Consider the following 72089-nt stretch of genomic DNA (forward strand, 5'->3'; position numbering starts at 1 on the left):
AAAGGCACTAGGAATGAAAGGCAGATGGGTCTTTCTCGAGCACTCAACGATGCAACATAAAGCCAGAGGGCTTGGAGAGTAACGACTCAAGAGCAAGAGGCAGGTACCTCGGGGAACCCAGAAAAGAGACCCATGAAAGGAAATAGCTGGGAAAACCTTCGACTTGGTAGAGAAAGACTTGGTTTACTGGGAAAAATGACAAAAGGGGAGGGGCGGCTAAAAGGGGGCTAAGCCTGAAAAGAAAAGATAGAGAAAAACTTAGAAGGAGCGAAGTTAAAGGTTAGCTCCCCCAAAGGCACCTTAGAACGGAAGGTCAGCAAGGCACTTTTGAAGGAAAAAACACCAAAAGAAGAGAACTATGGGAAACAAGGAAAGAATCAGTCGTCAGAAGGGCTGGAACAAACAGAGGCAAGGGGGAAAAATCAGTGGTACCCCAGAACCCTAAAGTGACACTATAAAAGGGAGAAACAGCCAACGCTGAAAGGCATTCAACAATAGTGAAATCATATAGAATCATTGAAAAAACTCTGTAAAACTCAAAGAAAGTAGGGAAATATCTCCCGGTATCCCAGAAACAGCCACTACAGTACATACTTGGATTCAAAATGATTCAAATTTTGCAAGTTTTAGAGGCTTAGATAGTCATCCAAGTCTGTAATTTTTGAGCTTGTCTGAACCTTGTATCACGTCTTAGTGAGCACATTGTAATCCATAATTAAGAAAACTAATGGAGTATTTCTTATTGATTTGAAGACCCCGAGCAAATATTTTTGTGTTTCTTTATTACATTTGTCTTCCTTTGCTATTTTCTTGTTGATTAATACATATATTCTCGCTTGCTAGTGTATACGTATTGCAGGAGTCTTGCCCTATGCATCACTTGGTTTGTAAACAGCTCATTTAGCTGCAGTAAACCAAGCCCAGTCTCTTCAAACTACAACTAAAAGGTCTAGGGTCCTTGTTTAAGCTTGGGCCTGGATACTGTCCGAAAATTGACCCTCACAATGTTCACACAATAAAAGATAAGCCTCAAATACTTTATTTCAATCTCCTTCTCACTGTAAATATTATGAATACTTATTTTACTTATTTTGTAACAGTAAAGGGTCATTTTATGACACTAAAGCACTTATAGTGGTATTTTTTTTCTTAAGAGGAATCATATTTTTGCCTTGAGGAGATTTATGTGACTTGCGCACAACTTGGTTCGTAATCAGCCCCCTCATTTAGCTGCGGTGAACCAAGCCTAGTCCACCAAACAACTAGTAAAGAGTCTGAGATCCTTGTTTTTATTTGGGCTTGGATACTATCCAAAAAAGGACCCTCACACTATTTGATTTTTTACATAAAAAGGAAACTTACTTTGAATTTAATACAAAGTCAATCATAATTTTTTTTAAATAATCATAAATTATTTTTGGGATTTTGAGAACTCAAATTCCATCTTAATAAATGATCAATTCAAAATATATTGAAAAACAATTTTTTGTGCCTATTCTTTTATTTATGTTTTGCTAACATTTGGATGCTAGTTTTATTTTTCCCCCTAGTATATTTAATCTTGAATCTTAGGTTTTTTTTTTTTTTTTTCATAATTATTATTAAATTCTACAATATGTGTGATTTTTTCATGCTTTTGGTCCTTGTTGATGCTCATTTTTTACAAAATGGTCCAATGGTAGAAAAAACCCAACAATATGAAAAATGTGGAGAAAGAAAATAGTAAAATAGAGACCATTGAGCCAAGATGATAGGAATGATGGTCCACAAACCCACGAGATAGTTAGTGGCCTAAAAGAAAGCAAACGGGTTGAGGAAACCCCAAAGGATGAAGTAGTAAGCCCATGAGAATCATAAGAAATAGAAAGAAAGCAAAAACGGGTCAGAGGAGCTCAAAGTAAAGAAGTGGTAAATGAGATTGGTCCAAGGGCCAATAAACCCAAAGGCAAAGGTTGTGGTAATTGGACCAGGGAAGCCTAAAAGATTTAGCAAAAACCTATGGGAGTAAAAGAGGTAGGAAAGAATGAAATGGGCCAAGGATGCCTAAGGAATGAAATGGGCCAAGGAAGCCCGATGTGTTGAATGGATTGACCCAGCAGGAATATTAGGCAGCAAAGACTATAAGATTGAATACTGTGAGAAATTAGTATGACAAGCATTGCAACCCGCAAGCCAAGAAGTAATAACAAGGCAAAAAGTGATGAATGATACACACCAGGAATAATGCAGTGGCGTGGCAGGAGCACTAGTTAGCCCACGAACAAAGAATAAAATGGGGACATGGGCAGAACTAAAGAAGAGAAAGCCCACACCCAAGCAGTACTCTGCCCGAAGAAGAAATGAGATGCAGAGAATGAAGACCCAAAAACTCATTCACACCACAAGAGTTAAACAAACACTAGGGTGTGCAGTAGAATCAGACAAACCTAGAGGCAATGGCAAGCACGTGAGAGCTAGAAAAGCAATCGACACATATAGATGTGGAGCACGCACAAGACCTAGGCACCACCTACATGTACCCAGCTAATATAGGGGAGGTGAGACAAGGGTCAGAGGTAAGAGAGGGTGTGGTCTAGCGGTGGGGAGAAGGGGGGAGCCTATTCTGGGGTTTTCGCTCAAGCTCTTTTGGGGAAATATCCTGCTGGGATGACATCTTATCCAAAAGAGGTTAGCATGAGCTGGAGCCACTAGATGCATGCTATAGAGGTTGGTAAGGGAGATGATTAATCCTTATTTGGATGGGAACGCAAGGGGAAGGTAAAAAAAACAAAAGAAAACTACTTTTGTCTGGAAATGAGGCGTGGCACAACCAACACAGTGTAGTGGTGGTGGCTAGGAAGTCGGCAGACCAGTGGGCAGTCTTGGAAGGACACCCACAACGGGCCAAAAACGGTTAAAGGGGTAAGAATGGTAAATCCTGTCATGACAGACAGTATAAAAGGCCATAAACATGCATAGTAAAACAACAACAATGGAAGAGAAGGAAAAAGAAAGAAAAACAGAAAACTAAGAAGTAATGAAGAAGAGTATGAGTGATAAAAAAAAAAAACATGCATCAATAGGCTACTTACTTCTCTCTCTCTCTCAATTGCCCACTCTCTGATAAGTTAAGAATCTGAGATCAAGCCATTTAGGCCCATTTTCCAAAGTGAGTAACTTCTACGGCAAGATTTTCCTTTGAGGTCACCCACATTAAAGATTGGTTTCCTTTTTTTGGACTTGAATTTGTTGAAGACTCAAGCTCATTCCTTTAGTAGAAAAAGCTTCCTTTTCTTTTGCTGTGGTTAATTAAGAACTAACGTGGCTTCTCACCGTTAATCTATTCCTGCCATAATCACGTTGTGATACTTTTCATTTGTGAAACTGTTCGTGCATTATCACTATTAGTAGGAAATATTTTAGTTAAAATGTCTTAGTTATCCTACTGTATTGCGTTTTTCCTACTATAACGTTTTGTAATAGCACTTCCTATCGTGAGCATGTGACACGCTTAGTGTGCGTTGGCACAAGGAGGGCCCAACTTGCGCACAAGCTGGCCTCGGGTATGTTTAAGCTAGGCCAGTCCTAGATCTTCTACCCCAGAACCATAGGGCCATGGTATAGCAGGAGTAATCCAGCCCAAGACACAAAAAGACCCACCACAGTCCCAAAGATAAAATATTTATCCATAAGAAATTTATTTTTATCAAAATTATAATTTGAAGAGCCACTTGCTAAGCTTCTTTCTGCATTATTGATGGAGAGTCCCAAGACAGATTCATTGTGAATGATTCAAGTGAATTTCATATTATGGGTTTGAGAAAAGCTAGCATATGTTGGACACATGATAAGCTTGGAATGCCTCTCCCATAATGGTATTAGGTGTGTCTTCTTCTTTTTCTTCTTTTATTTTTTATTTTTATTTTTTTAGAAGAGGCTAGGAGTAGGAGTTTAAAATACCTATCGCTAAGTATTTTGAAAAATGAGAGAATTGGATAGGGTTTATCAACGATTATCTCAAGTTCATCTCAGAAAAATTATATAGTTTAGATAATGGGTAAGGATTTGCTGCACTCCTGTAGAAAAGCACATATGTCAATGCTTCAAATAAACACCTGTCCAGCTTTATATTTAAATGAAAACTTTCTTATCAATATTGATTTTTTCACCAAATAGCCACTTGACATGTGTGCATTTTGCAACTTAGTTTGCAGGAAATTCTTACCCTTAGATAACATACTTGTTCCCAATGCTTAGACTCATCAGTCATCCCCTTCATAGTGCTTGAAAAAAAAAAGGGAAAACAAACCCTGTGCTTAATGTACAAGACTATATGTTGGGCCCAAGTTTGGAAGATCTAAATCCTAAAAGGTTTTTCTCTAGGGAAGCATGTGTAATCTGCCATCATTTCAAGCCCAACCCGAAGCTATTCCAAATAGGAAATAGCACAAGATAATAATAATAATTAGTAGTGGGTTTGCTAAGCCCAAAAATAAGTCCATTTTTGTCTTTTATTGTATATAAAAGGTTTTAATTATGAGCTCATTTTCACGAGTCCTACACCAAGAAAAATAAATCCTTAGTTTTTACTGTACTTGCAACAAAAAAAGCCATTAATTTTGGATTGCACAAGACTCCTAGCCAAACCTTGGGCGGTTCATGTTAAGCACATATGGAGGGAAGCCAACAAATATTGCACATATATGTTGGCAAAAAAAGGAGATTCTTAGTCGAAGGTCACTCTTGTGTGTTTATTTCTTTTCAGTTTGGTATGTACCTTAATCGAAGGTCACTCTTATTTTGTCTTTTAAACTTTATTTTGTGTTTATAAGTTTATTTCCCTTCAATAAAATTTCCCTTTTATGCAAAAAAAAAAAAAAAAATCCATTAGCAAAATGCATCTAAATGCATATGTAAGATTATAGGAGAGGTTAGTGTTTTCTTAAAAAAGATTATAGGAGACGTCTTTCAAAGCGCGAGAGCGCACATAGTAGCGAGTTTCTTTTTTGGGAAAAAGTAAATTGATGTCTTAAAAGTAGGGGTGTTCACCAAAGCACACCAAAACCGTCCGTAAAATGGCATAATCGCACTGCATCAGAAGTAACACTACACTACACTGCACCACATGGTGCAGTGCAGTTTACAGTTTGCAGTTTTATAATAATAAAACCACACAAATCGCAACGCACCCTTTCTAGATATTAATATATTTATTTTTTTAATATTAAATATATTATTAATAGTTTAATAATGTTGATGCTCATTTTCAAAAGCCCAGCAGCAGGAAGAAACCCAACAATATAGGCAAGAAGAGAGTTAATGGATTGATAGGAAGGAACCATTAATGGCAGGAATAATGAATTATAGGCCCATAAAATAAATAAATGAGTCTCAAGAAAAGCAAATAGGCCTAGAGGAGCCTAAAGGAGGAAATAGTAAACCCACGGGCATTATGTAATGAAGAAAAGCAAGAATGGGCCACGGCAGGCCCGAGGTAATGAAGTAAGAAAGAAATGGGTTGATGGAAAGCTCATGAGCCCTAAGGATGAAGGATAAAATAATTGGGTCAAGGAAGCCTAAAAGAGTTAGCAAAGTGCCTATGGGAATGTAGAATTAGGAGATAGGCTAAGAATGTTCAAGGAAAGCAAATGGGCCAAGGTTGCCTAAGGAGAAAGAAATGGGACAAAAGAGCCCACAAGCAATGTAACGGGTTAGGAAAGCCCAAAGTAGCATGAATGACCATACGGAGTCATTGAAAGAAGGATGGGCAGCAGACCCAAAGAGGCCTAGCAAACATGGGTCAAATAACATCATGGCAAGGATAGTAAAGTGGTATGGCAGGAATGACAATAAGATTACAGGTGAAGCAAGGAATGAGCTAAAAGGAAGAAAAACCCAAGTAAGGCCCAAAGCTTGAAAGAAGCAAGCCAATAAAGAATGAAAGACCAGGAAACAGTTCACGCCATAAGAGGTCAAGGATGAGCGGCAGAATGCATAGATGAGCCTTCATACCATGGCAAACGCATGAGCAGCAGACAAGCTTTCAACGTACACAGGAAATGGAACACGTGTAAGACCCAGGTTAGACCAGCCTGTGCCCAGCCAATACAAGAGTGGTGGGTCATGGGTCAAAGGTAAGAGAGGGTATGGTCTGGCAGTGGGGAGAAGGGGAAGCCTATTCTAGGGTTCCCACTCAAGCTCTTTTGGGGGAAATGTCTTGCTGGGATGACATATCACCCAAAAGAAGGAGGATGAGCTAGAACCACTAGGCTCATGCCATGAGGGATAGGAAGAGAGAACACTCACACCGTGGCAGATTAGAATGTCACGGTGAGCAAACAAACAAATAACCTTCTTTGTCCAGTAATGGGGAGTGGCACAGCTAGCACAAGTAAGTGGTGGTGGATGGGCAACTGACAAACTAGTGGTGGTCGGCAAGGACACCCAGACAAGAGGTAAAAAACAGTCGCGACAGGCAGTATATAAAAGGCTTTGTCGTGCACAGTAAGGGGGAAAAGGTAGCAATCACCACAAGAGTAATCATCCTCACATCGCACGAGAAAACACAAAAGAAAAAAAGAAAGAAAACAAAGGGAAGAAATTGAAATAGTAAAACAGAGGAAAAAACAGAGAGTTAGAGAAAAGAACAAGAGAGAGTAGAATAGAAGGCATGCACTAATAGACTTTTTCCATCTCTCCCTTCTAAAGCCTATCCTTTGCTAAAGATAAAGAATTCGTTTAGGTGCAAGTTATTTAGGTCCGTTCTTTCAAAGTGAGTAATTTCCATGGTAGGATCCTCTTGTGAGGTTACCCACATTGAGGAAATGGTTCCCTTCTTGGCCTTAGTTCCATGACAAAATTGAATGTGGCACACTAATCATCTTCTTCTTTGATTTTACCAATTATTGCTATCGTTTCTCCTCCTATCTTTATTATTGCACTTATAACGTGTTCTTTTCTCTTTCTTTAATGAAAGATTGTTTACTTAGTTTGTATAACAGTAACCTATCCTGCTTATCATTGTTTCATTGCACCCACTTGCCATAGCTTTTCTGCGGTAACTTTACCTGCCATGGGCATGCGACTAAAGTTTTGGCAAACGGGGCATAGTTTGTGCACAAGCCAGACCAAAGTAAGTTGCAGTTGGGCCGGTCCCGACTCTTTTATCCAGAACACTTGGGCCAAGTACAGCAGGAGGCAGTCTAGCCCAAAATCACAAAAGGCCCACCACAAATAACAGTAGCTTTCAAAAAAAAAAAAAAAACTCTGGCAAGTGTTGATTAGGAAAGATAGTCCAAAATAAAGAAAAACTAGCTCAATAGTTTAAAATTTAGCCCAAAACAAACGGGAAAGAAATAGTTTTGAATTGAGCAAGAAAATCCCAAAATTTGAAACATATATTAGCTTTAAACTGTTCAAACAACATCTTAAATACCACGACTGCAAAAATGAGGTGTGGTGCAATTATGGTTTTAGCTAAACTCTAAACCGCACCACACATATGACCTCAAAAATGAGGTGTGGTACAATTATGATTTTGGTTAAACCGCACCACAAAGTATAGTGCTAAAAATGGCCTAAAACTGCATTGTACCTCACTACAAACGCCCCTACTTAAAAATATTGGTTTATGCAATATTTTTAGAAATTTTTTATTGGAAAAATAAACAAACAATTGATTCTTTTTTTAATTTCTACATAAAAATTATATCAATTTTTTTCTAAATGGTCCAATAATAAATACCTTAAATACACTCGTTAACCAGACTTCATTTTTTTTTTTTTGGTAAATCAACATCACAAATATATGAACTATATGTTTTTTGATAACCCACCGCCTGTGTAATTATTTGGTGTCACATGTCCAATTTTTATTCTAATAAACTAATCAATACATGTCCAATTATTTAATACTAAAAATTATTCAACTTGATCTCATTATTTCATTAGATCACATAGGATAAAAATTAACAAAGGTTGTGTGGGGGCCTTTCGTGTGGTTGGGCCTTGACCGTTCTACTGTATTAAGGCATGTGAATCTGGGTAAGAGAGTTGAGATTGGCCTAGTTTGGATTGCACCACAGGCTAGCTTGTGCGCAAGTTGGGCTCGCCCAATGTTGAGATAATTTAGGGAGAACACCGCAGTCTGAGTGTAAGGCGTAGTTGTGGTTGGGCAACTGTTACAGCAGAAATATATTATGGCAGAATGTCATAATAAAATGTGCTAAAATAAAGCCACTGTAAACAACTAACACCGTAAGTAAAATAAATAGGGTTATAGTAGAACAATTGATACAATAAATAGAAAAGAGAAAGAAATACTACATCAGGACATATAACATTAAAACGAAACCAATAACATTAGCACTGCCAGCACAAACCAAATTGCAGAACGTCTAGTAATGCAATAGGGATGGCCTTGTTTTTCCTCAATCTTGGCCTAGGCCATTCAACAAGAACAAGTCTAAAAAGGGAGTCAATCCCCAACACGGGTAATCTCAATGCAAGTTTTTGCTATGGAAATTATTTGTGTTGGGAAGAGGGCCTAAATGGTTTTGAGTTTCGTTTGTGGGTCAAAGAGAGTGGGAATGTTGAGGGGAGAGTAAAGTTGATATACTGATGCATGCCTCTATTTCTATCGCATCTCTTTCTACTTCACGTTTTTGCTTTTACTTACCACTTAGTTTTCTTATTCTCTTTAGTTAGGTTTCTTTTCTTTTCTACTCTATGTGTTTTTACCCTTTTCCCCGTCCTATTTATGGCTACCTCTCATCCCTTTATATTGTTTGAATTCATGGGATTTCTCCCTTTCGTCCTTGAGGCTGTACCATCCATTTTTGGTTTTTTGTGGCATCTCTCCAAGATTGCCCACTAACCTGTTGGTTGCTCAGCCACTACCTCTGCTCAGAGTATGCTTGCTACACCACTCTCCATCTCCAGACAAAAATTCATTGTTTTGTTTCCCTTCCCCTCACTGCTTTGCTTCCTCCCAAACGGATGAGGGCTAAGGGCTTTCTACACCAACTCCTATGGAATGTATCAAGTCCAGCCTATATTTACCTTTTTTGGGAGAAATGCCATCTCAGCAAAGCATTTTCCTGAGAGGAGTCTCGGCAAAAGCCCCTGGATAGACCTCTTTTCTCTCCATCGCCAAACCACACCCCTGAATCTCTTGACCGAGGGCTCGGCTCCCATGTATTGGCTGAGTACAAGTAGGTAGTGTCTTGAGCCTTGTGCTTGTGCCACTACTATCTGCGTTTGTCTTCTTTTGCTCCCACGCCATTTTTATCGTTCCTGCATTGACCTCTTCTGCTACGCGTATTGAGTTGTGTTTTTCTCCTATGGCGTGAGGGGTGTGTGGGCTTTTAGGCTTACATTACCTTCTTTTTTTCTTCCATGGACTGGGTATTGTCTGGGTAAAAGTATCTGCCCATATAGCCATTGAGCTTCCACTTCTGCTATTCCCCTTCTTGCCTTGGTTATAGGCCTACTGGCTGTCATTCTTGTCATATTGGCCCATTGAGCTTGCTACCTTTTTCCTTGGACTTTCTTGGCCTGTTTATCTTATCTTTACCTCTTATTCCTCCCATAGGCCTGTTGGCTGTCATTTCTGCCATGTTGGCCCATTGGGCTTACTACCTCTTTCCATGGGCTTCCTCGGTCTGTTTACCTTATTTTTACTTCTTATTCTTCCTATGGGCCTACTGGTGCCATGCTGGCCCCTTGGGTTTGCTACCTCTTTCCTTGAGCTTCCTCGGCCAATATGCTTTATCTTTACCTCTTATTCCTCTCATGGGTTTGCTGGCTGTCATTCCTACCATATTGGCCCCTTGGGCTTAATAACTCGCTTTTAACCTTCATATTCCTTTTTCCTTCCACTTCCCTTATTGTTGGACTTCTTTTTGCTATTGGACCTTTTGTTAAAAGTGGGCATCAACATATTGACAAAATGGTTGATAATATGAAACACCTTCAAAAGCTCAAGAAACAAGAAAAATCAACTTTTTAAAATTTAAGATGAAAACAATTTTTCACCCAAGTTTTATTTTATAATATATGTTATCAATTTTTGAAACATAAAATAAAAATTTTATATTAACTTATCCGTTTCTTCACAGTTTGTTTTATATTTTTGATAGAAATTTTACTATATCTTAATTTGAGTGTATATGTATATGAAACTCCATACTTGAACTCTGAATTTTACTCATCACACCCCACAAATACTTATAATTGTGGAGTGACCGCATTAAGGATAATTGTGGTTTAACCGCATTAAGGATAATAGGAAGAAATAAGAATAACATTCTCAAGTCAACTGAAAGAGAAATTTGAAGAATAATTCCTCAACAATTTTTGGCACCTAAATTAACATCCTTATCCCTTTTTCCCGCGCAAGGACAGCAATCTCTTCGGCAAATAATTAACCGCTATGCTTTCTTCAATTGTTCCTTCCCTCCCTATATATTAACGCTCGCTCGGGATCAGTTTTAGTGCCGCAAGCTCAAACTCCCGTACGGTGGTACAACCACCCCCTTAGTTACTTCCTCTTCTCCACCTAACCCTTTACTTAAAAGTCATAAATTGCGGTGGATTCAGTTAGTTCAATCGATAAAGTCGTATAAGACATTTGAAGTCTAATCCTCTCGTACACAAAAAATTGATTAGTATTGGTACTGATCAGTATTGCTACGATAACAAAGAGCTATCATTAATAACCACCTACACTATCACTCTCTCAAACCTAAAAAAAAAAAAAAAAAAGTCATAAACCCCATTTTTACATCTCTCTCTCTCCAATTCTCCAATGGCAGAAGCAATTCACAACCTGGCGGTGATCCTGAAGAACCACCCGCAACCACAAAACGACGCCGAATTCCTTCTCGTCAAACAGACGCGCCCGCCCAAGTTCAACGACGAGGAGTACGATTCCTACGTGGATTCTGATATCTGGGACTTGCCCTCCACGCAATTAAACCTTCTTGACGGAAATTCTGAGTCTCCGATCGTCGTCGAAGGCGCCCAATCCATCAATTTGACCAACTTCGATCTCCATTCTGCTCTCACAAAGGTAAACCCTTTTTCCTTATTTTTTTTTTTGAAAATTTTAAATTTTATTTGGAAACTGTGTTCAAAATGTTATATTTTCACCATATGCGATTCAGATTGTAACCATGTAATTTTTGTATTTTGAGTTTACGTGTCTAATAAAGCCATTTAAACGCTCAATTTTTATTTATTTATTTTTCTAATAATGAATTTGGGTTAGTATTTAGTGAGAAGTTAAACCTTAAGTGTGTAAAATTTAGCTGTATTTGATTTTTTAACAATGCAGAGAAAATGTGAGCTGCTTTGAATTTTACAGTTGTGAATTTGGGATATTTATAGGTATTGGAACAAGTGGGGTTTGAGGTAACCGATGGTGGAGAATGGAAGTTCTGGAAATATGTGGAGGAAGCTGAGTTTGGACCAGGGCTGCCGGTTCATACTGTTTTCATTATGGGAAAATTGCTGGCAGGGGATCGGAATTTACAAGGTTTGTGTATATATATATATATATATATATATATATATGCTTCATTAATTTTTCTAATTATCAGATACAAGTCTAATATTTTTTGCAATGCTAAACATGAGGGATGTCTTCATTGGGTCTTACATTAAACACATTTGAGAAACAAACTAATTTTTTTAGTGCTTGCTTTAAGAGCTTGTCTATTTATGTGGATGCTGGGTCTTTGACACTTTTATATCTTGATTTAATTGGGAGAATTTCTTAATCACAAGAAGAAATTTTGGAGCTGAGTAAAGATTTGTAGAAATTAAGTGAGAAATTATGTCATCTGTTCCGTGTTATCGGACTTTTCTGACAAAGTTTTATTGCTTATCTGAAGAAACAAGTTAGCATGTTTTGCTGATCACAGTCTTGGTATTTCTAATAAATAATCGCCATCCTTCCTTGATGTGAATATTTGAATCTCATTTTAAGCAGTTTATTACTTTTATAGCAAATTCTATATCTTGTATGTGATATGGAACTAATATGAAGTATACATTAGCAGAGCGGTGCAAGTGGATGTCAGTCCAAAGCTGTCTGAGCTGGCTTCTGGAAGTGAAACCAAGCAGTGATCGTGTGGGGCCTTTGACAGTTGTTGGTCTTGTAAATGACTCAATTCAACCTGCAGATCAGAAAGTCCCATCCATCTTAAGGCATCAGGTTTGCCTTCTTGTGAATTAGTGCCATTTCTAGATGGAGCAAAAATAAAACATTCAGTTGCAAGGAAAGATCTGCTGTCAAATCATTGCGTGTTAAAAGTTCAGGGATAATCTGGAACGTGGAAGCAGTGATATGACCCTGACTTTTGAGGGTCATTAGAATGATTTTGAATGTCCCATAAATTTACTTTTTTCTTTTGGTAATTTTTTTGGAGGCAGAAATATGATAAGGAAATTTGGTGCTTAGAAAGTTAAATTTCCAACAGAATCATGTTTGAAACCCCTTGGTAGTTCTTTTTATATTTTAGGGGTATCTACACCCCTTTGCCATTACGTAAAGAATTGCCCCCCTTCCCCCTTTCCAACAAAGTGCTAGGAACCTACAGGTTCCTAATGGGGTTGGGTATGAATTGTAAGGGAATTGATGAGAATTGTAGATAAATTGGCTTAATTCGAGATAGTTACCCTCCATAGAGAAAGAAAGAGATTAAGAGAGAGAGATGCACTAATGCACTAAGAAATTGGTTTATTCTTCAATTGATATCTAATGTTGAATTACAATCATGTATTTATAGGAGACTAGCTCTAATGTCATTGGCCCACATGGTCTCATCCTATTGGTTCTATTATTTTCCATGTGCATTAATAATTCTAACATGTGCTAAATGTGATTAACATGCTTGGAATTGTAACTAACTAACTATATCTCAATACAACAATTATTATCCATATACTTATAGCATTCCTAACATCTCCCTCCCCTTGGAAACACCTTGCCCACAAGGTGTTGTTATTGAGGGACACCTTCATGAGGGTAAACCAACCATTAATCCAATATGCTAAAGCATCTTGACCGTTAAACTCATCAAATATTTCCAAGCAATTAATCACAGCCCATTAATAAACTGAAACAGTAACATTGATTTTATCGCCTTTGAGACACGTTGGCCACACCATTAAATCCTCAAGATGGATTAAGCCCAGCAATGACAGCGATCTTGGAATAACATGCTGCTGAAAAATGAACTCGGGTAGTTACTAACACATGGCCATGACCAAATGATGTAATTTTTGTCCTTTCTTTGAGAAGAACCTTCCCCTGCTACCTTGGTCTCATTGTAAAGTTGTTGTCTAGGAGCACCATTTCTTGACATGTAGTACAAAAAGAGAATCACATAATGCTTTGCGAGAAGTAATTTGCTCCCAAGGACACATTGGTATAGTTCACAAGGTTCACTGGGAAAAGACGTCACATATTGTTTCTTGCAAGAAGTGATTCTTTCTTGGAAATGAAGATCTAACAGTGTTGTTGCTAATAGCCTGACATTCCATTCTTCATCATCTAAACGATAATTACGTAATGCTCTTGACTTGAAACATAATTTCTTATAAAAATTGTGATCAGTTGGGCTGTGGAACCCATCATTTATCCCACAGTTGTCACCACCATTTGTTGGTGTGAAGGCTTCGGAATACATGTTGGCTTCCATAAGTGTAGCCAAGAGACCTTTTAGGAACATCAACTTGGGCTTGCCACCAAGAAATCTCCATGTAAGTGCGGAATTCTCAAACACAGAAGGGAATGTGACTCCATCTTGATGACAGCCAGGGAAAAGAGTCCAAAATCAACCTTAAATCCATTTACTCCACATGAAGCAAAGCTAGTGTGAAGCTCATTATAGAATTTAGAGACCTTAGGATACACTATATCCAGGCTATGCACGGAGAGGCTTGAGAGTACTCTCTCAAGTCTCCCGACATACTTTCTATCTCTCTTTACTATTCCTAAAGCAGTGGCGACTAGATTGGAAAGTATTTAGAGGAATTTCCTTTGGGGGTCTTCTGAGGGGGGTTTTAAATATCCTTTGGTGGCTTGGGATAAGGTGTGTTTACCCGTTGAGATGGGTGGATTGGGGTTAAGAAAGGTGGTGTCGTTTAATCAAACTTTATTAGGGAAGTGGCTGTGGAGATATGGCCATGAAGATACCCACCTGTGGCGTCGGGTTATCTCTTCAAAATATGGCGAGGATCAAAGGGGGTGGAGGACTAGAGACTGCAGGAGGTCCCATGGGTGCGGCCTTTGGAGAAGCATTAACGAAGGTTGGGAGGACTTTTCTAAGCATCTTTCTTTTGTAGTGGGGCAAGGAACTCGTATCCGTTTTTGGCATGATAGGTGGATTGGTGACGATACCCTAAAAGTTCTCTATCCTGAGCTTTATGTGTGTTCAGCGGTCAAGGATGCCTGTATCTCTGAGGTTTTGTGGATTCCAGAAGGGGGTACTGTTAGAGTATGGAATTTAACGTTTTATAGAGCGTTTGAAGATTGGGAGTTGGCTGCTTCGTATTCTCTACTCCGGCTTATCCAATCCCGCATTCCACAGGGTAGTAGGAGAGATACCCTTTACTGGCGGCTTAAAGGGGATGGTATGTTTGACACTCGGTCTTACTACCTCGCGATCCGTGGTGCTTCGAATTCTTGGCTTCCTTGGAAGGGGGTTTGGAAACCGAAGATCCCCAAGCGCGTGGCTTTCTTTCTGTGGTCTGCTGCTCATGGTCGAATCCTCACCTTGGACAACCTTATGCTTAAGGGTCGGCCTTTGGTTAATAGGTGTTGCTTATGTTGCAAGGATGGGGAGTCGGTTAACCATCTTCTTTTGCATTGTCCTGTTACCCATTCTCTTTGGTCTTGTATGCTTCAGACCTTTGGGATTCTTTGGGTTATGCCAGGGTCGGTGGCGGAGTTGATTCCTTGTTGGCATCAGTGGCATGGAAAGGATAAGTCGGACATATGGAATTTGGTTCCAGGGTGCTTAATGTGGATTGTGTGGTTGGAACGAAATCGTCGTTCCTTTGAAGACAAAGAGAAGACCTTGGTTGAGTTGAATCTATTATGCCAGCGTAGTCTCTTAGAGTGGTCTCGTTGTTGGGGGTTTTCTAATTGCTCTTCTCTCGCTGAGTTTTTGCCCTCCCTTAACTTTGTTTCCTAGTAGATTTTTCTTATTGTTCATCATCATGAACTCCTTGTATGACTTTCTTTCTTTTTTTTATAAAAGCTTTCGGATTACTTATAAAAAAAAAAAAGGCTATGCACGGAGAGGCTGTCCAAGACCAAGTATGGTTGGTTGCAAAGTATTCTTGGGGACTGCGCTGGACATGGGAAAGCATTGTGTTCTTCTAGAGAAACAACTGCGGTTTCTTGGAACTTAATTTCCTCTTTGAGTTCCATCAAATCAAGAGACTGTAACTCTTCTTCGGATATGTTCTCAAGATCTTCTTGCAATCTTGAGAGCTTTTCATTCATGGCCATGTTCAGCCAAGACCTTTAATTTCTTTGAAATAGCCTCGTTAGATTCTGTCAAGGCCTTAACCTTCTCTAAAACTTCATTCACCATTTTCAAGATTTCTTGTCGGTCAGATTCACCCGTCTCAAGATCGATGGCTTTGATACCAATTGTCAGGATTGAATTTATGGATTTGTTGTATAGCTAGCTTCGAGGTCAGCTAGGCCTCCAAGAATTGAGAGAAAGGAAAGAACAGAGAAGAGAAAGGAAAAGGTTGCATTGAAAATACACTTTGCTTGATTACTCACTGTACAACTCCTTGGTCTCTTATACAACACCACACAGCTGTCAATGACCCACAAGACTCTAACTAACTCTAATTGTCTTGCACAGTCGCTAACCAACTCTGATGTACCAACACACTATCATAGCCTTTCCACTATCCAGACTACTACCATACAACCCATCATACAAACTTCTAACCATCATACCAAATTATACAACATACAAAACTATGCCTAACACAAAGGATGATTTCATATTGCATCTTGGTATTCTAATTGTAAGTTAGAATTCTTATACTAACGTTCAATATAAAAGTTCTTGACTAGAGCTTTATTGCAAGTTCTATTCCATAAAGTTGCTTCTATTTTTGCCTAAATCTAATACCTATCTGTCTAAACTTTGAAGATGATGTTCAAGAAACAGATTCTGAATCAAGATGTATACCATATTCAAATACTGAGAGTGTTGTCATTTTTAACATTTAGACTTCTACTCAAACATAAGGTTGAATTTGGAAACTTGAATTTGGATTGGATTTTGATTCTAAATCAATATATTTGAAATGCCATGATTTCAAATTCATATATTTTAGATATCATTTCAAATTCAAGAATTTTAAATGTTTCAAATCTTTGTTGGATTTGTCAAATCCAAATCCTTGACTTTTTTTTTAAGCATCCAAACAAGTTATTTGGATTTTAATCACCCAAATCCAAATCCTGTCATCCAAATGCATTGTAAGGGGATTCCTCTGTATAGTTGTCCACATGCATCATGTTAATATATCTTTCTTTCTTTATTTTTTATTATTATTATTTTATTAATATTTTTTTATGTTTTTTTCAGGAGTATCCTCCTGGTGTTAAACTTGTACCAATTGGAAGTAAGACAGCAAAGCCTTTCCGTACAACAAACTTGATCATATTTGCACCTGAAAATGTTTCAAATGAAAGTGAGAACAATAGTTTTGTTGCTTGTGGGGATGCATTGATAGTGGATCCAGGATGTAGGTCTGAATTCCACGAAGAGGTATAATTTCTTTTGTTGTGCTGAGATGCTGCTGCCTTTTTGACGATGATTTTTAGTGCTTGACATTCTCATTCTCAAATACCATTTGTGGACTTAGTGAACTCAATAATGTTTGAAATAGGATATTTTATTGTCGTCCCATACTGTGGGCTTCTTACATGCTCGTGGATTTCCTACTTGAATACATTTTATGGGAAAAACTTGTGTCACTTTCAAATTATAAAAAGGGAAAAAAGAAACATGAGGCTAATTTTATAACCATTGTTTTCCATTTATATGAAAGTAAGAATCCTGTTCTTGTTCTTGTGGCTTACCTGCTTGGCAGAGTTCCACCATTTTCCCTGTCCTTGGAAGCTATCTTTGCTCTTTCTTGAGTAACAGTGCTGTCTTATAAGATGGAAGCGTCAGAGAAAAGTAGTGGCTTTGGGATAAGTTTCTCCACCTCTGAACCAAATTATAGCTCTGTGTCTGGCACACTTTTGATGTGTCCCTTTAAAAATGGGAGTGCCTAAATAAAGGAAGTAAGAATCCTGTTCTCATTCTTGTGCCTTATCTGCTGGGCAGAGTTCCATCATTTTCCCTGTCCTTGGAAGCTATCTTTGCTCTTTCTTGAGTAACAGTGCTGTATTATAAAAGAAAGTAAGAATCCTGTTCTCGTTCTTGTGGATTACGTGCTTGGCAGAGTTCCAACATTTTCCCTGTTCTCGGAAGCTATCTTTGCTCTTTCTTAAGTAACAGTGCTGTCTTATAAAATGGAAGCGTCAAAGAAAAGTAGTGGCTTTTGGATAAGTTCCTCCACCTCTGAACCAAATTATAGCTCTGTGTCTGTCACGCTTTTGATGTGTCCCTTTAAAAATGGGAGTGCCTAAAAAAAGGAAGTAAGAATCCTGTTCTCGTTCTTGTGGATTATCTGCTTGGCAGAGTTCCACCATTTTCCCTGTTCTTGGAAGCTATCTTTTCTCTTATCTTGAGTAACAGTGTTGTATTATAAAAGAAAGTAAGAATCCTGTTCTCATTCTTGTGGATTACCTGCTTGGCAGAGTTCCAACATATTCCCTGTCCTCGGAAGCTATCTTTGCTCTTTCTTAAGTAACAGTGCTGTCTTATAAATTGGAAGCGTCAAAGAAAAGTAGTGGCTTTGGATAAGTTCCTCCACCTCTGAACCAAATTATAGCTCTGTGTCTGTCACGCTTTTGATGTGTCCCTTTAAAAATGGGAGTGCCTAAGAAAAGGAAGGGTATTGGATAAATTCTGACGGTTTTGATTCAATACAACTCTTCATGTAGGGCTGTCAATAAGCTCCTTTACTAGAGCTCCATCCAATAGAGCATTCCTCTTGGGATCAGTTGCCCTTTCTAATAATCCATATAGCCTTTATTTTGTCTGATGTATGGATAGAATGCACTTCCTCTTTTAATTGGCAGACATTTGGTTGTACGAAAATTAATCCTGACATTCCATCACAACTTTGTTTGATGGAGCCTAAGGTTCATTTTTGTGGCTTTCAGGCCATTAGTGGGTCTTGGAGGATCAATTGGTCTCACATCGGCTTGGATGCCATCTGGCTATTGGATATTTGGGAGCTCCAATTGGTCTTATATTAATGTTAGCCATCTAGCCATCAACAGAATCTATTGGTCCTTTTCAAGAGGTCATGTGGCTTCCCATGGAGTTTGTGTATCTGTCCTTAAGCAAATTTTGATTGACTAGTAACCGTAAACTGGGATCTGGAACTGTCCTGGGAAGGATCCTATTTAAAACTTGTCAGCTGTCAAGGCTGTGAACAATAAGAGATCAGTAATCAAATCCTTGGTAGTTTCCATGCTTTCTAAGGGTTTCTTTACTTCTTGTCTTTTTATTTTTGTTTTATATGACAAAATTGAGGATTTGACTAACAGAAATGTTGGTTCTCTTCTGTTATGTATTAAAACTTTTTAATATGAATAATCATTTAATCGGACATAGTTTTGATGATGTATGTTTCTGTTGATTAATTCATATTTATTTTATTTAATTTACATTCATTAGTTAAAATGATCAGTAGTCTTACAGTGTTTTGGAGGGAAAGGGGAGTAGAGGGTATGGGGGGTAAGAAGAGGAGAGGGGAGGGGAATGGTTATCCCTTCCCTTGTTTGGATGTTTTACAAATTATGAGGGGGAGGGATATCTATACCCCTCCCCTTTGTTTGGATGTAATAAAAATTGAATGGGAAGGAGGACATGATAAACACTATACAAATTAACAATTATAGCCCTCTATGTTTATTAAAAGAAGTAGATATAAATTCTAAAAAAAATAACAGAAAAGAAATAGGTATAAATTGACATTTTAATTTTTTTTAATCTAAGTGGTTACCTTCCCGTCCCCTTGCCGCCCTCCAAGTTCCCCCATTAAAAACTGAGGGGTTTGGAGGGGTATCTTACCCCTCCTAATCCCCACAAACCCCTTCCTACTCCCTTTAAAAAGAAAATCCAAGTAAGGTTTATTAAACACCTCCCATCCCCTCCCCTCCCCTGTACTCCCTGCAACTTTCCCTCCATCCAAACAACCCATTAGAGATGTGTCCTTGTACGTGCCTGTGAAATGATATGCAGTCACCCTTCAGCAGATGATGCTTACTTTCTAATTTTTTTTAAATATTTTTTTTTCTTGTGGGTTTTGTAACGGTGTTGATAAAATTGTTGTTTACCCGATCAGCTCCAAAAAATAGTTGCTGCTTTGCCACGGAAGTTAGTTGTCTTTGTTACCCATCATCATCGGGATCATGTGGATGGTAAGTTTTTATAGTATTAACATAACTGAGAGGAAAGGTTTATTTTTTATTTAATGCTGTGTTTTTAAATGCCAATTACAATAGTAGATTACACATAAGTAAGGAGATATATTCTTCTTAAAAAAAAGGAGATATATGATATATCACACACATGTTAAACACCTGATTATTTTTGCTTGTATAACCGTGAAAATTGGGAGATGACTACAAAATTTAGTTCCAAATGGTTTACTAAAAAATAGTTTATGTATAAAATGCTATTAATCCGATAAAGAATAAAATAATTCTTGCGATTCGGTGGAGGATGTACCATGTTTTGTTCCTTTGAAAACGAGGTGTATTTTGTTTTCATTTCCTGTTTTCTGTGGGACTGACCAGTGAAAAACTTGTTTGAGTTTGTTTTTTGTTCTTAGTTTTCATTTTTAAGATCCAAAAATGTGGGTATGATTACAAAAAATGAAAACAACTTTTTGGCATTTTCATTTTCAGCAAATATGAAGTCAGTGGCATTCTCATAATAAAATGGATAAGAGTGGGACCCATCTGTCACTATCAAGACCTGTGTAAAATACTAAAATCACACCCAATGGCTCTCTCTCATATTCCTTCGCACCCCCCTCTCTCTCTCTCTCTCTGACTCCCTGTCTGTCAGCTTTCTCTCTCTCACTTGATTGCTAATTCATATTTTGTAGCTGGATTATGGGGATATACAAATTGGGAATGATTTCTTTTCGAGTTTGAAATTTTGGTTTTATTCTGATTTGTGATGATCAATGGGTGGAACTTTTGTTTTGGTTGGTGTTTTGAGTAAATTGTTTTAATTGATGAATTGGGTCATTGGGAATTGTTTGTAATCCTAGTGTTGCCTTTTCACTGACTGTTATCTAAGGAAGATGAAATTAAAAGGATGGTGCTAGTGGGAAGCCACACCCTTTTGGCAAATTTCATGGAGCACTTTTTGCGGTTTGGTTGTGGTGGGGATGTGGTGGTGATGGAGGTGGCTGCTGATGGATTTGGTTTTTATTTTGGTTTTACCATTGGTGTAGGTGTGGTGGTGAATTTTTAATTGGAAAGATATAAGGGGGAAAAAAAACCTAGACCCGAAAATTGGTGACAAACTAAAAATGAGTACAGGATTTGAGAAGAGAAAATGAGAATAGAAATGAAAACAAACCCAACAAGAACCAAGTAGGGCCATAATAATCATTCTTATTTTGTTTTGGGGAAGGATGGACCATTGGTGGTTAGGTAATTGAGTCAGTAAACAAGAAATCTTAGAGTATGTTTAGTAATTGTTTTTTCCCCTTATTTTTCGTTTTCAAAAATAATTTTCTATTTTTGAAACTAAAAAACTTGTTTGGCAACTTAAAATAGACAGAAAACAAAAATTGTTCTCAAAACTCAATTTGTGAAGAAAACTGAAAACATGCAAAAGGCTGTTTTCAGTTTTTAGTTTTCAAAAGTTAAAAGAAAACACGTATTTGATTTAATGATTCTGTCTCATATAATGAGTTAGCATTAGAGTTCAAATCCTAATAATAACATATTTTAGTTTTTTTTTTTTTTTTCTTCAAAATACTATTTTTTTAATTTCAATTAACCAAACATGTTTTTGATTTCAAAAAATATAAAAAATTGTTTTTTCTTTATATTCTCAAAAAGAAGTTTTTAAAAATAGAAAACAAAAACTGTTACCAAACATGACCTTAGTTTTTCTTCTGAAAAGAAAAAGTAGAAAACGAAGACAGTGAGTTAAAGTTGTGTTTACCTATCAAAGCAAACAAAAAGAGAAAAAGGGGAAAGCAACTAGAGAAAATAGCCTCCCTTTAATCTCTTAGAGTAAATTCTACTATAATAAAACTTCTCTACTCTATAAAACTTATTTGGTGCTCTCTCAGGCTATTACTTTTAGCTGGATATCTGCATTCTAAAATTCTGATGAATGGGTGTGTGTGTGTGTGTGTTTTTTTTAACCGGATGCTATACTGGGTAGTAATTCTCTGTTTCTTGGCTTGTTTCAGGCCTTTCAATTGTCCAAAAGTGCAACCCCAATGCTACTTTATTAGTGCATGAAAATACAATGCGGCGCATTGGAAAAGGTTATGATTCCTAACATTATAGTTTTGTGTCTAATGGTTGAGATTACTGATTGTTTAAAGATATAATGTTATTTCTTAGATCTTCTGTCTTCACTCATTTTTTTGGTGTATTAAATTGATGACCAGTGTTCATAGAATCTTTAACTGCATCTATCAACAGAAGTAGATGCCATGCCCAAGCATTATGGTTCCTGGAAAGATTCTTTTCAAATATTGACGCTCTTTGGGCGGTGTGGATTTGCAGTAATAATCCTAAAATAATCTCATAACTTAAAGAAAGCCTGTATCAACCTTTCAGGGTCCAATACATGAGGTCTTAGTTAAGAATTGTGTAAGAGGTAAGTTTTATCAAATTCGTGGATTTAAAGCATGAACCCGGCTCCAATTTTGCTAGGATTAAGGCTTAGTTGAGATAAGTTGTATGTAATAAGAAATACTCTATGCACAGGAAAACTCAAACCAGCTACAGTGAGAAGCTTAAGTTGAATATACTTGACTTAGATGCTAATTGTGCAGCTGTATCCCCTTTAAGGAATTTGACCAAACAAACTGTGTTTGCTGCAACTGCCAGCTGCCAGTTGCCAGTGCACCTTGCTTGATTGAATTTTCCTGCATTTTTCCAGTTAGTAATCTTCCTGTCCTTTATTGCTCTTAATTTGGGGCACTCAATTGAAAGATATTTCTGCAATAGAATGCCAACATACTAACATTCAAGCAAGGAAATTTTTCAATCAAAATTAATGACATGCCAGAATGCTCAATTGTGTGAAGAACAAACATGAAAGCATTGTCTTTTCATGATATTACACAAAAGTCAAAGTGAGAAATTTTTGAGAAGGCTTCCTTTCAGAATTTTGGTTTGATGGTGACACAATGGAATGTAAGTTTAGTAAAAGAAAAAATAAAGATGAAGGGGTTGGAAGACTTAATGGTCAAGAGATACCAAGGAGTGAGAGCTTTCTATAACTTAAATCAATAATTTGTAAGGATGGAAAGGTTGAAGAAGATGTGAATCATAGGATAGAGCAGGGTGGATAAAACGGAGAAGCACATTAGAAGTATTATGTGATCATAGACTACTTGTTAAGACTATGAGACTAGCTATGCTCTATGGTACTGAATGTTGGGCTGTTAAGAAGGAATGTTCATAAAATGAGTGTAGTTGACACGAGAAAAATAAGATGGATAATTCAGTGGAAATACAAGGAAAGATATAATTTGAAATAAAGGAATTTGCTTAAAGATAGGAGTGACTCCCATCGATAAAAAAGAGAGAGAGTCGCTTGAGGTGGGTTGGTCATGTGTAGAAGTGGGCGATTAATGCAATAGTAAGAAAGAGTGAGTTAATTCAAGTTGAGGGAACAAAAAACCCTAGAGGAAGACCTAAAGTATCATTAGTAAAAGTAGTAAAAAATAAGAAACTCTTATTAGTAGAAGTAATTAAAAAGAACATGTTAATTAAGGAGGTAATTGAGAATATGACTTAATATTGGATATAATAGTGGAAACAAATACATGTGACCTTGATTAGTCTGTTGTGGATATATAGTTGGTCCTAAAATTTTGGGATTAAGACTTGATTTTTGTTGTGTTCGAACCTTTGTGTGATGGCGCCTTCTACCAAAAGCGATAAGTTTTGGATTTGAGTCTAGGAATCAACCTCTCCAAGCTACCTACCATGCCTCTACCAAACCCAACAAAAGTGGGAGATTTGTGCACTAGGTATGACCTTTAATGCTTTGATTGTAGTTGTTGTTGTTGTTTGAGGGTGAGGTTAGCGACTAGAAGGTTATGGAAAAGCAAACTATTTATTTATTTTTATCATTCTTCATAATGGAAAATTTCTGGCCTTGTTTTATTTCTGTTCTTAAAGTTTTTGGTATTGAGGCAATTTTTGTAATTCCAAGAAATTCTGGACCTGGGCTGTGTTTTTGTGGCTCATGGGTCTTATTTTTGAGTCCAATTGTGCTTGTTGTCCTTATCATGGTACTTAGTGGTTTACAACTCTGTTTGTTTATACTTTCTAATCTGAACTATATGCCCCATTAGAATTTAGATTTACTAGAAATTTATATATATAAATATATATATTAGTTTAATTCAAGGGAGAATATGTTTGGGAGGATATTTTATGAAGCCACGGGGCTTTTTTATAATATTTTTTGAGAATTGTATGATGTAGTCTTAAACTTGGTCATGAAACCTAAGAAATCTTGATAGAATGCCTAGAAATTCATCCCCTTTCTTTTTCTTATATTTAGGGTCTGTTTGGATAGAACTTATTGCTGAAAACTGAAAATACTGCACCAAAATAATTTTTTAATGTGTAAAAAGTACTGTTCATTGGCCTAAAATCACTGTTCATGGCCACTGAACAGTGACAGATGCGCTTGGAAAAAAAAAAAAAAAAAACTGGACTCAGACGTGGACGTGGACGCCAATCCAAACGCCCTCTTAATTCTCTGCACTCTTGTATCATTATTAGCCCTTTTTGTCTCTAGAATTTCATTGCAAACCATAAACTCTAACCAACCGTAAATATTTTTAAATCAATCCTAAAAGCTTTGAGCCCTAAAGTTTGTTAAGTGTGGAGATTCTTGTGTCATACAATGAATGCGGTAATTCACTTAAGTGGATGGTCAGTTAAAGTGTGGTCAAATATGCTTGTTTGGATGACAAATGTCTTCATCATTCTCCTTAGTATATAGCAAGGGCAAAATCAGTCCGTTTCTCAAAAGCCAAAAAAAAAAGATTTTGATTTAAGAGAACTTTAACTTAAGGGCATGATCAGTCAAAGTATGGAAAAAGATGGTTTTTTTGGATGACAACCTCTTCATCATTTTCTTGAGTATATATCAACCGCAAAAGCAGTCCATTTCTCTAAAACCAAAAGAAGTAATTTTGATTTAAGAACCCAGTGCTTGTGAGTCTATTTCCTAGCTCTTTGATATCTTTGGTGTTGCTGTTGCCTCTTTTAAATATTTTTACTATATTAACAGTCTAATGGTTTGGTTTTTGACTCTGTAGCTTATATTTTAACCAATTTAGTGCTTTGTTCTTTTGGATGACAACCTGGATTCCGTTTATATAGCTTAGAGCATGTGTGTCTTTGAATACCAATGCAATAATGATGTTTATATTAATTTGTAAAACTAAAAATATGATTTAGCATTTTATTACCTTTAAGTAAAAAATATATGTCATGGTCTCTGTTTCCTTCTTGTTAAGGTCTATTTGTAAAAATTTATTATCTCAAAAAATGGAGAAACTCTTAGTCCTACAATGCAAAACTGCCAATTGGCTACAAGGGTTGGTAAATTTTTACTTCATTAGGACATGGTTGTTTAGACCTTTAGTTGATTCACCCATCATAATTAGAGATCAATTTTATTATCTATAGAACTTTAACGATGTTATATAATCACAGGTGACTGGTCTCTTGGCTATACCTCAGTTTCTGGAGCAGAAGACATTTGCATTGGCGGTCAGCAATTAAGGGTCATTTTTGCACCGGTATTCCTCATCCTTTTTTACTACACAAATATAAATGATGGTTTTCTTTTTGTTGGAAGCTTAAGTAACATTTGGTGTAAGCCATTACAAACTTGCATGTTTGTACTCCAGATGTGCTCAGGTTAATTATCTGTCCGTATTTGTTGACAAATTTGATAGCTGTTAGAATTGAGGATAGGATTATGGGTGAGACAGAGAAGACATATGTTGGTGTTTGGTGACGAATGGTTGCTATGCCTGGATGATGGTTGCACTGGTGGTTGGAATGATGAGATTAGAAATGAAAGTGTCACGAATGGCAAGATGACATTGACAACCAGAATGATGATGTTGACTGTGGACATCATCGCTGGTGATTGTTGACGATTGGTTCATGGGGTGTGTCTATCCCTAAGAGGTTCATGAGTGAGTTGGCGGTCTTTGGGAATTTTTTTGCATAAATTGGGCCCTTAAATAACAAGTGATAGGTCATTTGGGTTATTTGGGAGCCTCAAATGGGAAAACAAACCCAAAAATTGGAATCTAGGTAGAAATGGCCTGTCAGAGTACAAATGGTTGTCACAAGACAATTGATGCGGTCAATGTTGGTCAACAATCAAAGTCAATGATGTGGTAGGGTGATGTAGCTGTTGACTTTTAGGGTATACGTGGACTATTTTGACATGTCATCTTTAGATAAGGACACATTTTTAGCTCTAATTAAGATGATTGACACAGTTTGATTTAGGCATGTTTCGGACACTAATACGTGGTAGATGAAGGAGAAGACATGTGGCGGAGTCTTGTGATGACATGGCAATTGCTGCTTGGGACTACATGGCTGTAATGTATGCAGGCATGTGGCTGGCACATATATCACACGTTCTAGCCCACGGCATGTAAGGTAGTATGACTGATAGCACGTTGGGACGCATGAGAGTTTGTGGAAACCTATTGTTGTTGTGGGTGGGCGCATGAAGGCTGGAGAAGGTGAGTGGGAACATATGTAAAACCTTAGGACAATGCTTGAGGGCGCATGTAGTGGTTGTTGGAGTTGATTCTGATGGTGTTTTGGAGAGTGGCATTCGATTTTTAAATGATGTGGTTTTTGGTTTTAAGAGTTCTTGGATGGCTTATACGTAAAGAAGACAGTGCTAAAATGTGGTGAAATTGTTGGAGAAAGGCGCACGGCTTTAGGTAAAGGATGTTAGGGTGAGAGAGGGGAACCGGATAGTGGTTGGCTTTGATACCATGTTAAAAATGTTGTTGGGTTTGTGAGTGAGAGAGAGAAGAGAGAGAAATAGAGACTTGAAGAAAGGAAAACCTAGTTTGGCCTGATAGCTTACGTTCACAACAGTAGGTTCTGAATGGCTACATCTTTATTATATTGAATCATTTGTACAAAAAAAAAAAAAAAAAAAACTCATTGAAGGGCATTTGTAGGAGTATATATGAGGCATAGTATGGTAACCCTAAAACTGTAGTAGCTCGTCGTACTGTAAAACTACGGTAGCCTATGATATTCTACAAAACCATGGTTTATGGTATCTATGGTATAGGGTATTGTATTCTAACAAGGGTCATTAATCATTCATTTTAGGAAAATTTTTATGAAAAATTGAAAAAACTGTCGAAAAAGTTAGTCACTTTTTTTATTTTCCCTTAAAAAGTTTCTTAAAATGATTTATTAATGGATGCCCTAAGGGTATATGTTAATGAAACCCTCCTAACAATTAATATTTTAATATTTTTTCTTACATGAAAAAGTTATGTTTAATTTTTTGAGGGGGATTCCGTCATATGGACTTTGTCCTTTTAGTACGAGAAATCTTGAATACTTTATTTTTGTAAGAATCTTGCAAATACCAATTTCCTTTTAATTTTGATTGTCTAACCTAATTGTGGGTTCAAGTTCTTAGGTCTAACAATCCCTAAACTGAGAAATGACTTGATAAGAATCCATGAATTGAATTCTCATGAGTTTGGGTAACTCTAAATAACAAATTGATTTCGTAAGAGTTTGAGCATCACCAAGCAACATTGGTGCTTTATAGAATGATATAGATATTTTCAGATTTTTCTTGCATGTGGCTTTATGCAGCATTTATGACTGTTTGATCACGACCAAAATGTCACGTTTGCTTCTTCCATACTATTATGCACCTTTTAAGTTATTGGTCATGGGTCCTGCAAATTCAAGAAGTGATTTAAACAAAAAATGACTTTGATATTCCTTGCAGACGTTATTATCATCATCCATCATGATACATTTAAACAATAGCAATGAGATAATGGGAAAAAACTAGGGAACAATTTCCCAGTTGGTTCTTTAGTTAGTATAGTATTACAGCCTACAGGCTAGTGAACCAATATCATAAAGGGAGACCTATCACTGTCAGTTCTGAAGGATGTGTTGATTTTATGGCTTATTTTGATTTTCTTGGTCTTGGTGTTGCTTCCTTAATCAGCTTGCTGCTTATGTCTCCAAGTCACATTAAAATTATTGATTCTCAAATTACCCTATCAACTGGTAGTTCACTACAGCCAAGGGTCAGTTCTCAATGTGCTTAAGCAAAAAGGAGGAGGGGAGAGAGACAGAAAGAGGGGCGGGGTATGTTGGGGGAAGAGGGGGGGGGGGGGGGGGGGAGAGCTTGCATAGAGTTCTTGGAGAAACAAACACATGAATTTTGAGAGTTCATCATCTTATACTGATTTAATTTTAGCATTTTGTTTCTTTAAATAAAGTTCTAAATGCAGTTTTCCATATAAACCAGCATTATATTGTTGTGTCTGAATATGAAAGATTCTTCTTAATACAGGGTCATACTGATGGCCATATGGCACTGCTTCATATGAGTACTCACTCATTGATTGTTGGTGATCATTGTGTTGGGTAAGATTCTTAAGATAACTACTCTACCATATTATGGCATCTTTACATGTAATCTGATTGGCAAAATTTTGGTAACAGGACTACGCCCTATTATTATCCAGATTTCTTAATTATATTTAAGAAGAAATGGCTAGAGGGAGAAACACAACAGTCTGGTGTGTCCTGGCAACCGTGTTAAGACCTTTACTTTCTAGAGGTTTTTGAGAAAAAGAAGGGGCCAGGGGGTTGGCTCATGGACTAACAACTTAAGCTACCAAATTAAATGATTGAAATTTTTTGAGATTGCAGTCTGACTTCCAAATTAAATGAGTACAACTATATGTTTATACATTGTAGAGTTTTTAATGTTTAAATTCGTGTTGGCACGTCTGATGAAGTGAGTTTTTTTCAGCTAGTTTACTATTTTGTTTGATTTAGTACAAGGTGAAATATTGTAACAAGATTTTAGAACCTCCAAATGCATACAGTGCTAATTCTATAGCACATAAGATCCAATCATTACCATGATACAAGCATTCGTTTAAGATGATTAGAAAAACTTCTTCCACATCTGCATGAAGCAGTTGGGGGAAGGGGGGGTTAGTGTGTGGAGAAAACTGATTAGTTTCTCTGTTATATCCCAATGCACACTTTCCAATAAGTCAATTTGAATGCTATTCAGAGAACCACTCTTTCAAATAAGTCAAGTTGAATGCAGTTCAAAGAACCACAACACCCTATGATGTTCACTAGGAAATTGTTGATAGGAGGCTTAATGGATGTAGATCAACTTAAATGCATGAAAGAAGCAGCTTCTTTTTTCCAACTGTAAATTTTATTTTGGATTATGGACAAAGCCCTGCTTTTGGCTGGAGGAAAATTTAAAGCACTTAGTTTTAACTTCTCCTTCTTAACTCAGTTATTAACCATCAATTTTGGTTTTGTTCTTGGTATTTATTTTGTTAAAGCAAAAGGGCTTTACTTCAAACTTTGTGCTTGAAATCCCTAGGATCCCAAACCAATAGCTTTGTTACCAATATTTTGTGATAGTGGAAACGCTAGTACCAATTTATTGTAGAAAACATGCAAAATAATAGAAGAAAAACAATACAAGACACAAAGTTTAATATGGTTTGGCAAACTCTACGCTATATTCAAATGCAATGCCAACCAAAAAAAAAAAAAAATCCACTATCAATGATAAAGCTTACAATTACTTACTAACTCTCACAGACCTCACAAACATAGAAAAACCGAAACCAAAGCTTAGTCTCTAATTCTCTCATTGGAAAAAGTTTACTAATTCTCACACACCCTACAAAGGCTATACCACTCTTTTTATTGGGGCTATCAGACCTCCCTACTTCTTTTCTTATCAGTGTGGTAACACTCCTAATATGGATTAATGCATCTGCTTATTATTCTTCTAGTTAATGTTGGTTCCAAAATCATCAGGAAAGCTCCAAACTAGTTCCTCTTGTGGGCTGGACTTAAAATGCTCTGCTAATTTATCTGTGCTTTGTTTCAGTCAAGGAAGTGCCATCTTGGACATTACTTCTGGTGGAAATATGACTGTAAGTTCGTGTGAAAGTCCTAATAGTGATATATAATTACTCTCCTTTCCATTATGGACTACTCTTATGAACCAATATTGTTGTGCTATACATCAAGTTTAAAGTGTTCTCATTGCTATTGCATTTCCTTTTTATATCCTATACACTAAATATGGCTAAAGTTGGACCTTCCATAATCAGATTTACATATTATGCCGTAATCAATAAAATACAATTGACAAATATCGGTAATACCATTTGATATTTTTCCTTCTTTTTAAAAGGTCTGAGTTGGTCTATCTTAGTTTTTGTATTGTCGCCCTTCCTTTGCCTCATTAAAAATACCATTTGATATTTTTCCTTCCTTTGCCTCATTATATGTTGGGGTTTGCCAAATTAATGATCCTTGCACCCTGTAAGAGATTTTAATTTCTTAGAGATCAATGGTTTTGAAGAAATTATTTGTGTATTAATTTCTGTGCTTCAATGTATCATTTTAGTATTAAAGATGTTTTCATTTTGCAGATGTTAAATTATCTGTTTTAATTTTTTCCAATTATCGTAGCCTGGTAGTTGGATTTCATTTTGGTTATACGATGACAATATTATAATTAGCATAGATTAGGTCCGTGTTTCAGTTTCTATTTGCATCAAGCGGCACTATTTTGAGTGCAGTTCCTGTGTCTTATTAACACTGAAACAAGGTTTGGTAAAAAAAGAAAAGAAAGTCATTACTGCATCCTTCACATTTGTACATGTTGGGTCATAGTAAATTATCGGTTCCCCCTTCTGTCTAAAACTCATGAAGTGGATTTGCAAACTCCATATGTACTAAATCTATTATATGTAGTAACTATTTCGGCTATTCTCCTAGAAAATAGCATACCTTAATTACCAAAAATGGCACAACTAACACATGATAAATTAATACATACATCAATCAGAGATATAGATACTCATACTTTCCTAATAATGATAATACAATGGTTTAACTATTTTAGTGTTTCTATACATGTAATTGTAATTGCTGTTTCTAAAAACCTTAAAGATTACTGAATATTTTGTTTGCTTGTTTATGCAGCAATACTTCCAAACAACTTACAAATTCATGGAGCTTTCCCCACACACTTTGATTCCCATGCATGGGAGAGTTAACCTGTGGCCAAAGCACATGCTTTGTGGATATCTCAAGTATGCACATGTCATTTTCTCTATTTCTTGCTTTCCTAATTTAAGCTAAATTACCTACAAACTTTTTACCCATCATGGGATCTTAGACAATGACTCCTTTGCAGGTAAACAGCACTTCCCCCCCCCCCCCCCCCCCCTCTCTTCAAAAAAAATTCCCCCCATCACCTTTATCTGCAATAACTCTTTTATGATCGGTATTGTTGGGCCCAAGAGTTTGACTTCTGCCAGCTTCGTCTCTTACACCTAAGATTCACACTATATGTAACAATATTGTCTACCAAATCCTGACATGGCATTGTTCCTATATTCAGAAACCGCAGAAGTAGAGAAACGTCCATCTTGAAAGCTATAGAAAATGGAGCTGAAACTTTGTTTGACATAGTTGCAGAAGTATACTCTGAATTTGATCGTAGTGTATGGATTCCTGCTGCATCAAATGTGAGGCTTCATGTGGAGCATCTGGCTGAGCAAGATAAGCTACCAAAGGTAACTTTTGCTTGTTTCAACACCAGCATTTCCCGTGGCTATACATCAACACATATTTGCTTGAAAATACATGTTTTAGTTAGGTAGTTCCCATATATTACTCTTGGAAGGGGTAAAGTTAATTTCCTCTCTCTCTCTCTCTCTCCCTCTTTTAACATAAAAACAAATAACTCCTTATTGGAAAAATGCTAGATTTGCTCAAAGATACCTTTTTTACTATGGAATTGATCTTTATCTTGAGCCAACCTTTAAAAAGATTAGTCAACCCTTGCCATGAAAGAGTCTTGCCATTAAATGTTCTAATTTTCACCTAATAGAAAGAAGGAATCAAGTTTTCCCTTACATTTAAGGACCCTACCATGTAAGAGTGTACTGGAATATTAGTAAATGAAGCACACATGATTACCTTGCTTGTGTTATCTTCCCTGCATATTTGCATTTGCTTTATAATGGATTATTCTCTCCTCCCCTTTCTCATGTGGATAAAATTTTCCTCTGGTTTGGAAGAATCTCCTTCAACTCATTGCAATTCTAATAATTATCCATTTATACTTTAATTACATGACCCATTAATCCATTTAAACAAGTTAAATAACTATTAAATATTAATAGTTATATGAGTAGAAGCACATGACAATATTCATCTGCATAGCCTCGTAGTGGGTTGGTGGATGGGAAAATTTTGTCCATTCTCACTTGGTGCCTGGGCGCCCTGCATCCTGCGATTCATGGAGTTGCTGTTGTACCTTCTGTCTTAGGCAATTTTGAAATAACTTATACCCTACAGTGGAATAATTTGAAGGGCCTTTGAATATTTCACTATCTATGTTTGAAATGATTACAAATTGTTCGGCAAGCATACATATTTTAGTGACAGAAAGTGAAATTCCAAAAATTCATCTTAGAGTGTGCAGGGCTTCTCTTTAGAAACTTTTAATAGCAGTTTGGATGCATTTGCTGACAAGGTGGTTGAAAGAGTGTGCAGGGCTTCTCTTTAGAAACTTTTAGTTGCAGTTTGGCTGCATTTGCCGACAAAGTGGGTAAATTTGAAACCAAGTGAGGAAAGCTTTTTGTGGCCACTCGTTAGGTTTGGACTCAGATCCCTTGCAATTTCCCTGGAATTTATAAAAGCTCCATATGTAATTTTATTGAATCATTGAACTATACCTTGTCAAAATGAAAGAGAAAAAAAACTAATGAGCTCTAGGTCAAATGGCACCTCTTTTGCTGCACTGTGGAGGAAAAAAAACTAATTACAAAGACCCCAGAACATAAAACTTTAATTCTATTTTAACATAATCATTGTAGATCCAGGAATACATTTTCTAAGAACAAATAAGTGTTTGTGATTGTGATTGTGATTGTTTAATTTCTAGAAATGCTGATAGAGCCTGTTGAATTGTTGTGTAGGCATTTTCGATTCAGAAGTTCCAGAAAACTTGTGGGCTGTATTTCCTTGCCCGATGGACTTGGGCATACCTTAGTAAGGGTCTCCAGTTAAATTATCAGAAGCTATGGACATCTAAATTATTCTTTGCTGGTGCAGTGGCTAGCTTTGCTGTTTTGTACTCAATTAATAAGTTCAGTGCTAAATAAGACCCATAAGGGCATAAAATCTGGAATTCGGTTTCAGATGTAATCTAATTATATATCAGTAATTACTAATTAGTCTATTCATATTGTATTGTAGAGGAGGATTTTCCAGAAGTTAATGGAACAGGGTCTAAATGGTTGGTTTATACTTGATATGATGCTATGGTAAAGGTCATTGGTGTTTACAATTTTAGACCTTCTTCATTCTTTTGCTGTGTTGTGAAGCATATCCGAAGAGTGAGTCGGTAGATGATATAAATAAGAATGTGAAAATTTATGTGTAATTGTTTTGGTGGTAAATTTTAGAGCTCCTTAAAATGGACTGACACCCGTCTCATAATTAAGGAGTGTTGCTCATTGATAATAAGACTAGATTGTGAAAAGTCAAGAATAGAACTGAGCAGTCTCTCTCTCTCTCTAAGAAAAGAAAAGAAAAGAAAAAGAAAAGAGGTAAAAATCAACAAGAAAAACTGCTCTGTTTTTTCTCGTCTAGACTCGTGTTTTATGTTAAACGGGTTCCAAGCTTGATCTTAAATTATTGGAAGTTATCCAATTGTCTCTTTAACCTGTGTTTCTGCAACCAAACTCGTGATATTTGTGATCTCTCTCCCCCCTACTTCCCTCGTGTATGTGGGCTTGTGAACTCCAAGGCCCATTATTTCCATGCCAAAACGTTTGAGGCTTTACCATTCACACTATTCCTGGCACTTCCCATATGCCCTTGCTTAACCTTGCTCGAATCAAGCTATTTTTAGACCCTGTCCATTGTCTAGCTTCATAGCTTAAAAATACTTCTGAAGACTTCCTTATGCATAAATGAAGAAAACTATTTCCGAGCTTTTGCTTATACTGTAAGCTAGAGAAAGAGGTGAAGCAGTGTAAGATCACTGTGTTTGTAGAACAACTTTCCATACGTATTAAAAGAGTTAGGGGAAGGAGTTTACATATCACAACCACCATATTCTTATGTTTGTCACTGGCGTTTTTCATAATGATACTAGGAATGTTCATCAACAATCGTGCTAGGAAATTCCTATCCTCAGATGAATTCTACTTCCCCCAACTGTCTGCATTTTATCCAAAGTTGCCCAGGCCTTCATATTCTTATTTTCTTTGCAATTCTTCATCTGCTCCTTCCTTGCCCATTTCAATTATCAAATGGGAGCAGAGGTTTGAGAGATTGGATTTCTCCCAATGAGCTATCACATTCAATGAGCGATAAGGAGCTAATGTGGCTAGCCTCAATGGTGCCAAATATCGAAAAATAAATACCCTTACAATCGGATGCGAAAGGTGGCATTCATGTTCTTAAGTAGAGGAAAATTGCCCTTGGGACCATTATGGGAAAGGTTCTTTAAGGGACATGCAGGGCTCTACTCAATTTACCTCCATACTTCACCAGAGTTCACTGAAGAACCACCAGAATCCTCAGTGTTCTACAAGCGCAGGATACCAAGTGAGGTTAGAAATTTATAATACCCTATCCCAAATTAAAAACCTACCAAGACATGAACCAAGCCAAATTTTTTCATCCATTCATTTTAACTGAAACTGTATTTTGCAGCAAGTGGAATGGGGACAAGCCACAATGGTTGATGCAGAGAGGCGCCTATTAGCTAATGCCCTACTTGATTTCTCCAACGAGAGATTTGTGTTACTCTCTGAAACACGCATTCCTTTATTCAATTTTACAACGATTTACAACTACCTGATCAACTCTAACCATAGTTTTGTTGGCTCAATTGATGATCCAAGAAAGATGGGTCGTGGCCGTTACAATAAACATATGTGGCCAACGATATCATTGTCGGATTGGCGTAAAGGCAACCAATGGTTTGAAGTTCACCGGAAGCTAGCCATAGAGATAGTATCAGATGTCACGTATTACCCCATTTTTGAGAACCATTGCAAGCCTCCATGCTACATGGATGAGCACTACTTGGCAACCCTTGTGACCAAAACTCAACCGAGCATGAATTCCAACAGGAGCATTACTTGGGTTGATTGGTCCAGAGGTGGCTCGCATCGAACAAAGTTTGAGAGGAAAGATGTCTCTGAAGCGTTTTTGAATCGGGTGAGACAAGGTTTTAATTGTACTTATAATGGTATCACAACTACAGTTTGTTTTCTCTTCGCGAGGAAGTTTCAACCAAGAACCCTAGAGCCTTTGCTAAGAATAGCCCCAGTATTGCTTGGGTTTAATCCATAGAAGAATTTGTACCTTTTTTGCTTTTTAGTACTAGTAGTTAGTTGTCTAGCCATAACATTTGGATTTAATTGATAGAAGAATTTGTACTTTTTAGTGCTTGTAGTAAGTTGTCTGGCCAAAACATTAAAGACAAAATGAAGAATATGGTTACCACAACTACAGGTGATGGAAAGGTTTCGTTGGTGTGCCTTGAAGAAAATCATTGGCCACAAGAATAAATCAGTTTGTTTTTGTTTTTGGGGAAACAAACAAGGTGTAGAACCAAATGAGAAAGAAAATCATTGGTTGTATCCTTGTAATGTCTTGAAAATCAGGGTTTTGTCCCTTACTTTTGGAGAATTTATTTACTCTTACCGGAGTTCTTTCCTCTTCTCAGTTCTCATAGGTGGTGTGGGCCTCGATGTCGAACCAAATTTGAAAAAATCTTTCCATTCAAGGGTGAGAAAAATCCAAGAGACCATCCAACAATTCTCATAGGAGTTTTTTTGTTTTTGTTTTTGTTTTTTGTTTTTTTTTTTTTAAATTTATTTTTATGGATACACAACAAAATTTCACAAATTTTAAAAATGACAAGGTGAGATGTTAGGTCATTGTCGGGGAAGGCCAAAAATACAAGAAGGACCCAAATCTTCCCTTGAGTTCTTTTAAAATGTTTATTTATGGACAATTAAGCCCAAAATTCCAAATGAATATAATAAACAAAAGGAAAATGGTGCTTTAACAAGAAAGAAATCTAAATGTCATAACTGAAATACAAGAAAATGCAGAAAAAGTACACAACAGGTTCGAAACTTTGACCCATAGTCAGGGAGAAGAGGAAATTGAGAGAGATTGTAAAGAAGAGAGGGAAGGTTTCCCTGTACCTATATTTCCACCCCCAAACTTTAGAATTGTGAGGATGTTAACTAGCTGAATGGACTTTTACTCTAAAGTTTTTGCTCTGTGAGTAAAACGTGGTTGGTTGACTTTTGAGTTGAAGAGAGTTTTATATAAAGTTTAGGGTGTTGCTAATGACTGGTTTTTTGGTAGTAGAAGAGGCTTTTATCCCCTTTGACACTAATTTGGTGTCTTGGCTTAGGTTGTTTTTTATTAGGGAAGAGTTTGACATGCTTTTAACATAATTTGGGAAATAAAAGGGGTTTGTTCTAACTGGCAACATTTGGTCAGCTGATTATTGGAATACTCACCTAAGTGAGGGCTAGTAGTTGGAGTTGGCCAATGAGAGCCAATTATTTTTAAAAGGAAAAATGAGTTTGGATAGAAAATTTGGGTCACAATCAACTAGAGCATAAAAGCTGTTTTGGAGTGAAAATTTTGGGTACAAGACCTCCTCCATGAGTCTGAGGTGCTACCAGTGTCCCTTGTCCACTTGGTAGCACGCACTCATGCAAAAGATTTGAAAGAAACCGACTCATATCCTTCAAATCACACTTCCTCAATTTTTCCCAATATGTGGCATGGGCTTGGGCCTGGGCCTGGGCCATGCTTATAAGAATAAAATAAAATATAATACATGAATTGAGCCCATAAGGCAGTTGGACTCGGTTGAATTGAGCTTGTAAAAAATGTAAATGGGTATCAACAATCATCATAGGTCAAAACACAATAAAATAAAAATTATATGAGGACCAATCACAACTCAAAATAAAGTTGTTGTAAAAATATGGTGAGATTTTGTTATGCCCTAAATAAAACTGTAAACTAGCCGAACTTATTACCAAACAAAATTACATGTTCACACTAGGTTCATTTTCTTGACGAATAAGCTTGAGTTTGTTCACAAGTTAGTTTATTAACTTATTTTTTCTCATGTACAAAAAATAGTGACTAAATTTTTTTACCCTTTTACAAATTTTTTCTCATATATAGACTTATAGACTGATTATATTATAAATAAAGTAGAAATAATAATTTGATATTATATGAAACTATTTACAGACTTATATAATTCAATCTCAAGTTTATCTAAGTGTATTTTTAGACAAGTCTACATATAGAAATATAATATTATATATAATTAAATTGCGCTTCATATTCATAAACTTGTATACAAACAAATAATAATGTTTGAACTTAGCTTATTTAATAGTTGAGCCTAAACTTTGGCTTCAACTTGATTTGTTTAACTTAGCTTTAACTTGATTTGTTTACTAAACAAATTAATATATTTAAACTTTTCTCGAGCCAAGCCTTGAGTTTTTCTTATTAAACAACATTGTGTTGTGTCTGTTTCAGTGGTGAGTGATGACTTTGTGTTCCAAGTGATAAAAAGCATTATAACGGTTTGAAAAATAAAAAAATGTTGGACATAGTCTCTCGAGCATTAATAATTAATAATGACCTTGGATGAGGGTGTTAACTGGGCCAATCATAAACGGGGTAGGGATATTTGGCAGAGGAATCAACCTCCACATTTACATATTATTGGGTGGGTGCACCAGTGCCCCTGGACTTGGAGGACATGAACCAGGGCTCCCTAAAGGTCAATGAAGAAGACCACAACCGAACAAAGACCATAGTAACTGATTAAGGTAACTGAAACTAACAATCCCCACCACCAGCAGAACATCCTGTCGCCCTAGCCCTCGTAGCAATCTTAACTCATCATTGCAGCACTATAAAGTCTTTACGACTAGAAAATGAATTTGATTCTCAACTTTCGGTATCATTGTGCCTACCATCCTTCCTGCTCTTATTTTCATTTCATTTTTTTTTTTTTTGATGGGATTATTTTCATTTCTATTAAGTATTAACCAAATGGAAAAATATTATTTCACACTTATTATTATACACTTGGTTCCTAGTGTCTATAATTTCATATGTGATATACACATTTTTATTATTATTATTGATGTCCACGTTTAATTACTGAAAGCATGTGAGAATAAGGTGCGGTTTGGAGTTCAGCGTTTTTCTCTTTTTTTTTTTTTTTTTTTTTTGCCTCCTTCATCTTAAGGGGACAAATTACTGTGTACATATTGTGCAGTACCATGTAGTTACTGTTTACATACTTTTTTTAAAATTTTTAATTAAAAGTGAATTCCACGGTACTATTTATATATATATAAATTATTTTTTTACAGTATTTTTAGCTTTCAGTTTTCAGTTTTTAACTGTATCTAAACGGACCCTAATTGTCGGCAATTCAATCCGGTCTTTATTTAAAAAAAATTACAACCTTAAATTAGTCCCAAAAAGATTTTTTTTTTTTTTGTCAAGAATACTAAGTATTTTAATACATGCAAAGAGAGAAGGGAGAAAGTTTTAAAAAAAAATTTGTATTTCTTTATAAAATTAAAAGGCTATAAGTCAGAGTCGACAAACTCGTCAAATCCATGGGATTTCCATTTTGACTCTGACTGCATAGTGAGGGGGAAAATTAATGACGGTTTTTTCTCATATGTCTAAGGGACGTTGATTTCTCGCATTTGCTATCCTAGTTTCGTTTAAAATCTTTTACAATTGTATAATTTATGACTCGATTTTGAGCTTAAGATTGCTTTGGGATTTGTTTTACTGCTGATTGAGATTTCCGGTTCCAGTAAACATTCATTGATCGGATGCTATGCTCGATTACGAGTTATTTGGTTCACGCCCATGAAAAATGTGATTATTGACAAATGAATAAAAAAAAGGCCTTGTTTTTTTTTTTTTTTTGAGAAAAAAAAAGGGCTTGTTAACAAGTGTTTTTAGAGCATTTGTAAATGAATTATTTTTAAAAAGTTTTAATACAAATTGTGGGAGGTAAAAGCTATTGAATAAGTGTTTGAGTTTTGGGCCTGATCGGTTGGTACCAGTCTGTTTTGATCAGGGCCCCTAAGCCCACAAGTCAATCCGCACTGTAGTAGTCCGAGGAGTTGTCCGAGGAGGAGTGTCTTCTTGGACAGATCCAGCAATGACCCTGGGACTTGTTAAGTGGGTTAGAGGTAGAATTCTGGAAGAACTGGTGGGTAAGAGGGTGATCCAAGCACCCTTTAGAAGCAGAGACATGTGAGAAATATCTAAGGAAAAAGTTGCTACCACCACTTTAAAGGCCCTGCGTCTACCTCCCTGGTTGCATTAATGGGAAAATGACCTCTGAACAATAGTTTTCAGTCTCCCTGCTATTATTTGAAGGCTTCAAGAAGGTGGTGGATGGGACAAGTATCCAAGGGGAAGATTTGTATGACACGTGAAAGAACCAGTGAAGAAGAAGTATATAAGGAAACGAGAGAGGAAAGAGAAGGGGGATTTGCACTTTCTGCTGAGAAAAAAATAGGAACTAAGAATTGTAAACTTTGGCATAAAAAGAAGATATCTATACAAATCGTTTTCGGCTTACGTCCGAGGTCTCTTTGTCATATTTGTTTACCTTTTGCATAGATTGTGGCATTCTAGCCTATTAATCGAACTTTCAACATCTCAAACCTAGGTTTCAAATCCATATTCTACAAATTTCATTGTATAAGGCTCATTGGGCATAAGCCCAACATTAGTTTTTGGGTCCGGGTACAGTTGTGCACTTACACAAATTTCATAGGAAGTATAAAAAACTAAAAAAAAAAATCAATTACTTTTTTCTTATGCCCTAAAAAATTTATAAAAATATTTTCTAATTAAACTAAGACATTGGTTAACATTTTCTTAAAAATAAATTCTTATATAATTCTAACGTCAATAAGCATTAAAAAAGTGGGTTTTCTCGGCTTTTCTAACTAGACTTGACCCAACTAATTGAATATTGGTTTGGAGGACCACTGAACTATAGCGACACGATCATTCTGGGATACCTAATGTAATCCCTTTCAATAAATTCAGAAATCAATTTCACATTCACTATTACAATATGTTCCTAAAAAAAAAAAAAAATCAATATGCTGAAGTGGTTGAATGTGGGTGATTGACATTTTGCACATTATTTTTTACTAGTACGTAACCCGTGCTTACGCACAGAAATGATAAATTATAATTGTACTGTTAATGTTAGTTTAAGTTATTAAATACATAAGACATTGGTATCTTCCTTCACATGTAATAAAAGAAAGGAAAAAAATTTGACTCTAAACATATTTGGAGCTATTTTGCTTTAACCTATTATATGACAATTGATGATACTATTCGTGGGTAATTTTAGTCATATGACATTTTTAATAAATCATGTGACTTGTTTAAAAAATACACATAATCAGTCTTATAATTTTCTATGTAATGGGTTGGAAAAGAAAACTCAAAACGTTTTTGGAGCTAAATTTTGTCTGAAGAGTAATGTTAAAAAGACAATTTTTTTTCACAATTTATTAAGATGATAAGGGTTTTTATTTTATTTTTATATATTTTGGATACATCAATAGTTGGGAATGAGGGAATTTGAATTTTAGACGTCTTTATTAGAAACACGGTATAAGTTAAACTATAAGACTCTTGTGATTGGTATAAAGACAAAATTTAGCTACAAAATTAGTTGTAGCCTAAAACTATAACCTTACTCAATATCTTTTTATTGGAGATGAATTTTGACAAATCTACCATTGGATTACATATTCTTCTTATATTTTTCATACTTGCAAAATTTCTAGAAAATTAAAAATCAATAGTTATGTCATCAATAAATTGTTTAAATTAAAAGCTTTTATAGCTTAAAATTATGCATAAAATATAAGCTTATAGATCATTTAGTATATAATATCTGATTGATACAAAATTCTACATATGTATTAAGAGTGTAAAAAACATGCAAATCAATAATTAGATTTACAAAATATGTTGTAATGTTTATTTTATTGAGTAAGAATATAGTCTTAGGCTACAACTAATTTTGTAGCTAAACTTTGTCCTTAGTATAATATCAATTTCAAATATTAAAAAAGAATTCATATAGTCCACGTCTAACCATAATATACAACCTTAACATTGTAACAAAAATTATGAATTATATTTCTTTACTATCTATAACAGGATTCCCTTCTTTGGACTAGATTTTTATGTAATTTAGAAATACCCCTAGAGTAGGTTTAATAGGGACAAAACTTGGGGACAACCCGATAAAAATATTTCTCCAATTCCACTTAAAATGTCTACAAAATAAGACATTCTCTTACTAATGTAACTAATCCATATCTTCAAAACAAATTTATCCAAAAATTAAAAAAAAAAAAAAAAACTTCTCCGTCCACTTTGTATATTTCCTTCAAGACCACGTTCTAACTTTTTTTTTTTAACTTTATCAAGACTCGTGGTTTCTTTTATCTAATTTTTATGTTATTTTATTTTATTTTAATTTTCGGTTTCCTTAATTCCTATTCTCACATTGTTGTATTTTTTTTTTTTTTTGAATTTCCAGTTTTCTTAATCCCTAATCTCACCTTTTTGTTTTTCTCAACCAAACTTATCCAAAAATTAAAATTAAAAGAAAAACTTCTCAGTCCACTTTGATATTTTCTTCAAGACCATGTTTCAATTTTTTTTTTTTTTTGCTTTATCAAGACTCACCGGTTTCTTTTATTTAATTTTTTTTTGTTTTGTTTTTTTTTTGAATTTCCGGTTTTCTTAATTCACATTTTTGTAATGTAATTTTTTTTTTTTTTGAATTTCCAGTTTTCTTAATCCCTAAGCTCACCTTTCTGCTTTTGTTTTATCTCAAATCTCCTTTTTTTTTTAATTTGAAAAAACAAAAACATTCGTCCTATAAAACCATTACTATAACTTCTCATCCATATTCCTTAAATTTAGGCACTACCACATATCCTCATTGAAACACCCCACATAATTTAAACGCCCCAAGTTTCAATTGAAATTCAAATAAAAAAGTTTCTACAATTTATAACTACACCAATATTGAAAGCTCAATAGTAGAACGACTATAGCTTGTTTAGACTTCTAATTTTGAAATTACGACTTAATTGCTTTTAATCTATTCAACTAAGTGCGGAATAAGAGTAATCAAAGTGCAATTAACCAGGAATACTTCATAGTGCATGGGCATACATAAAAAACAATTACATGTAATACCGCGATGTGTTTCAAAGAGGAAAATCGAAGTGCTCGGTGTAAAAACCTCATTGTGGCCTTCCAAGCCAAATCAATCCACTAGTGAATAAGTTGGAGTACAAGGATTATAATATAGACCCTTCACGCCTAAACTACCCTCTGTACTTAGATCCTCCAAGTCCCAACTACCAACGAGCTTCACCGAGTCAGTCTTCACTAGCTGTCTAGATCCCGCAATTAGCTCCAATTGCATCCATCAAAGAATGATTTCATCCAATGCTTCCCATGAGCACCAAAAAAACTCACAACACTCAGAATGGGTGAGGTATGTGTGGGGAGTAAAAAGATCCTGATGGGGATGTGGGCCTTTGGGCCATGCTAAGGAAGGCCGACCTGCTCTTGGGTTTGGAATTTGTTAGTACTACGGGTCGGCCCATACGCCGAGGATCCGAGGATCCAGCCGAGGGTGAACTTCCCCTCGGACGGACACCGGAGAACCCGGGACTTCATGGTAAAGGTTAGGGAATGACACGGTCAAGACCAAGGGTTAAAAGGGGTGAACCCTTGAATGTCCTGGAAGCACCGATGTTAGAGAAATACTAAAGATAAAGGCTGCCACCTCCACATTAAAGACCCTGCACCTACCACCCTGGCCGCATTAATGGGGAAGTGACACCTGAACAGTGGCAGGTGGAAGGAAAACTTCTGGTTACTATTCAAAGGTACTGAGAGAAGAAATATCTAGGCTAAGGGGGAGTTGGGGCAACACGTGTATAAAGTATCAAAAAGAGGAGTATTTAAGAAGCAACCTAGAACAGGAAGATGGATTCCTTTTTTGTAATCTAAAGGAAAAAGAAAAAAGAGAAAGAGATAATATAAGAACAGCTCTCGGCTTGCGTCCGAGCAGGTTGATTTACAATATTCCTTATTGTTTTCAAGTGTTAGCAATCTTTGACTTGTCATTTAATCCTTAGTCACTTCTAACCTAGGTTTCAAGCCCACACTCTACAAATTCATATTGTTTAAGGCTTATTGGGCCTGAGCCCGTAACTGTTCTTGGGGCCAGGTGCAATTGTGCGCTTACAATTGGCGCCGTCTGTGGGGAATCTAGTCTAGAAGAGGTAGGGATATTATGGCAGGCTTAGGCTCTTACCATGCAGAGTCACAGGGATCATAACCGGAGGATCATTTCGAGCGTCTTGAACATCGAAGGGATCGTGAGGGAAGCGTCCACACAGAGTACCCAGGCGCCAGCCATACTCATGGTGGGGGTAGCACCACTCACGAGGAGGGTTCTAAATCCATGCAGAAGGAGATTAATCGGTTGAAGAGGAAGTTACGCCGTGCTAAACGCAAGTTTTCACCGTCCTCGTCTAATCCTTCCTCTGAGGAGGATAGAGGAGATGGCTACAGCTCGAGGTCGCGCTCCCCCACCAGTGCAACGTCCTCCGGTGAAGAGGATGACCAGCCAACTAGCAGACATAAGAGGCTTCATTCTAGAGGCTTAGGCAACGATGCTATGAGTAGGGCGTTGCACCAACTCTCCAAGTCTCCATTCACACGGAGGATTGAAAAAGGAAGGCTTTCCAGGAGGTTTACCCAGCCCACCTTTACCATCTACAATGGCCGGACTGATCCGGTGGAGCACGTGAGTCACTTCAACCAGAGGATGGCAGTGCACTCTCACAACGAGACTCTGATGTGTAAAGTTTTCCCTCCGGCTTGGGACCCTGTGGCTATGAGGTGGTTTAACGGTCTCGAATCGGGGTACGTAGGCTCATTCGGGAGTTAACTAGGGCATTCGCTTCGCGGTTTATCACGTGTAGCGAGTCCCTCGGCCATTGGACTCATTTGCTATCCATGGCCATGAAGGAAGGGGAGACGTTGAAAGTATACTCGGCCGATCTTGGGAAATGTTTAATGAAATAGATGGTGATTTTGATGAGGTGGCGCTTAATACCTTTAAGGTAGGTCTTCCTATTGACCACGACCTAAGAAAGTCTTTGACGAAAAAGCCCGTCCGCAGCGCACGCCGCCTTATGGATCGTATTGATGAGTATAAAGGGTAGAGGAAGACCACGAGGGGAAGGAAAGGAGAAGGTTATCCCGCAGGAGAGAAGGGATTTCAGGTCGGACAGATATCACAACAACAAGCCGAGGAGGGATTATTTCGGGCAATCCGGCTCGGCAGCACCTCAGGCTGTAAATACTGTGTTCCGAGAACCAGTGCAGCAGTTACTAGAGAAAGTTCGTAAAGAGCCCTTCTTCAGATGGCCCAGCAGGATGGCGGGGGACCCGCGAAAAGAAATCAAAACCTCTTTTGTCAGTACCATCAGGATGTGGGCCACACTACCGAGAACTGTCGGACCTTGTGGAACCATCTGGAGCAGCTCGTCAGTGAGGGAAAGTTGAAGCAGCACTTGTGTCAGCCCGCTGGGCAAGTCAGTCAAGTTGGCTCGAACAACCAGAGGAACAATTCATCTCGGCCAGCATTAGGGTGATGGCTGTTTCCCATCCTCAGGTTGAGGATGTAGGTAGCAGGCCGAAGAGGTTGAAGGGCACTTTGCCCGTCCTAGGTTTCTCCGAGGAGGATAAAGTAGGGACTATCCAGCCCCATGACGATGCTCTTGTGGTCACCCTCAGGATAGGGAACTATGATGTGAGAAGGGTGATGATAGACCAGGGCAGCGGTGCAGATATCATGTACCCTGATCTATTCAAGGGGTTAAGGTTGAAGTTGGAAGATCTTACTCCTTATGATTCGCCGCTCATAAGTTTTGAAGGGAGAGCCGTTGTGCCGAAGGGACAGATTCGTTTGCCCGTTCAATCCGGCTCAAAAACGGTTGATGTGGACTTTATTGTGGTTGATGCGTACTCTCCATATACAGCCATACTTGCCAGGCCATGGCTGCACGCTCTTGGAGCTGTCTCCTCTACCTTGCATGTTAAAGTCAAATTTCCCTCAGGGGAATGTGTTGAAGAGGTCTTCGGCAACCAATCGGTGGCCAGGCAATGCATATCGGCTGCTGTCCTGCATCAGACAGAAGCCGAATCTTCGGCTCTGATCACCAAAGGTTTATAGCAATTAACTGCTCCCGGTTCATCTGGGATGGCGATAGGAGAGGAGGCATATTATGAGGAGTTAGAGAAGTTTCCAGTAGCCGATGACCTAGAGAGATTCTTCCAAGTCGGTGTACTTTTGCCACACCAAGAGAAGATGGAATTGTTAGAATTCTTGAAGGACAATGTTGATGTTTTTGCGTGGGATCCTTATGAAGCTCCAGGCGTTGATCCGAGCTTCATTTTTCATCACTTAAATGTCAACCCAGCTATCGTTCCGAGAAGGCAGCCACCTCGGCGATCTTCCGAGGGGGAACATTCCGAAATTTGTGAAGGAAGGAGGTTCTTAAACTTAAAAGGGCTGGTGCTATCAAAGAGGTTTTCTACCCCGAGTGGTTGGCCCATACGGTTGTTGTCAAAAAGAAGAATGGAACGTGGAGGGTATGTGTGGACTTCAGCGATGCGAACAAGGCCTGTCCTAAAGATTCGTTCCCAATGCCACGTATTGATCAATGCGGTGGATGCCAACTATCGGACATCCTGGATGAGTTTTTTGGACGCCTTCCCGGGGTTACCACCAGGATTCCTTGGCATTAGAGGATCGAGGAGAAGATGCCTTCATTACACCGACGAATTATCATTATAAGGTCATGCCATTCGGCTTGAAGAATCTTTGGGGCTACCTATTAAAGGATGATGACGAATGTTCGAACGGCAAATGGGAAAAACCATTGAAGTATATGTCGACGATATGGTGGTGAAAAGCAAAACAATACCCTCATACGTGAAAGATTTGGCCGACACTTTTCGGATGCGAGAAAGTACAAGTTGTGCCTCGACGCCTCAAAGTGCTTTCTTTCGGCGTGGGGTCTGAAAATTTTTGGGATACATGATTACTCATAGAGGCATAGAGGTAAATCCGGTGCAGGTCAAGGCTATTCAGGACTTGCAGCCTCCTCGGAACCCAAAAAGAGATTCAAAAGTTAACGGAATGATTGCCGCCTTGAATAGGTTCATATCTCGGTGGTGTGAAGGTGTCGTCCTTTCTTCCAACTGTTGAATAAGTGGAAAGGGTTTCGATGGACCGAGGACTGCGAGTTAGCTTTTCAATAGCTCAAGCAATATCTTTCTCGGCCACCCATTCTGTCTCGTCCGGAGGCACATGAGATTTTGTTTGCTTATCTGGCAGTGGCCGTCCACGCGGTCAGCCTGGTCCTGATAAGAGATGATAACGGGGTGCAAAAACCGGTATATTATGTTAGTAAGTCTTTAGGTGATGCCGAGGTGCGTTATCAACCCTTAGAGAAAGCGCTCCTAGCCGTGGTTCATGCCACGTGAAAGCTTCCCCATTATTTTCAGTCTCACACAGTGGTTGTTCTGACCCAATTACCCCTCAAGGCAGTACTACGTAGTGCCGACTACTCGGGCAGGATAGCAAAGTGGGGGACCATCTTGGGGGCTTTTGACGTTAAATACAAGCCTCGCACCTCGGTGAAGGGCCAGGTCCTTGCTGACTTGGTGGCAGGGTTTACTAAACCATTGCTAGAAGAAGCTCTAAAGGAAGCACACATGGATGCAAAATCAGTTGGAGTGATCACGGCCGCAGTGCCCTCGGCTTGGAAAGTGTATGTGGATGAGGCTGCTAATCAGAGAGGGTCTGGTGTTGGACTTGTTCTAATGTCCCCTGAAGCAATTGTCTTCAAAAAATCTTTAAGATTGGCATTCTCGGCTACTAACAATGAGGCCGAGTATGAAGCAGTTTTGGTAGGCATGCAGATGGTACGTAGAATGGGTGGAAGGGAAATCCATGTGTTCTCGGACTCTCAGTTAGTGGTCGGCCAAGTCATGGGGACCATGGAGGCTAGAGACCCCAGAATGCAGGAATATTTGGCCCAGGTCAAACGTCAACAAGCTGAATTTGACTCCTTCGCCTTAACTCATATCTCTCGGAGCAGAAACACCCATGCAGACTCCTTAGCCACGCTGGCAACTACCTCGGCTCAAGGTTTACCTAGGGTTATCCTCGTTGAGGATTTACTAGAGCCCTCTATTGTCATTGCCAACGCACCTCGCATCCATCTAATAAGGCCTGGACCTAGTTGGATTGACCCGGTCATATCTTTTCTTAGGAATGATGTTCTTCCTGAGGACAAATCTGAAGCAGATAAGATACGCCGAAAGGCGCCGCATTTCTGGTTGTCCGAGGACCAGAAACTGTACAAACGATCCTTTTCAGGACCGTACTTGTTGTGTGTACACCCTGACTCAACGGAAGAACTTCTGGAAGAACTGCATGAAGGGATTTGTGGCGGTCACCTTTGGGGGAAGATCCTTAGCCCACGAGCTCTAACTCGGGGTTATTGGTGGCACAATATGCAAAGAGAGGATCAAAACTATGCCGGAAATGCGATCGTCAGAGGTTCGCCCCAATATTCATCAACCTTTGGAGAGTTCTTAACCCCTTTCCGGTCCTTAGCCACTTCGCAGCACGGTGGGGACTAGACATAGTTGGGCCATTCGAGGGGCAACGAGTAACAAAAGATGGCTTCTCGTGGGAACGGACTATTTCACTAAATGGGTTGAGGCCGAGCCCTTAGCAAACATTAGAGATGTTGACTCCAAGAAGTTTGTCTGGAAAAACATCGTCACTAGATTCGGTATACCACACACACTCATCTCAGACAATGGTGTTCAGTTCGATAGTAAGGCTTTTAGGAAGTATTGTGGTGACATGGGTATCATAAATAGATATTCCACTCCAGTTTATCCTCAAGGAAATGGGCAAGCCGAGGCCGTTAACAAGGTCATTGTCAGTGGGCTGAAGAAAAGGTTGGACGATGCGAAAGGCAGATGGGTAGAAGAGCTCCCTCATGTTCTGTGGACGTATTGGACCATACCGCGCAGGTCCACTGGAGAAACACCATTCTCTATGACTTATGGGGCCGAGGCGGTGATACCTTTGGAATACAATTTTCCTACCCTAAAGACAAGTTCTTTTAGCCCGGAGAACAACGATGGACTCCTGGAGAAAGGTCTTGATTTACTTGAAGAACGACGCGAGGCAGCTATGGTTCAAATGACTTACTATCAACAGAAGCTAAAACGAGGATATGATGCCCACGTGAGGCTAAGGCCACTTGCACCTGGTGATCTTGTGCTAAGAAAAGTTGTTGGCACCTCTAAAAACCCAGCCTGGGGTAAGCTAGGACCCAACTGGGAAGGCCTCTATCGCATTGTGTCAGTAGCAGGTATATGGTCATATCGGCTATCTGACCTAGACGAAAGAATTGTACCACTCCCATGAAATGTAAATAATCTTAGAAGGTATTATTATTAATAAAATGTGCTTTTGTCAGTTAACATTTCGAAGTTATAAGTACCTCTGACGCATGCAGTTACTACTGATCTAAAGAATCAAACAGAAACTTGGTTAAGTGTAGTCCTCGGACCACAAACCTTGTGGAAATTGATGTCTTCTCATTTGTTAAACAGAACCTAAGTTATGCCGGGTCCTCGGACCTCCTACTTTGGGAAAATTAACAATTGAAGCTACTGTTCTAAAGAATCAAACAGAAACTTGGTTAAGTGTAGTCCTCGGACCACAAACCTTGTGGAAATTGATGTCTTCTCATTTGTTAAATAGAACCTAAGTTATGCCGGGTCCTCAGACCTCCTACTTTGGGAAAATTAACAATTGAAGCTACTGTTCTAAAGAATCAAACAGAAACTTGGTTAAGTGTAGTCCTCGGATCACAAACCTTGTGAAAATTGATGTCTTCTCATTTGTTAAACAGAACCTAAGTTATGCCGGGTCCTCGGACCTCCTACTTTGGGAAAATTAACAATTGAAGCTACTGTTCTAAAGAATCAAACAAAAACTTGGTTAAGTGTAGTCCTCGGACCACAAACCTTGTGGAAATTGATGTCTTCTCATTTGTTAAACAGAACCTAAGTTATGCCGGGTCCTCGGACCTCCTACTTTGGGAAAATTAACATTTGAAATTACTGATCTAAATAATTAAACAGCAACTTGGATAAGTCTTGTTCTCGGACCGCAAACTTGATTAAAGTTAATTCCTCATTGCGCCTGGAAATTAGTACCTTACTGTTTGTTAGATCGGATTTTAAAGTTCTATATCTTTAAGTGTTAAGAAAATTTATGTAAGGAATGGTCCTCGGATCTTACATCCTACTAAAAACAATGCTACACATTATAAGGTTTTAATCGTTATATGAGGTCTCTCTTTTTTAACCAAGGCATTGTTTAAACATATTAGCCACATCACTTTTTATTAAGTTTTTAATAACACGCGAATGACTGCGTGGAGGTTATGATTGTGTAATACTTGGAGTTAGATTTGTTTGTTCTGCCCCTTTTTGACTACGTATTAATGGCAATCTTTATGACAAATACAAAAAGAATAAAGTAAAATGGATGCAACATGGGTGAGAATTAAATGGAATTGTTCTTCATTAATCATTCAAATATACATTACAAATTTAATTCGAATATGGAAAGAGAGAAGTCCTAAGCTAAGTCCTAAGCTTTTGGAGGGGGGTCTTGTGAGGAAATGCGGTGGCCTCGGTCTTTCTCAACTCCAACTCAAAAGAAGACGGGACTTGCTTTCCTTTGTCTCCTTGTCTTCGTCGGAAGGACGTTGGGTTCCACTTTCCGGCTCAAGTCCTTCTCTGCATCCCCACCTCCTTCCTTCTCTTTGTTGGAACTGAAGGTTCTGTAGGATCTGGAATTAGGTTTGTGGGACCATCGGAGCGGAAGCGGGGAGAGTTAACTCGGGGGTAGGAGTAGCGGCGAGGAGCCTCTTCAATCTCACCATCTCCAGGGGAAGCCAAACGTTCTCGGACTTCCTTAGATCCGAGGATAGAGGAACTCCAGCTACGTTTAGGGCTTCCCCCCAAACTTTCTGACAGTACTCCCGGCACAGAGCCGCGAAGGCCTCTGTCAGCTGCTCCTCGGTGTTTGCTACCCCTTCCTCGTAGCTCGTCTGCTTGGCAGCTTGTAGAGAGCGATGGAATGAGCTGGCTTCTTCCTTCATCAGTGCAAGTTCCTTCTCCAAATCCGAGCGTTCCCTTTGGGCTCGGGAGAGCTCATCATCTTTTTCGTGAAGGAGCTTGCGCTGCCCTTCTATCTGGGTCTTCATGGTCTTCAGATTGGCCTCGGCCCCATTCCTCTCTCTCTTTAGATCAGCCACCTCCGAGGTAAGCTTCTCGTTCTCAGCAAGGGCTGTGCCCAAGGACTTCTCGGTCCAACCGACGACTTCAAGCTCAGCTCTGGCCTTCTTCCGAGTCTCTTCTATAAATTTCTTGGCTACGAAGACTTCTTGAATGGCCTGCAGTAAAGTGAGAGGAAGTCAGATATAGCAAGGCACTTATGAATGATTGAATATTGTTAAAAGTGGAAACTTCCTAAAAAGGGGTAAACTTACCAGCGCTAAGTCTCTTTTTAAAGAGAGGAATAGTTGTGGCTGGCTCATTTTTCCAAGGTTTCCATGTCCTTAGGGCAGAGGCGCTCCAACACTTCGCAAGTGGTGAGCATGGCCTTGTTGAACCGCCCTTATACTAGATTGGCGGGAGATGGGTGCGCCGTCGGTCTTAAGTTAGGGGACCAGGTGGTCGGTGCTCGGCGCACTTCGGCCTCGTCCACGATTTCCGCTTTCAGGCGAGCGAGCCCTACGCTTGCCTTTGTCCAGCTTCTGCTGCTGAACCGGTGGAGGTTGTCGTCGTGGTTTCTTGGGGTCCTTGTTGATCGTCTCTTCGGCCTTCCCTTTTCTCTTCTTTTTGGGGTCCTCGCCTGGGAGTTTCGACTCGGCTGGAGGAGGGGAGGTGGCAAAGATGGAAGAGCTTGGGACGCCCCCGTCTTTTTCTCAACAACCTTCGCAGCTCTGTTAGTCGGGGAGACCCTTCATCCTGTCCATGTCCTCCTCGGATTCGTCCTTTGGGTTGGACAACTAACCCTGCAATTCCGAGCCTCTGTGGCTTCTTCTTCCTCGTCCGAGTACAACGAATCGGCTCCCCTCGAGGTCTTTCGGTGTCCTCGAAGTTGGCCCATTTCTATCTCCTCGTCTAGCGTGTTTGAAGAGGACACCTGCTCTTCTGAAACAACAGTTGCCTGAGAATGCACAGCGAGGGGAATTGCCGCTATGGGTTGGTTGTATAAAACGGTGTCAGGGGCGTCAGGGAGATCGTGTTCGTCCAAGAAGTGGGGCCGAGCTACGTTTATTCTCCTTCGTCTTCGGTCACCCGCGATTATGGCGTTTTCTATCTCCTGAAAATCTGAAGAGATGGGAGTGTACCCCAGAATCAGATGAGCAGCTCTAAGTTGTAAGTCCTCGCTGACAAACACCTCGGAGCGAAGCACTCGGTTGAGATCTGCAACGTTGCAGTGGCTTAAGCGTGGGCGCACGTGTTGCTTATCTGCGAAAAAAAAAAAGACACCAAAGCAAAAGAACATGGTCAGGTTCACACAACAAGTAATGAAGTTAAACAAATATAAAAACATGTTAGTGTGCATGTTTGTGAATATTAAAGGAGGTTGTGAAGTGGGGAGGTTAATCCTAAGGTGTCGCACCTGGATCTCCCCACCAACCGGGGCAGTGAGGCGTCGTGCCGGTTCCGAGGACGACGTCAGTAGTCGTCCTTCATGCCTTTGTTGGATTTGGGCAGACAGGAGATTAGCCTAACGACGCTGGAACGGAATTTGATGTAGTAACCTACTTTGGAGAGTTTGTGGGATTCGTACAGAAAGACGACCTCGTGCCAAGTGAGGTTTAGACCCATTTGCTCGTTTAGAGCATCGACGCTACCCAAAACTCTAAAAATGTTTGGGAGGCACGATCGGGGCACAGCGGTGGGCTGAAGGTACTCCACAGTTCTGCGGTTTCATTGGGAGGGTCATCCCACCCTCTATAAAGGCTATCATTGGGATGATAACCTCTCCCTCTTTTCTAGAGCCGGCCACGGCTTCAGCCGGGCAATATTTTAAACCTACATCGCCGGGAATGTGATATTTGGCTCTGAAGCCTTCCATTCCAGCGGCAGTATCAACTAGACACTTAAACCTACCCATCAGAAAAGAATGAAAGGCTAAACTCTAAAGGGGAGAATATCTACAAGGACAGCCGAGGACTATGTCCGAGGAGAAAAGGTTAAGAGTAGAGAGAGCAAGAACTTACAAAGTTGAAGGTGTGCAAATTTCCACGGTTTTCTGTAGGTAAAGTATGATTGCTGATGTTTTGATGGGATTAGTCCCTGGGGAATTAAATGGAGGCGCAGGTTCCCGAAGCGTCACGATGTGCGGAAAAGCGGCCTCGAAATTATATTCGTCCCGCCCAAATTTTCGTGGAGTAACGAGGACCGTTGGATACCCATCTCGCCGTTGAACGTGGGGAACAAAGTGTAGCTTACAGCAATAAATGCGCGCGTTTTTGAAAATAAAACCGCCAAGTGGCATCTTCTGGGACGCGAAACGGTTTCCACACGTGCAACCATTCACAAAGTGTGTGGAGTAGGTTCTCGTCAGATCAAAACCCTATTTTTCTCCTCGGACGTTGAAAATTAGAGTTTTGAGGGGCTATTGTGGGGAGTAAAAAGATCCTGATGGGGATGTGGGCCTTTGGGCCATGCTAAGGAAGGCCGACCTGCTCTTGGGTTTGGAATTTGTTAGTACTACGGGTCGGCCCATACGCCGAGGATCCGAGGATCCAGCCGAGGGTGAACTTCCCCTCGGACGGACACCGGAGAACCCGGGACTTCATGGTAAAGGTTAGGCAATGACACGGTCAAGACCAAGGGTTAAAAGGGGTGAACCCTTGAATGTCCTGGAAGCACCGATGTTAGAGAAATACTAAAGATAAAGGCTGCCACCTCCACATTAAAGACCCTGCACCTACCACCCTGGCCGCATTAATGGGGAAGTGACACCTGAACAGTGGAAGGGAAACTTCTGGTTACTATTCAAAGGTACTGAGAGAAGAAATATCTAGGCTAAGGGGGAGTTGGGGCAACACATGTACAAAGTATCAAAAAGAGGAGTATTTAAGGAGCAACCTAGAACAGAAAGAGGGATTCCTTTTTTGTAGTCTAAAGGAAAAAGAAAAAAGAGAAAGAGATAATATAAGAACAGCTCTCGGCTTGCGTCCGAGCAGGTTGATTTACAATATTCCTTGTTGTTTTCAAGTGTTAGCAATCTTTGACTTGTCATTTAATCCTTAGTCACTTCTAACCTGGGTTTCAAGCCCACACTCTACAAATTCATATTGTTTAAGGCTCATTGGGCCTGAGCCCGTAACTGTTCTTGGGGTCAGGTGCAATTGTGCGCTTGCAGTATGTATTTGGGTTAAGAACATCTCAAAGGATATGTAATTAGAGAGGTAGGCAGGGCCGGCCCAAGCGTTTCGGAGGCCTAAAGCGAAATCTTCAAATGGGGTCTTTATATTATTATTTAAATAATATTTAACTAGCATTTTATATAATAATTTTTTAAAAATATGTTCTTTTTTACTTTTTAATATGATTTTTTTTGAGAAAATGCTAAAGTTATAACAAATTTTATTACAAACTAGTGTTGTAATGAATGTGATCAATGACATGAGGCTTACAAAAATATTAGAAATATTATAAAATTTACAACATGAGAATTACAAAGATATATCACAAATCACAAATATTCATTCAAAAATGCATTCAATAGTTTGTTGAAATCCACCTATCATATTCATTGTCACATTAAATTATAAAAGTTATGGAGACCATCACGCACCCTTGGTGCAGTGATCATTCCACAAGTATAAGTTTTTGTGGGGTGTGGGGGATAATGGCTGAGATTTAAGTCTCTAGAAGAGAGTTTCGTACACATATACACTTAGGTTAGGCTAGATTAGAATTTTTATCTTATATAAAAATAACTAAATAAATAAAAGTTATGTAGTAAAATTTATAGTATTTTTAACATTTTCCTATTTGAATTACTTGTGATTAGTAACACATCATTTTGTAAGACCTATTTATTTAAAATTTTCTTATCTTTATCTCTAGCATTACTTAATTCTTTGAGCCTTCTTAATAGTGGAAAAATATGTAAACTAAAATATTTTAGTATTTCTCAAAAATATTTATATAAAAAGAATAAATAAATAATAAAAAATTTGCCCCCAAATTTGGGGCCTTCTCTAGTAAGGGGACCTTAGGCAATGGCCTAATTGGTCTAAGCCTAGGGCCGGCCCTGAAGGTAGGAGTAGAGGAAAACTAAAAGAAATATGTAAAAGATTGTGGGTATGCAATCTCTAACCCTTAAATGGATTTCTAGGATTTTCTTTATGAAAATCTCCTTACAATTTCGTTGGTAATATTGGTTTATATAGTGTGGGTAAAGAAATGAGGAAAAACACTCAAATAAGCTGGTAGTGCATCTCGCGAGTCAGGTCGCAAGCCATTCGTGAGATGCCATCAAGCACTTAAACCTTTCAACTTCCAGCATGTGTTCCTCACGTGACCTTTCGCGGGTTGCTCCACTCGTGAGTCAGTTGCGAGATCCTCTGTTCTTCACAGTTCTTCACCAATTTCACACACTAACCCATTACATTGAATCCCACAAACATACAGCGAAATGATTGAAGAAATACAATCAAATTTGATATGGAATTAAAGCCAATAATAACAAAATTGAAAATCACAACTTTACAAATATATATCTCTCTCTGCTTCTTTTTTTTTCAATACTATTCAATTTTGAAAAGAATTCCGCTTACATGCAATAAATTGGTGCTTTCCCACAAAGAAGATAAGGGTTCCATGGTTGGTTCATAATGATTTTTGCTACGTTTTATTTTTTTTTTTGTGTGCGCTTTTTAAATCCGTATATTAGTTTTCTTGAATCTTCGATTTTGCTGAAACACCATTCCAGGCCAAGAGGGCCAAGAGTTTCAAACATCTCGCTCATTTTGCACTAAAAAAAAAAAAAATAATAAAATAAGATGAAGGATCTGCTTGGAATCCGCTTATTCTGCTGAAATTAAAAACCTTTTGTTGAAAGTACAGTGGAACCCATGAATATTACTAAAAAGTGTTGTATGACCATGAATAGTAAAAAAAATAAGCTGAATAGTAAAATAAGCTGACTTTTTAAGCTGGAGTCAAACACACACAAAATCATTAAATGTTGTTTGCTTTATAAAAGAAACTGAAAATTTGACTTGGTCCTTCCGATAGCATTCAACGAACTTTTTCGTTGTTTGTTTTAACTCGTTAATAAGAAATTGAAAGTAATGGTCAACGTACGAACAGGGGAAGCCTTATTTTGAACTCTCTAGGGATTAATCAAAATTCAAAGCCATCAAATCGGAAATTGGGAATTTAGCACATATATTGTTTTCTCATGTATACCAAAAATATTCACATCAAGTTAGTTTTTACATGATTTAAAGTATTTTTTTTTCTTCATCCATTCAATTTGTAAAATGTGAATTGTCTTTAAAATCATATTGACCATAATTAATATATGTTTTTTTAAATTTTAAATCAAGATTAAAAAAAAAAATAGAGATGACACATTTAGATTATATGGATAGTTTTAAGGTTATGAAATATATAAAAATTTAATCAATTTTAAATAATTTAAATAATAAAGTTGCTTTATATATCTAAATATATACAAGTCAATAAAACAAAAATATAGCAATAATAATATAAAAAAAAACATTTTCATATATAAAAAAGTCAACTACGATTTAAATATTTTATGCTCTATTAATTTTACTATAAAATATATTTTAGAAAACATTTTTTGCATTTTCGAGTCTTTGTTTACTAGTAAAATGTGATTAAACTTGTAAGATGTGTGTCATTGACTAAAAATATGTGTAAAACTTGTAAAAGATTATGACAATCGAAAATGTTTCTATAGGGGGATTGTTTCATTTAAGGCCCAAACAGCCTTGAGCTGCTGGGACTGTATGTGAAAATAAAGCCCAACACAAGCCCTAACAATAAGGTCCAACTCAAAACCTTGGACTATGGATCGAATGACACATTGCCCTATGTTCGAGGATATGGCTTCATCTGAGATGACCTCCGAGGATAAGTTTCTACCGAGCAATACATGATGAAGCATTGCCTGAGATATAGAAGATAGATTCTAGGACATGCGAAATTATTTGAAGAAACCTTTTGGAGCTTCTTAGTAGTTCTACAATCACCTTCGTATTAATCCTTTTGAAGCTTCTTAGTAGTTCTACAATCACTTTCGTATTAATGAAGCCCATCTGCCTGTCATAGTTGCATTTATTGCTAAATGACTAGCTTGAAAAGTGCAAAGAGCCCCAAAAGTCTCCCTATATCATGAAAAATAATGAAAGAAGAGCCTGATGAGACATCAAGTTGCCTAGTTGTACAAGGGCAACACATGCTGTATAAGAAGGCATAGCAAATATAAGGAGGGATAAGAATAAGAGCAAAAAGAAGGGGATCTTCTTTTGAAAAAAGAGAGAAAAAGAAAGAAATATAGAGAGAATAGGGGGATAAGCATGGTTTTAGAGCTTGTTTTTGAGAGAGACTTGTAATCTTTGTAAAGAAATATAAAAGATAGCCTTTTTACATGGTTTTTTAAAGTAAACTTTAATCTTGTTCAAATCTCTCCTTGTGGATTGTTTTAAATCTACACTATAAATTAATTGTGACCTTAACTATTTTACGAGCTGAGTTTTACCTGCACAATTTCCATTAATTATTGTAATTATAAATAATAAAAAAGAAAAGAAAAGAAAAGGAATGAAATTGCAAAAAAGAGTATAAGAGCTAATACAAATAATGAGCAAAAAGTGAAGGTATGCTTTAATAATATGAGAATTATTATATTTATTAATTTTGAAGATCTTACAATACAATACATGGTACTCTAGATATGATTCATACCTATTTCTCAAAAAAGAAAAAAAAATCATACTAAGTTACCTATTATGTCAATTTCATTAATGAAATATTGGTTGTTTCAATTTCCTTCTTAGCACTATGATAATAGTTATATATATATATATATATATATATTATTTGGGTGCCTCTTTATTAAACTTTGAGATTTTTTTTGTTGAAGAATTGAGAAGAAAGAATATCATATATTACGTACTTATTTTGGTTGATCTGTCCTTTTCTTTCGGGATGATCCCTAAGGGATTACGAATTTTCCAATAAGGTGCCCTTTGTTTTGTTTGCAATAATTTCAGTTTGACTTTGACCCTTTCTAATGACAGTCGTACTTGTTTTTTATTTTTTCTCGTACTATGCATAATCATAATCTTCAGCAATTCATCCAGGAAAAATAAATCTTCAACAATGCAGACTTCAGTGAATCATTATATCCAAAAATAATAATTTTATATGAGTTCAAATTTGGTAAGAATGGGATGTAAAATTTATGTTTTACATCATCCAATAGAAAAATATCACGTCAATTTTTTACTTAAAACTTAATATATTCTACCGCATTTAATAACATCTCAATAAATTTTCAATTGATTAGATTTTCGGATTGGTATTAGAATTGATTGGGTGTGATTGTACATATTCTTTAATATGTAATAAGATGATGTACAATGTTAGGATTGAAAGATATAAAACTTGGGTTTTACACTACGAGGGCGTTTGGATAAACTTATTGCTGCGTCTGCGTTTAAGTTTTTTTTTTTTTTTTTTTTTTTTTTTTTTTTTTTTTTTTTTCCTCCAGCCGCAAGTGTTGACTAATTCTTCTGTGAACAGTGCATTCGTGCACTGTTCACGGACCCACAAATTTCACTTTTCAGCTACTTTTTCATTAAAAATGGGTCCCGCGGTACTATTCACACATTTTAAAATTATTTTGCTACAGTGTTTTCAGTTTTCAGTTTTCAGTTTTCAGCAATAAGTTCTATCCAAACGGACCCTACATCTTTTATAGAATTTAAACTCATTATAATAATAGTAACGTTAGGGATGTGGGGATAATAGGCTCAGTAGTGTATATTGGGTCGGAGGCCTAGTCTGAGGACGCTTAATTGTCCGAGAACAGGGTAAACATTGTTAGGAAGGTCAGCGTTGAAGAATAAAGACAAAGGGGAAATTACGATGGTCCAAGGAGGGGTCCGAGGAGAGAAATCTCCTCTGCTGAATGAAGCAGAGATCAGAAGGTATGGTCCGTCACCCAGAAGCAACATTCCAGGGAATTCTGTTGATAAGGATAGGCATCGTAAGAATATAGGACAAAAGAAAGTTATGAAATATCTCAAAGAAAGTTGCTACTACCGCATTGAAAGCTCTGTAACTAACTCTTTGGCCGCATTAATGAGGAAGTAATACCTGAACAGTGATTTTTCAGCCTAATAGCTACTTCTAAAGATTTCAGGAAGGTGCTGATAAGACAAGGATCAACACCAGCAATCTGATCTACTCATGGAAGGTAGAGATAGAAGGAGAAGATAGTATAAATGATAAGAGGTCCAAAGAAAAAGGGATCGGAGAAAAAAGAGAGAAAAACACTGTAGACTCAAGAATAATATTTGTAATCTGTCCCTAAGAGAGTTAGATAGAAGAATCAACCTCCTCGGATTGGGTCCGATGACGATTTTCCTTATATAAAATTGCTTCATCTTTATTCTATTATCATCTTGGCCCACTATAATTGTTATCCAAACTCATTAGAACCTAGATTTTCAACCCACTTTTTATAATTTTATTGTATTGGGCTCTTTGGGCCTATTCCCTTTCCTCTTTTGGGCATAGGTACAAAATTGTGACCTTACAAGAAACATATTACTTTTCCTTTTATTTGCCCTTGAAATTGTTGACATAAAATTAGAGTAATATCACTTTTTATTGCTGTTTATTCGTTGGCACAACTTTTATTATATACCCATCAATAATTGTGGAAAGAAGTGGTTCATAAAGTTATTGAAATATTCTATTAAAAAATTATTGAAAAGAAAGACTAATGCTAGGGACAAAAAATATTTTAATAACTGTTTTTTTTTTCATAATTATTTATATATCTTATTGTTATGGAAGATATATCATTTTCATGGAAGATTATCTTTAATTATATGCATCACTTCCGTTATATCACATATGGCCGCCAATCATGGAGAGATGAACTTGAAATTCTTGACTGGTGTTTCTTTGACGTGGAATAAACAGAAGGACTGACTTCAAAAATGTACAAAAAGACAAAAAGAAAAGAAAAGATATAGGTGTAAAATATATAGTGATGTGCAAAATATATATAAACATGTAAAGAGCTTTGAAAATGACTGGAATATCCATGCACCGTGTCATTTGGGAATGGTTGGACTTTTCTCCCAAGTAATGGGATGAAGGATGCCCTTGGTTTTAGTTTCACTCTAATACCACGTGGGAACTACTTGATAGCATTGCTGAGAAATGACATGCTCGTAACATTTTCACAATATTTTTATAATAAATTTTAAATAGATATTTGTTATTAGTTGTTATTATTAGAGTAAAAAAGTAATCTTAGTTATTATGATTAAATTTGAATTAATAACAATTAATTACCTATAATTTGTTGTGAAAATATTATAAAAATATTGTGGACGAAATATCTCTTAATGTTGGGATATATAATTTCTCAATATTAAGAGGAGCTAACTGCTGGACACGGAAACTACGTTTCTTTAGAAATAATAGTTGGCGGCTAATCGTATTAATTGAGATATCAATTACAATTGAATTTCAGTCCATTGGAAACGTCTGTAATTTGTCGTTTCAGGTCTCGCAGTAACATACGGCACCAAGCGGTTTTGATTTTTATTTAACCATTCATTGCTTTTTCCATTTTTCTTTTATTATTTAATTATATATACAAGGTGAAATTATAATAATCGGCTATATGTATGAATTATAAAAATTAAAAAAAAAAAAGGTCCTAAACTGGCATGATCAACTTAAAACTGCTTTAGAATGAAAGAAGGTGAAACCTGACGAGTCTCCCTACCCCATAAGTCTAGAAAGCCATCATCAACATTCAACAGCGTGTGGATGGCTAAGGGCACAATCATATCTCTCTAAGCCATCTCTCTCTCTCTCTCTCTCTCTCCCTGTGAATCTATCAACAACATATCCCTTCTTTCTGATACAGGTTTCAGAATTTCTTGATTTATTCAATTGTATTATAGTCACTGCGTACTCTTTTTCTTGTTATATTTTTGATTCAGATATACTTATCAAATATCATTACTATTATTGTTTGAATGATATATAGCATCCAATTTTGTTGTAATTGAATTTTTTAGACTGGAGATTTGTATCTCTTGTCCTCAAAGAAGAGAACCTTTTGCATCAACTTAGGAACTGTTCATCTTCCTACTGAGCAGTACTAGAGCTTTCTTGTAAAGAAAAATAAAAAGGAAGTTGTGAGTTTGTTTTAAATTACCACACAAATTGCTAGTAGTTCTTCTAAAATGAAGGCTCCAAAAGAAAACTCAATAATCTCAGTTTCCAAGCTTTTCAATAATGCCCAGTTACAGCTACAAAAAATTCTTTTTTATTTCCTCCTCTTTGCTTTTGGTTTGACCTTTGGTGTCATATTTAGTTTCTACCTCAAAAACTTCTCCTTTAATCTACAATTCGCCAAATTCTCGTTTTCCGCTAATTCAACATCATCGCAATTTCTAGTGCCGAATTTGAAAGCTGAAGTTGGTCACATAGGATTGACAGAGTACCTAAAACTGCCTGAAGTCATGCATGACATGAATGATGAAGAATTGCTATGGAGAGCTTCAATGGCTCCTCAGATTCGAGAGTATCCATTTAATCGAGTTCCCAAGGTTGCTTTCTTATTCTTGACAAAGGGTCCTGTTATAATGGCTCCTCTGTGGGAGAAATTCTTTAAGGGGCATGAAGGCTTGTACTCAATTTATGTGCATTCAAGTCCATCTTATAATCAATCAGTGCCAGAAAGTCCAGTGTTTCGTGGCCGAAGAATTCCTAGTCAGGTCAGTTTCTTTACCATTTTTTTTTTCTTTTTTTGATGAACTAATTGAGTTTTTATTATCCACCTTAAATTGATAATATGCATTAGTATAAGTCTATAAAATTTACCTATTGCCTGTTTGGTCCAGCTTGTTTTTCAGGGGTCGTCTGAAAAAATTATACTAAAAAACAAAGTTTAAAAAAGTTATACTTTGAAAAAAGACGCTCAAAGTGCATTTTAAGCTAATGATGAAAAGTGAAAACAATATAGGATAGCAGTCTTTGTTCTCCATCTCATAATTTAATTGCATAGAACTAATCTAATTTTGATTTACCAAAAAATCATGTCGGTAATAGATTATTATCATTTTTTTTTTTTTAGAATATGTGATTTGAATAATGGAATATCCGTAGTTTTGTTTGGTATAATTTTTTTTCATAGGGTTATTTTAGTTTAAAAATAAGTTTGAATAGAAGTATAATTGTGGCTACGAAAATGTACCAAAATTCTAATAAGTTAATTGCTTATCCAATTAATGTAGAGAGTTTAATAGGTATTTCTTCACTAGATATACTTCCTCATTAAACAATATAAACATATATATATATATATATATATATATATATCTAACTAGATATCCTGGCCAATTAAGACCTAAGGTAAATGGCAATGCCAACAAAAACTATATTGCCTCGTACAGATAATCACCTAATTTTTAGGCTCTATAAACAGAAAAATTATCTTATGAGATTTATTGCTCACAATACGTAAATCTGATTAGTGTTTGAGACATCCCAAAAATGGGAGAGTTGCTCCTAAAAGTAGAAATTGCAATGAAAGCAAAAGAGAACTAAAGGGGGGCAAAAGAGTAAATTTTGCGGTTTCATTTATAGAAATTGGAAAGAACGAGTGAAATAAACTTGAAGATTTTATTGGTCAACTTTGTATTGTAGAGCCAGTTTGGTTACTCAATTATTATCCCAAGGAAGACGCGGTCTCTGGTCTCTGGTCTCTGGTCTCATTTCTTCGAAGGTCCCAACACTCCCAGGCCTAATTTTCCATTCTTATATATTTATTATAATTATCATTATTATTCTTGAATAAATCTTCTTACATTCATCTATGGTTAATCCCCTCAAAAACATTCATCTATGGTTAGCATACCACATTATGTATAAGTGGAACCCACTTATGCATAATTGAAAACAAAGACCCATGTATCCGTAACTCAGCCTCCAATTAAAGTAGACTAGAGGACAGAGGCCCCAAAGGCCCAAACCAAGGTGTGCCTTATTAAGTTATAGCAGCTTTTATAGTTATGGTTTCCCATTTTTGGCATGTATAAGACCATGCATGTTCCATAAAAAAAAAAAAAAAAACCATGCATGTGTTCGAAAACTCCAAAAATAGTTTCAGTTTCATTGCAAAGATTTTGTTTTGTACTTTTACTCACTCGTTCTGTGAGACGTGACCAATGAGACCAAACTGGAATGCGACATAAAATTAAAAAAAAAAAAAAGTACTGAAATGGTGACATTCGAAAAGTAAGAGATGAGAAAAAAATTGAAGATTAGATTATATATAAGGGTCAACAAATCCATTTTTGGAAAAAAAATTTATTGAGAATTGAAAGAGTTGTCAAAATTTTCTTAATTTTCGATAAATTTTTTTTAAAAAAATAGTATACTATTGTGTGCCCTTAGTGCATGCGTTAATAAAATCTCATATATAATTATAGGAATATATATTATCACATAATAATTTTTATTTAACTTCATTTCAAAAAGAAAATTAGATAAAGAGTAATACTACGGATACGTTTTGTGTTTTTTTAACAAGTTGTGACATGTTTCCTAGATTACTCTTGATTGATCTTCATACCAAATTGATGCAGGAAGTTGGATGGGGTCAGGTGAACATGATTGAGGCTGAGCGCCGCTTACTAGCAAATGCACTCCTTGATTTCTCAAACCAACGTTTTGTACTTCTCTCAGAGGCATGCATTCCTCTCTTCAACTTCTCCACAGTTTACTCTTACCTCATAAACTCCACCCAAAATTTTGTAATGGCTTATGATGATATTAGCCCCGTTGGACGTGGACGATATAATACCCACATGTACCCAAAAATCACAGTTAGGCAATGGAGAAAAGGGTCCCAATGGTTCGAAATGGATCGAGACCTCGCCATTGAAGTCGTGTCTGATCGAAAATATTTCCCAATTTTTCAGAAGCATTGCCATGGTGGATGTTATGCTGATGAACATTATTTGCCAACATTTGTGAGTATAGAGTTTTGGGAGAACAATTCAAATAGGAGTTTGACTAGGGTCGATTGGTCAAGGCGTGGAGCACACCCAGCTGAGTATCAAAGAGCACAAGTGACCCCTGCGTTTTTGAAGGTATTGAGGAGTGGAAGTTTGTGTGAGTATAATGGAAGGATAACAAATATTTGCTTCTTGTTTGCGAGGAAGTTTCCACTTGGTACTTTGGATAGGCTGTTGAGGTTTGCACCAAAGGTCATGCACTTCAACAGCTAGCTAGGTTTAGATATTTCAATACCATTTGTTATTCATTCAATTGTATTAATACTATGGTACAAAATCTTTTTTTTTTTTTTAATAAAGAAAACTATAGTACAAAATATAATTTCCCTCAACCTAAATTAAGTGATGGCTTATAGTCTTTTAAAAATTTATTGGCGTCTCTAAGCCCTCTTATCTTCATGGGCCTATATTTTGCGGTAATAGCATAATAATAAAAATAAAAATAAAAATAAATTTAAACAAGGCGAAGATCATGTTCTCAGAAGAAAGAATGTCACACTCTTCTGCTTCTCAAAAAAAGCAAAAACAAAAAACAGACAGAATGTTACTCTTCTCCAAATCCGAAATATCTAGCAGCTTCCATGTCTTCAACATTGGTAGATTCTTTTCCACATTAATTGCCTCCATAACAAAAAGCATAATCCTTTAGGATTAATACACCGGTAAGACAGAAAGAGATACAAATCAACAAATTGAGGGCCCTAATAAAAAAAGCTTCCAAATTTTTATCAACAGAGATAACCATGTACCAATAGATGTATTAATTAAGCCCCAAATATTCACCAGTAAATCAAAAGTTTTATTTTTTATTTTTTTATTTTATCAAAGAAAAATTGGTTCAAGAAAAATCTTTTCATTGGATGTGGCAATGACTATTCATTTTTCTCACTTTTAGAGTGTGTATATATATATATATATACACTCAAAGTATATTTAGAGATATCAAATATATAATTTTATTAAAATTTTCAATCATAATTTTTTAGTATTTGGGTGCACACTCAATAATTATTGCTTATTTGAGTAATACAATGGATTTGTTTTATTTTGTAATTTTACATCTAAAAAAAAAAGATTTTAAATAAAAAATTAAAAAAATCTTTTATTAATATTCAAAATATAAGAATTTGCCCCACTTAAAATAGTCGTCTTATGCCCCAAAATGCCTTGAGTCAGCTTTGCCCATGTGAGGAATAACAAAATCATAATTTAGAATTTAGGAGAAGCAAATTGAAAAATTGGTAGATTCTTCTTAATGTGATTTCCACACTCATTGTTTCAATGACAGAATTCATAGTCCTTAAGGATTCATACACTAGTGAGATAGAGAGAGGCAAAAACAACATATTGAGATGTGCTTGTTTCATGGAATGGGTCTCTCATAGGTTGTAGGCCTAACCGATGTGTGGGACCCACAAAATGCGATGGCACATGAGATAATTACAAACTATCATAGTTTTATGTATGTGTGGTCATCTCACAAATAGACAAAATCACAACAAAAAATAGAATTAGTTTGCATTCTTATTCATATTCAATATCAGGCCATATAAACATAAACATATGACTTTAGAAGATAAACATAACATTCAAATTCAAAAGAAAATCCATCTTTATCTACAACAATCATATAGCAAGATTTATTGAAAGACTAGCCCTACAAATAATAATTTATCACTCCCTTATCTATTTAGCCTACTCCTACTAACAAAAATAAAATCTTAAAATGATAAATGATATAAAAATAGAAATTTAATTTAATTGATAAAATCTTTTGTCCTTAAATGAAGGACCTAAATCTAATAGAAATTATCTTCTAATCCAAAAAGGGTTTTCAAAGCCATTTGCAATAAACTGTTGTGAAAATGGACATTTCAAAGTGTAAATTCTTTGCAAAACTTAGACTAAATCCATTTTAAAATGGAAGCAGATGGTGGAAGAAGATAGAACTTCCTCTCTCCTATCTACATGATCATATAACTTGCAATGGCTAACTATGCAATCTTTACAAACAAACCTGACATTCTCCTTGTACTCAAATAACCTCAAATCTCCTTCACCAATCTCCATCTTCATCGGTGAAATACAGCTGGTATGCTGTCTCTACAAAGCATCAAACTCAGCTTACATAGCCTTAGCCCATTGAGGATGCCTAGCTGCAATCTTGTGGGTAAATGGTTCTGTTTGAGTAGTCTACAATAGATACTGCAAGACATTTCTTAGGCTTAAAGATACCACATTTAGATTTGGCCTACAGGATGAATGTTTCACATAAGGACCTATGTATCAAGGTGCTGTTTATCGGTTTGAGTGTTGCACACAAGGGACTGATCTGCAGCTGGGATGGAAGGTGAACATGCAACATTTGAGGCACTTGGAGAAATGTGATTAGCAGGTGACAAAGAAGGTGTAGGAATGGAAGGCTCAGTATGAGATTGGGAAACTAACGGAGAAGAATACAAAGGTGACACTAGAGACGGAGAAGTGTAAACTGAAAGTAAAGGAGAATGAAACACCTGATGAGAATGAGACACCTGAGGAGATTGAGAAGGGATGGCATGATTAAAGGATAATAAAGTTGGAAGCCGAATTGGAGGGTTGGATGTATGGGTTGAGAAGTGTTGGAATTCAATAAATAATGAAAAGGAAAACTAGTTTCATTGAATATAACAATTTTGGAAATTTATATTTTATTAGACATGGAGTCAAGACAGATATAACCTTTGGATTGAGTAGGATAACTTAGATATATACATTTAACGGTTCTTGGTTGTAATTTGTGAGTGTTATAGGGTCAAAGAAGAGGGTAACAGGAAAATCCAAAGGTATTGAGTTGTACACTAGGAACATGTAACTTGTTGATAAGGAAAAGAGTCGTACAAACTGCACATGACCAATATGAGGAAGGTGAGCTTGAGAAAGCAAAGGATGGTTTCAATTATGTGCCTATACTTTCTCTCAACAATATCACTCTACTAAGGAGTTCTTGGACAAGAAAACTGATGATGAACGCCATATTTGGAACAAAAAGAAATGAAAAAAGAATTAACAAATACACCACCATAATCAGTTCTCAAAGCTTTTAACTTGGCATCAAATTATATTCAATAAAAATCTTGAAATGAACAAAGATATCAAAGACATATGATTTTTATGCATTAGAAACAACCAAAAGAATCTAGTGCAATCATCCATAAATACCACATAATATTTGAAGTTGTTTACTATAGTGACAGAGGTAGGCCATCAAACATCAGCATGGACAAGTTCAAAAGGTGCTGTAGTAGTAGTACAAGACTTAGGAAATGGAAGGCAATGCATTTTGGCATTAAGGCAATAATTACAGAAATCAAAAATAAACTTCACATTATTAGCAGAAGACTTTATTGTAGACAAAGCTGTTTGTAAAGATTTTGCATTTGGATGGCCAAGGCTCTAATGCTATAGTTGCCATTGATTATTGTTTGAAAGAAAACTAGTAATTTTGTTTGAAGGATTAGAAGATGTAACTGAGGAAAGACTGGTAGGAATGGGGTACAAAATAGCATTCTAAAATCACGAGAGGAAAGACTGGTAGGATTTTCCCCGTAGATCTAATCCTAAATGTTATACTCATCATATGCATCAAGCACCCACCATTGTTATCCAAGCAAAGTTTTTGAACTGATAATAAACTTGATGCAATGTGAGGAAAATGTAGTATGGTATTCATTCTAATATCACAAGAGGAAGTTAAGAGATTATTATTGCCAATGTGTGCTATAGGAAGACATTGACCATTCACAATTGAGACAGCCCTTATGTAAGTTTGTTGAAGAAGCAGATGATTGAGATTAAAGGTAATGTGGTCTATGGCACCAAAATCAGCCATCCAACAACCATTAGATTGGAAATGAGGACCAGAAGAAAGTGCTACAAGCTTTGCTGGAGGATGTTTACCCTGGTAAGAGTAATCCATCCTATGATAGCAATCTATGGATAAATTTGACAAGTAGGCCTATTTGATTGGTACTGATGAAGAAACTTTAGATCCAGTTGATTATTTTGATAAAATTGACTATTATTCCCATAATTGGAGTAATTTCCATTGCCTTTATTGTTGGAATAATTTGTGCCTTTACCTCTTTGATTAGAATTTCTCCCATTACCTCTTCCTCAACTGCTAGATTGATTAAAGGAATTGGAGGTGAGATCATGTTTTTGATTTGTAGTCACATTCATAGCCATACTAAATTGATCTTTATAGATCTCAATAGAGTTCTTGATGGATTGTTCCTTAGCAAGAACCATAACATCCACTTCATCAAAGTGTTTGAATCACTTCTTGTTCTAATGAAAGTATAGAAAGGTATATATTCACATGGAAGACCTTTCAGAACAACATGAAGGAGTTCTTCATCATCAAGAAGAGCACCAACAACAGTAATCCTGTCTTTGGCTTCTTTGATGTGTTGAAGGAAGGTGCTAATAGAGTCACTTTCTTTCTTGATTGAAATTAGTTTAGCTTTAAGATTCTAATAAATTGGATCTAGAGATAGATGTATATCTCTTGAGAGTATTTCACACTTCCTATGTAGATTCAAGACAAACAAGGCAATAGATAACGTTGAAGGTGTATGTGTAGACACTCGATTTTGCACCCATAATTTAATCTTGGAAGATGACTAGAATGACCATCCATATTCCCAAAATTTAGAGTTGCATTACATGCATTGATTCATTCATTGCATATCATAAAAAATGATCTTAAGGTTCTAACGATTGTGACAGTATGTTTGATTTCCAAATCGGATAGTTGGATTGAAATATATCACATAATCAAGTTTGCACGGTCTGCATGCATTTTGTTTGGGTGGAACTAACCACACATGATTACTTTAAATTAATTCTAATTGGTTAAACAATTAAAATTAATTAAATAATTTTGTGATTGATTGTTAGTTAGTGTTTAAAATAGACTTGCTTGAATGGGAATAAAGTGGATAAACAGATAACAAAGAAGTTATGGATAATCAAGACTTTTTGGGATACTTATCTACAAGATAATTATCACTTTAAAGACCTGAATATTTAGAAAAAGGGATTAATTTTTAGAATACGGATTGAAAATGCGTCTAAGTGCTATTTTTGGCTCAAAAATCCCCACAAAAGGAGTCCAAATTGGACCAAAATTCAAATGCGAGCTCGGCACCCAAGAGAGCCATTTTGGCACTCTTGGAGTGCCGATTAGCCCAAATTCGTGGCTCAGCCCGATGACTCCCTGATTAAGATAAACCTTACATTTTTCAATTTTTTAGAGATAAGGATGTGTCCCAATTAGTATTAGATCAGCTAATTTTTTGAATGAAGGGCTCTTCTCTTTGGAATTTTCAATTTCCCTTACGTTAAAGATGTTCTGAAGGCTTTTGTTTTAGGAATTTCTTTTTTGTAAGTAAAGTATTTTAGGCTTTAAAGAGGTGAACACATTTCTTTGAATTCTAAAATATTCTTTCATTAGAAGAGCACGCTTATGCAAGAGGTATTCTATATCTTCTTTCTTTTCTTCTTTCATTGATTTTTTTTGTTATTGCTTGATGCATGAATATGTGTAGCATGTTTTATTATTTTTTATATAAGGCAAAAATGCAAAACTGACCCTCTAACTTTCACATTTTTTCATTTCAGTCCTCTAACTTTTAGTTTTGTCAATTCAGTCTTCTAACTTTCAATTTTTGTCAATGCAGGATTCCGTTACTGTTGGGTTTTATGCCCTAAAATCCAATTTATTGGCATGTCATAAATAATTAAATTGTTTAATTATATGAGACTATTTATAAATAAACTAATGGGACATTATCTTAGTCCATGAGATGCATTGTATGTGATTTATGTGATTTAGTACAGAAGATGTAAATCACAAGTTCCTTGTAAACTCAAAATATAGTTCGTAGTCGGTGATGAAATTGAGCGTTTTATCTGCGAAGACTATAACATATCAACTAAAATGATTTATCTTGATCATGGAAATAGAGATTTCTAGTTGGTATGTTGATATGTTTTAAGAGTTAAGACATATTGAACTGGACCACTGTGAGATTTATTATTCTCCTAAAAACTGTCAAATGAATAATAAATCTCACAACTTCTATTTACATCAACTCTAAATCCTTAGAGAATAATGGACTTGATCATGAGATATAGGTTGCTTTGATATATCAGGAGTGAGATCTATTAGTTATGGTCAAAACCTCAGTATGTTGGGCAGCCACATTTAGTATTGATGGAACATATATTCTTAAGATGAAATTCATAGTCTCTTAACGGAGATACAAAATATTCCCTTGAGATAAATTTAATGGGTTTGGTTATTCAGAGAGTTGGGCCCAACCACTTTAGTAAGGAGTTACTAAAGTATATATTTATGGAATTGGATTTCATAAATATATAATGAATAACTTAAAGGATTAAATCGGGTACTCAAGGATAAAGATGTAGTAATTTACAAAGTAGCAGTCTACATCCATGACTTTATATTACTACGAATATTTTATGAAGGGGTTGCATGTACAATAAAGTCTTGGAATATAATTTATAGATAAGGCCTAGAGTGCAACTATATTTATATAATGGTATTAAATATAGTTAATGGTAACTTTGGACTTGTCAAGAGTTGACAGAAAAGTCCAAGGCCCATTGGAGCTAGTGTCTTATTGGTCCCTATTGGTCCCACTCCAAGCCACACACAAGAGCCCAATTGGAATGGCCCAAAAGGCTAGCCCAATTAGATAATCATTTATATATAAGGAGAGAAACATACAGAATTTTATTAAGATTTTGATGAGACATTTTCATAAGTGTTTTCATACAATGAATGAAATGGTTTGTATGTGAGTGTTGAAAACTCTCCTATTCTCTCCTTGAAAACTGATTGAGAGACCACACATCTTGGGCATTAAGTGGAATTGGAGTGAAGATTAAAATTATTCCCAAGTGCTTTTGATCTTCGATTTTGAATTTCACCGCATCAAGGTACGCTTTCTTGTTCTCTAATTCTGAAACTTACATAGTACATGTTATCAATTGCGAATGAAGTAGATCCGTTAATTTTTCCGCTGCGCATGTTTACATGAGATACAAACACGTTTTTTCCATGGATTTTTTCAACAGTTACAACTCAGTTCATGGCTGCCATTAGACCCACTGAAACGATGCTGTTTTGCACTTTTTTTAAAAAAATTTCAGAATTAAAAGAAAATTTAAAAAATCTGGAAAAAGAAAAGAAAATTGTCTTCTTCGACTTAGTTACTGTCTCTAGAACTCCTGCATCAACCACTCCAACCTCAATCCCAAACTCTGCTCCTCCTCTTCTTCTTCTTTCTCTCTCGACCTCGCCAAGCTCCGCCACATCGCCGCCGATATCCTCTCCCTCGCCGGCAACGTCTCTGGCGTTTTATCTCCGTCCATCAAGTCCGCTTCCTTCTACTACAAAACTGTCCTCATTTGGCATGACCTTCGTCGCTTCGACCTTGCTTCCTCTTGCTTCGAGAAAGCCACCGATCTTCTCTCTAATTCCAACACCACCACCACCACCATCATTTCATCGATGATGCAGCGAAACTTCTCCTCGATGTCAATCTCGCCAGATCTCGTACCGCCTGGGAACTCTCAGACCGAAACCTTGCTGTCACTTTGCTTAGCCGGTCTAAGACCTTGCTTCTCTGCTCCGATCACTAGGATTCACTCTCTAACCAGTACTTAGCATTTGGAAAATCTCTTCGATCGAAGAAGAATGAGACTAAATCTCTCTCCGAAGCTCTCAAATTGATGAAGGAAGTGTTGGATCTATGCGAGAAAGTCAGAGACGGAAATCTGAGAGAATTGAGATGGAAGGGGATGGAAATCTCAGATTGGGCCTTCTTTGTTTTCTTTTTCTTTTTTTAATTTTTCTTATTTTCTTTTAATTTTCGAATTATAAAAAAAAACATGCAAAACGATGTCGTTTCAATGGGTCTAACAGTAACCACTAACTGAGTTGTAACGGAGTTTTACATTGATAAAAATTGAAAATTAGAAGACTGAATTGACAAAACTGAAGGTTAGAGGACTGAAATGATAAAATGTGAAAGTTAGAGGGTCAATTTTGTATTTTTGCCTTTATATAATTACCATGTTCTGCTTGAATTTTTCTTTAACATGTTTTTAGATGATTGTTTATTGTGATTCTCTTTCTTAAATTTCAAAATCTGCTACTGACTGTCAAAGATTTCTTTAAGTTCAAAAACTGATTTAATTTTTTTAGATATGATTTTCTTAAAGCTCAAAAACTGATCTAAATTTTTCAGATATGATTTTCTTAAAGCTCAAAAAAAAAAAAAAAAGATATGTATTTTTCAGATCTGATCTTTTTCTAAACTAGAAACTTATCAATATTTTTCAAATCTGATTTTTCTAAACTAAAAAACTGATCTGTTTTTTCATTAAATACAGATCTAACTTTTTTAAACTAAAAACTGATCTGTATTTTTATTAAATACAAATATGATTTTTTCTAAAGCACAAAACTAATATGTACTTTCATTAAATACAAATCTGATTTTTTTTTTTTAACTCTAAAACTGATCAATATTTTCATTAAATACAGATCTGATTTTTTTAGAAAAAGTTTTCTTTGTTACAAAGTTGCAGATTTTGAAATTTAAAAGAAAGGATTGAAAGTTAGGTTAATTTTT

At 36.8% G+C, this 72089-nt stretch overlaps 2 protein-coding genes and 1 pseudogene across 7 annotated transcripts; all 3 read left to right on the forward strand.

Annotated features, from left to right (window-relative positions):
• The first annotated feature begins 10471 nt into the window (after nt 1–10471).
• Nucleotides 10472–33038, forward strand: LOC142607849 (uncharacterized). 6 transcript variants are annotated; one of them, XM_075779497.1, is made up of 13 exons: nt 10472–11050; nt 11368–11515; nt 12042–12196; nt 16608–16790; nt 19489–19564; nt 21586–21663; nt 25091–25176; nt 27975–28048; nt 29556–29601; nt 30662–30771; nt 31083–31257; nt 32243–32344; nt 32668–33038. In XM_075779497.1, the coding sequence occupies exons 1-12, from the start codon at nt 10787–10789 to the stop codon at nt 32315–32317; spliced, it is 1470 nt and encodes a 489-aa protein (XP_075635612.1). In that variant the 5' UTR covers nt 10472–10786; the 3' UTR covers nt 32318–32344; nt 32668–33038. The 6 variants fall into 6 exon arrangements, 4 of the variants coding, with proteins under 4 accessions (XP_075635612.1, XP_075635611.1, XP_075635609.1 ...); XR_012839386.1 differs by having other exon boundaries at nt 10684–11050; nt 12039–12196; nt 32163–32344; nt 32668–32807; XR_012839387.1 differs by having other exon boundaries at nt 10685–11050; nt 12039–12196; nt 32172–32344; nt 32668–32807.
• An 803-nt stretch (nt 33039–33841) lies between these two features.
• LOC142605946 (glycosyltransferase BC10-like) lies at nt 33842–35059 on the forward strand (annotated as a pseudogene).
• Nucleotides 35060–60047: 24988 nt separating this feature from the next.
• LOC142607054 (glycosyltransferase BC10-like) lies at nt 60048–63698 on the forward strand. Its single transcript, XM_075778463.1, has 2 exons — nt 60048–61077; nt 62950–63698. Exons 1-2 carry the CDS (start codon nt 60544–60546, stop codon nt 63592–63594), a joined length of 1179 nt encoding a protein of 392 aa, XP_075634578.1. The 5' UTR covers nt 60048–60543; the 3' UTR covers nt 63595–63698.
• Nucleotides 63699–72089: the final 8391 nt, after the last annotated feature.

This window comes from Castanea sativa, chromosome 8 (genome assembly GCF_040712315.1).
Source record: "Castanea sativa cultivar Marrone di Chiusa Pesio chromosome 8, ASM4071231v1".
NCBI classification, from domain to species: domain Eukaryota; kingdom Viridiplantae; phylum Streptophyta; class Magnoliopsida; order Fagales; family Fagaceae; genus Castanea; species Castanea sativa.

What these genes read in the sequence shown, in the direction of transcription:
- LOC142607849 (XM_075779494.1), top strand. Translation starts at nt 10,787, where the DNA reads ATGGCAGAAGCAATTCACAACCTGGCGGTGATCCTGAAGAACCACCCG. An exon ending in TCCATTCTGCTCTCACAAAG is followed by an intron (nt 11,051 to 11,367) that starts GTAAACCCTTTT and finishes GGATATTTATAG; the next exon opens with GTATTGGAACAAGTGGGGTT. An exon ending in TCATCGGGATCATGTGGATG is followed by an intron (nt 19,565 to 21,585) that starts GTAAGTTTTTAT and finishes GGCTTGTTTCAG; the next exon opens with GCCTTTCAATTGTCCAAAAG.
- LOC142607054 (XM_075778463.1), top strand. Translation starts at nt 60,544, where the DNA reads ATGAAGGCTCCAAAAGAAAACTCAATAATCTCAGTTTCCAAGCTTTTC. An exon ending in GCCGAAGAATTCCTAGTCAG is followed by an intron (nt 61,078 to 62,949) that starts GTCAGTTTCTTT and finishes AAATTGATGCAG; the next exon opens with GAAGTTGGATGGGGTCAGGT.